At 37.7% G+C, this 72,089-nt stretch overlaps 1 protein-coding gene, 2 long non-coding RNA genes and 1 other non-coding gene across 5 annotated transcripts in view; 3 read left to right on the top strand and 1 right to left on the bottom strand.

The window, feature by feature from the left end:
- LOC133834009 (uncharacterized) overlaps window positions 1–639 on the top strand; it is a 1,760-nt gene extending 1,121 nt beyond the window's left edge. Inside the window, exon 3 of the long non-coding RNA XR_009893269.1 lies at window positions 197–639. This is a non-coding gene — a long non-coding RNA (uncharacterized LOC133834009). The remainder of the gene's footprint in view (window positions 1–196) is intronic.
- Window positions 640–7,209: 6,570 nt separating this feature from the next.
- On the top strand, window positions 7,210–9,950 carry LOC133834008 (uncharacterized). 2 transcript variants are annotated; one of them, XR_009893268.1, is made up of 5 exons: window positions 7,210–7,252; window positions 7,355–7,549; window positions 8,038–8,209; window positions 8,457–8,713; window positions 9,105–9,950. It is a non-coding gene; the product is annotated as an uncharacterized LOC133834008 (long non-coding RNA). The 2 variants fall into 2 exon arrangements; XR_009893267.1 differs by lacking the exon at window positions 7,210–7,252 and having other exon boundaries at window positions 7,294–7,549; window positions 9,122–9,950.
- A 49,392-nt stretch (window positions 9,951–59,342) lies between these two features.
- On the bottom strand, window positions 59,343–59,449 carry LOC133781175 (small nucleolar RNA R71). Its single transcript, XR_009869968.1, has one exon. It is a non-coding gene; the product is annotated as a small nucleolar RNA R71 (small nucleolar RNA).
- A 4,362-nt stretch (window positions 59,450–63,811) lies between these two features.
- LOC133779995 (uncharacterized) lies at window positions 63,812–64,174 on the top strand. The gene has a single exon (XM_062219884.1). The coding sequence runs from the start codon at window positions 63,812–63,814 to the stop codon at window positions 64,172–64,174; it is 363 nt and encodes a 120-aa protein (XP_062075868.1).
- Window positions 64,175–72,089: the final 7,915 nt, after the last annotated feature.

Below are 72,089 nucleotides of genomic sequence, written 5' to 3'. Positions count from 1 at the left end.
ATAAGGAAGAAACTTATTGTATGTTGTTTGAATTGTTTGTTTTGCTATTCACATGTAGATGGTTAGGTCACTATTATAGGGGAAATGCTGCCCGATTTTATCTAGGATAATAAACAATTAATTTTATATAGGCATTCTATAAGGAAGAAACTTATTGTATGTTGTTTGAATTGTTTGTTTTGTTATTCACATGCAGATGGTTAGGTCACTATTATAGGGGAAATGCTGCCCGATATTATTTAGGATAATAAACGATTAGTTGAGAACGGGCATTACTTGATTGAACATGCAAGTCCCAGGCATTACTTGAGAACGGTATTATTAATTAAAATTTACAAATTATTTTTGAAACTATAAATGTAATCAAATAATTAATTAATATATTTTACTTTATATTTCTTGCAGCTAACAAGTACATCATATACAGAGGCACAAATTGATGAGTTGCGACAAGAATGGGCGACATATATGTTGCCGATAATCCAAAGTTACCGACCTCGTTGATAGGTTTTTTTTTAATTTTTTAACTCTTTCTTCATACACAATGCAATATTTGTTCATTTTGAATATTTCTAACAAATATTGTATTTCTTGTATATATCTAACAAATATATTTTTTTATTTCAATTTAAATTAATATTATTTCAATTTAATTAATTATTAAATTAATTTCAATTTAGATTAAAATAATTTCAATTTAAATTAAAATAATTTCAATTTAAATTAATATTATTTCAATTTAAATTAATATTATTTCAATTTAATTAATTATTAAATCAAAGTAAAATAATATTAATTATAAATTTATTTAATTTATTTTTTTTAAATGTGGGAGACTTTCAATGTCTCCCATTGGGAGAGGTGGGAGACTTCCTACGTCTCCCAATGGGAGAGGTGGAAAGTCAAATGTTGACTTTCCACCTCTCCCATTGGGAGACGTGGGAAATGACTCACCTCTCCCAATGGGAGACGTGGGATGTCTCCTAGGGACTTCCCACGTCTCCCATTGGGAGAGGTGAGTCACTTCCCACGTCTCCCAATGGGAGAGGTGGAAAGTCAACGTTTGACTTTCCACCTCTCCCAGTGGGAGACGTGGGAAGTGAGGCACGTCTCCCAATGGGAGACGTGGGATATATACCTACAATGACCCTAGCAACAACGTCTCACTAAGTGGGAGACATTGTAGACTTCCAATGTCTCCCAATTAAAGTCATAAAACCTCTATTTTGTTGTAGTGTAGAAATTGGTTACAACAAAAAAGACTTTTTATGACCCAAAATTTACAACATTTTATTTCTAATGTCATAAAATAATGTTTAAGATGACTTATTTTTTAAATGTTGAAAAAACTAAAATTCAATGACATTTGTTTAAATTTGTTGTTAAAAGACTTTTTAACAGCTTTAAATAAATATCATTAAATTTTTAAATGAAATTATTCTTTAAAAATGCCATAGTAGAAGAGATTACGTATTAAATTTTATTATTTTTTAAACAATATTATAAAAATATAATTTTATAATCAACATTTAAATTTATTTCATAAAATATAATTGTACTTTATATTAGGAAACATAATTAAAAATTGTAGTTTTTTTCTTTCAAAATCGTATATAAGAATTGCATATAATAATACTTAAAACATGTAATTTATTTGATACAAATAATTAAAATGAAAATTAATAATTAATCTGGTTATATAAATGTATTAGATATATGTTTTTATAAAATTTAATTTTTAAACGAACAGAACATGCTCCTAAAAATGTTGTCTTTTATAACTTAATCTTTAATAAATAATTTAAACATATCATTAATATAAATATATAATATTATAATAAAAATTTCACCTATATCTCTCTTTTCCCTTAATTCCCTCCCCACCATGATCTATCTCACCACTACTCACTTCTTATATAACTTCCCTCAAAATTTTCAAGAAATAAAAATTAAAACCTTTCCCTCCACTTTTTTTTTCCCCATAAGAGTTGTAATATTTAACAATCTCAATGCTTTTAAATTTTTATTGTCTCATTCTTGAAAGGTGTGGTTATCAATAAGTCTTCTCCTCTTCTTTATGAAATTCACGAATAAGGTAAGTTATAATACTTTCTTTCTTTCTATTTAATTGTTCAAACAAACTATATAGTTAAGTAATACTATTTTCTCTCTTTCTATTTAATTGTTTACCCAAACTATCTTTCTTTATGTTATATTATATATGATTCATTCCATTTTTGCAGGTTGTATATAATGTGTATAAGAAAACATGGTATGTCGTTTCTCTTTCAAGTTTCATCCTTTTTTTTACTAACTCATATTATGTTTTTTTTTACAGAGACATGAATAAGAAGAATTGATGACTATGAAATTGTGCAAATTAATAAAGAACCAAGAAGAGTAAATAATTCTGATGACAAATTTATATGATTGATAATCATTCATTCAAACGAAAAGAAAAGGTTTAATAAATTATTAAGAACTTAATCAACAAAAATCATTACAAATAATTATTATTGGATTATTATTTATGAATAACTTTATTTAATTATTTAATAATTTTTTTAATGAAAAAATATTAAATGACATTTTTTTACGTCATGATAAAAGAATCTACAACAACAACAATGACATAAGAAAAATATTATAGTAAGTATTAGACTTTTAATGGCACCCCCATTTAACAACATTTCAAAAAATGTTGTTGAAAATGTTTTATGATACAATTTAGATACAATTTAAATGTCATCAAAACTGTATTTTGTTGTAGTAGTTAATCAGGTCTTGTTGATCAGTATTTTGGTCAATGACACAGAATTAAATTAAACGACAATCAAGAATAAAAGAGAGCTAAAATCAAATAAACGACACAAAAGAATTTATAGTGGTTCGGCCCCAAGAGTCAGTAATGACCTATGACCACTTACACTTTTATTAAACAAGAAGATCTCAGACTCAAGATCAAAAGAAAAAGATTCAACTGAGTTTCTTAAGCCTGAGAGAGAATACAACTCGACAGAGATTTGGTATATAAAGTGTGCATGAAAAATAATGACTATGATAGATCTCTACTTATAGAGTCCCTTAATGGGACATGAGCCTTACAAACATGGAATTGGCCCCACACGCCTTATATGGGTTTGTTACAACTGAGTATATAATAAAAGAGTATAAAAAATACACATTCAAATAACAATTACATAAATATCCCATAAGATTAAGTCATTTTAGTTGAACAAGTTGTCCCTCAACCAGGTCTCACTACACCAAATACCTCTTTCCATAACACAAGAAGATAAGACTATTTAAAAAGTATTATAGTAAGGATGGTTAAAAAGCGGTAAAGTCCAAAACCAAATAAAAAAAAAGGCGGCACCTTTAGGAACTCCCGCTAAATTGAAATAGCAAGCATTTTGGTATGACTATAATATAGTCTCTCTCTACTTTTTTCACATGTAAAATAAAATAAAATAAAGAAGAAAGAAACCCTTTCTCCCACCCGATCCTTATACTTTCCTTTCTCCCTCTCTCTATCGCATTTTTTCTGCTAGGCCCAAACAACGACGGCAGGGGCTCGGGGAATGGTGGTCAATGGCAGCAAGGGGGTTGGGGTCGAGCTGTTCGGCGGCAGGGGGCTCGGGGCTGGGCTCGACAACAACGACTGGTGGCTCAGGGCTGGGCTCGACAGCAACGACTGGTGGCTCGAGGGCTAGGCTCGACGGTGGGTGGGGGGGTCTCGGGTCTGGGCTCGATGACGCAGGGGCTGGGCAGGACATGGAGGCTTGGGGGCTCATTGGGGCTGGACAGCGCGGAGGCTTGGTGGCTCGTTGGGGCTGGACGACTCAGAGGCTCGATAGGTATGCGTGCTACTTTTTCTCTAATCAAAGAAACTAAAAAGTTTGGATGGTATTGGTCTGTAGTGTTGTTCGTATAGACACATGAACAAAGTGTTTATTCTACACTCTTTCTCACACTTGTGTGTATATTTATACATATAAAGAAAAAACTGAGATTGACTGCCATATGTTTGATAAAAGTCTTCAATGAGACAAAGGAGTTTGGCTTAAGCTACCAGTTGAACTATCTGAGTTTGTTCCAATTGCTGTGAAGGTGAGTTATTTTGGCTTAATGTTGGCATTTGAGTCATTTGACCTTAGTCATTTAGGTTGTCTTTGCAATTAACCTTGGTGTTCTATTTTTCCATACTAAAGTCATCCATGTTAAAGCCCTCACTCTCTATTTTCTAATTTGTATTTATATATGGCCTCACTCTCTTTTTGCAATTAACACAAGATGCTTCCCGAAAAAGATGTAGCAGCACTCATGAATGTGAAGACTAGAAGGCTTGCTCGCAGTAGTCGAAATGTGAATGGGGTAAGACTGCTAAACAACTCACATATGTATCTTTTCAGTCATCCCTATCCATACTTTTTTCTACTATGCATTTGTTATTATTTTTAGGATCTCTAAAGCTCTGTTTGATAATTGGATTCTATTGAGAGAGTAGGCAAATCCTTTTTTGTTAAATCTTAAACTTTGTGGTAGGAAAATGTAATGTATATTGATAGTATTTAGAATGATTATATTGACTATGAAAGATACAAATTTCAAAATAAAGTTTTATATGGTTAGCTTTCTCTTTCTTTAACTTTTCATTTGTCTTTGATATTTTTATCTTCAAAATCTAAGTATCAAGTGGAGCCTAGTTTTTTTTAAGTTAAGCTATTTTCTTATTTTGATTTTTCTTGTATGCATACCGACATTTCATTTATTTCACACTTCCTGCCTCATACATTGGGCTCTTCTATGTGAACTTGAAATGCTCACAAATCAGCCAGATAATGTAAAAGTTAAACGAAGATCTCGAAGAAAAACTGCAGCCAAGAACAATGAAATGCAAAACGATAATGATATGAAAGCTCTAAGGCCCCAAATAAATTATGTATTCTATCCGGAGTGCCAGGGGACTGGAGCAATTGTTGACAGGCATGATGAGAAACCAACGGTTCCTCTTTCAAAGGTTTGTACACCTTCCATCTTCCTTATGCTTACATCTTTTCTCAAATACAACATGCTGCTTTGATGATAGAAGGACTAAAATCTGCTTAACTCGATAATAATAATCAAAAACCAAAAATCTAGGTGGGAAAGAACTTTTTCTATTTGACTCAGAGGATGATCTCTACTTTCAGAAGATAAAAGTGAGTGATGCACGCAGAGCATGGATGAAGAGTCCTGAAGTATTGGAAAATTTCTCAATAGGGTTTCATTTCACATCCCAACCTGAAGAAAAGCGTCAGGTCTTTCTCAAAATTCTGGTCAATATTTGCTTTTAAATGAAAGGCAGTACTAGTAGTCATGTTATTTATTCTTCTTTTTCTTCTCTTTATTATAGGAAAAGGTGAAACAACTAAAGTTGTTGCGTTTCTATGGAGCTCATTACTAGAATTAGAACGTTGAACATCGGCCTGCGAAGGTGGGTAATGAAGGAGCAACTGTAAGCTATTGTGGATAAGTACAATGAGATAGTATGTATACCTGTTGACTGTTGTGGTGATCTAGTCTAACACAGGTCTACATACTGACATCATCTGCATTGTAAATTAAATCTTACTATTCTCCAATGCATATATGTATTTTATAATTGTGCAGTCTCTCTATTTTACTATTCATTTTGTTCTTTGTTATGTGTATTGTGCTCAGCAAGTAGTTTGGTAGATAAATAACATAGATACAGACCTGGTGTACATGTATCTATCAAGAATTGTGCTTATTATTTGGGGGAACAGATTATGAAAGGGTAGCATTATTATTTGCTGCTAACTTTTCCTTCTTTTGCAGCCCTAGATTTTCGAGTTGATGACATAAAATAAATGAAAATTTATGTTTTTGTTCTGTAAATTTGTGAATGTGTTCTTTCATCTCGTTTTCATTCATAGCATCAGTAAATTTGTGTTTATGCCTATATAAAGAACTAGTAATATATTTTGTTAGGGAAAGTGCAAATACAACACTTGTAATTTTAGGTGACACATAGTTGGGTTTTTGGTTAACTTGCTTGATTTGAAAAGATAAGTTGATAGAAATTTAGTGTAGCTGTGCACGACTGTTGTTCTCAAGTGAATTTGAGATTGGAGTGTTCACATGAACTAAAAAATCAAAGCTGAAAAGGGAACCAATGTCTATTGTTTAGGAGGACTACTGCAATTTCTGCCTCTTTTCCAAAAGTTATGGACTGTAATAAATAACTCCATTTATTCCAGATAAAATCATAGACAATAAAGTTGATGAGGATGATGTTTTGGAATTAATCTTGACTATAATTGAACATAATTACAGGTTATGAACTAGTCGAAATAGAACCTTATTTTATTGGAATGAGAGTGGTACTGATCATATAGTTGTTTTTAGGAGTCCACTTAGCAATTGGCTGGGTTTTGATGGTGAACTTCAGCGAATTACTTTTGGATTTGTTTTGCGGGTGTGAGAGAAGATTCTCTGTTTCTATCATATTCATATGTTAAAGATTCTCTGTTTTCTATTTCTGGTTTGTTAGTTTTGTTAGCTTCAGTTGTATTCAATTATACTGTTACAACTTCCATCTATTTTGAGTTTTTTAGTTTTTTCAACTTTTTTTTTAATCGAAAAAAGGAGTATATTAAAAACACAGAAAGAAATTACAACTGCCAGACCAAAAATTTTATAACATGCATTTCTGTTGCACCAGATGCCATAAACCGCAGCGGCCAATTTTTGGGCTTCCCTTCTAACCACAGCTTCCCTTTAAAGCTTCTTCTTTTGTAGTTACTTTATTTTTGTAGGCTAAAGAGTTCATTGGATTGGATTTATTTATGTGTATTCTGTGTGCAAACTGCTGATATATGTTATGGGGATCAATTTTGTGTTGTGTACTATTTTGAGAGTTAGTTATATTTATTGGATTGAATCTATTGTTGTGTGTTGTTAGCATATGGGATATAGGATAGTAGTGGCTGTGGAATTATTTTGTAACTTTGAGAGTTCTTTAGAATTCACTGGGAGGCTTAAGGGATCCTTGAAAAGTTAATCTTTGCTCAGTTTGATGTGAAACTTTTAGATAATCTAATAAATCTTTTGTTAGAGCTTTTCAGTTTGTAGTATGGTAGCACCTGTAGTAATTTGAGATTCTTTTACATCTCTAAAGATGGTTTTTCTTCTTCTTTTCTTTTCATTTAAAGCTTCAGCTCAAGTGCACATTTTTCTTCTATATGAGGTATTATAATATGAACTCAGTCCAATTTTTTGCATATTATTTTCAATATATATAGTTTGTTATGGTTGATATTCTTATTCATTGCTCACTTTGTTTTGACAGGATTTATGTACACTGAAAATCTGAGACTGGAATTGTTTAGAATTCTATATTTATGAAAGAAGCTCTTGATTCCCAATTATGATTTTAGATGATGATGTGCCACAGCTGCAAAGAAAGCCTCTGTTTTGGAAGACTGACTGGAGTTTCATTAAATGCCCAGTTTCTACAAGTTTTATGCTCTACTAAATTCTTCAGGTGTGTTTAATTACTATTTACAGTTTGGGTTCACACTGGTAAATCACTTCTTATGTGTTTTTCTATATGTATTTTTCTCTCTAATGATCAGGAAACTATAAATTATCTAATATGAGGGTCTTGTAACATTTTCTTGGAATACTTTATAAGATATCCAAATTATGCAAGATCCGTTAATTGTTGTGGATTATAAAATGTGTTATATGTGCATATATAACCTATACTTTATAGCTTTTATGGCTTTCATCATTACACAGAAAAAAAAAGCATATAATATAATACATATCATTGTACTGTCTTCTTTTGGAGAAATACAATACATTTTTTCACTGTATTATGATTTTGAAAGTTTGAATTCCATGTCCACATGTTGCATTATGATTTTTATCTTCACTGTCTTTCTTATTTTGTTACCAATTTCCTTTTCTTCTGTGTATGTTTTTTTGCTTCAAAAATAATAAAAAAAATTGTTCACTTTGTTTTGACAGGCCTTTTGTGTACTGAGAATCTAAGAGTGGAGTCATATGTGCATAGATTGTTCCAAAGAAATTATTCAGCAAATGGTGTGGTGTGCATAAGATACTTGAATCAGTTTTTATCATACACTGATTTATACCATCAACGATCGCGAATCTGACTTCCCTATTAGAGTAATGGCAGGTAATGTTTTTAAAGTTCAATTATTTTTCTATATTTATTTTGTGCATCTTCAGGAAATAGTTAAAATGGCTCATGCTCATGATGCTCTTGTCTTGGTGGATAACAGTATAATGTCTCCTGTAGTGTCACAACCTCTGGAACTAGGAGTTGGTAGCAATATGAAACATGAACTTTACATTCTACAGATTACTCTTTTTTATTTCCTCTATAAAACTGTTGGATTTTGATTCATTCATCTTTCATTCAGACATTGTTATGCACTCAGCTACCAAGTTCATTGCTCGGCACAGTAATGTGATGGTAGGTGTACTGGCTGTAAGAGGGGAAAGGTTATGCATGGACTTTCTTTACTGTGAACTGTAATGTTATAATTTATAACTTCAGGCACTTATTATAATTTTTTTTTCAGATTAGCAAAAGAGTTGTACTTTCTACAAAATGCAGAAGGGTCTGGGTTGGCTCCATTTGATTGTTGGCTCTGCTTTACGAATTGAGAAGCAGCAGGTGAAACTTCATGCTTTTATCACTTTATAATTTTCTTATAATCCTTTTTTACAACTGTAAAGCTCTGACTTGTTAAGGTCATAATTATTTAATATTTATTTCTTGTAGTTATGAATTATAGCCTGGTCATTTATCATATACATTGTCTTGACTTCACATAACTAATTCAAAACAATATTGTAACTCTGTTATATGTACTTGAACTTATGCTGTGCATCTTGGGTAAGTTTGAATTATGTTAGTAATTAATGCTTTACCTTCTCACTTAATATTTCAAGGCCGAACTTTTAAGTTTGCAAAATCACTTGAGATGAATAAAGTTTTGGCTTTGAGTTTGACATATATGCTAATTGCTTCAAAATTTTGCTCACCTTCAGCACTTACAATGCAGTTTTCATCTGTTAACAGGGAGTGTGAAGTCTCTCATAAGCCTACCCTGCTTCATGTCTCATGCTAGCATACCAACTGAAAAAGGTTGAATAAAACAGAAAAACATTTATACTCTACTGTCACAAAAATGTACAAGACTATTTCTGGATGAGTTCTTTTTTCTAACTTTATTTTTAGTTTTATTGCAGAAATTGGGCTAAACCTTATATTAAAGATGCTAAAGAAGTTTCCAGGTGCATTTTTATTTTATTGTTTTTCTTTATGATTTTGTTGTATAAGAAGTCAAAGTGTGATTCTGTTTTTATTCTTTAATTTTTTTGGGGATATATTGACAGAATTTAGAGTTCTGAAATCAATTCTTCCTCACATACTTTTTGATCATTGAGAATGATATATTTGTTATCTTGATAAATTTCACAAGCCTTGTTTTAAGTTGCATGTTTTGTTGCTTCAGTCGTTGTTTTGCATGGTAGTACATCGTGCTATACCCTGCTATTTCGTCAAGTTTTGGAGTTATTACAAATTTAATTTAAACTTTATATGCTTACAGGTGGAAACTAGCTTAAGTCTTATGTTCTTAATAATAAAAGGACTTTTTTTTTTTTACAATGTGCAAGTATATTGATATGATTTCTGTGGAGCAATTCTTGACAACATTTGTAGTTGAGGCCTTTAGAATGAAAGAATGTATTTCACTAATTTTTGTATACATTTCTTGTTTTGTATTTAGTGATAAAGGAATCTGATTTGGGCATAAATTATGTTGTAATATGATTTCTTAAGCCTAGACTAGTAGACTAAATATTGTAATTACATTTGAGTAATTAATAAAAATCTATTTATGTTACCTTATTTGGCTTCAACTTTCATATTTGTTTTCCTAGTTTTGTGTATGTAAAAAAAGATTATGTTTCTCTAAGCTAATATAACACATGTGTTATACTAAAGTGTAGTATAACACAAATAATGTGTTATACTAAAGTGTAGTATAACACAAAAAATGTGTTATACTAAAGTGTAGTATAACACAAATTTATAAGTATTGAAATGTGTTATATAATCGACTATAAATAACATAATTAATCACTTATCTATTTATAAAAATAACACAGAAATTGTGTTATCGTTGACAGTATAATAACACATCTGTATAACAATGATAAAGTGTTATGTAAAGTACCCTGACCTACGATAACATCGTCGGTCTTAACACATCAAAGAGTGTTATGGTATGTTTTGATAACACATTTTCGGTGTTATTAAAAGCATTTTTTCTTGTAGTGTCTTCCTTCGAGCAGCCTATATGATCAGAATGCCATCGACCAGGTTCTTGTTGTCAACCAGGTCCTTTTGAGCAATGATCTTCGAACATTTGTCTTTAATCTCCTTTTTTGATAAGGGTAGCTTATTCTCCTATGGTCAAGTACAATCGACTAACTCAAACAAATCGACCAACATATAAATTTAATACCTATTGCTACCACGTGTCATTTTAATATTCCACATTATCATGTCCAACTTTGGGTTAAACAAGTCTGACAGACGAAAAAAAAAATCTGAAAAAAAAAAATCAATCATGATGATAACTAGTTACTTAATTAAGTCTGAAAAAAAAATCCTTAACTGATTGTGATCATAACTGGTTACTTCGCCAAGTCTAGGAAAAGAAAAACAGATCTAATAAAAAAAATCAATCGTGTTGAGAAATGGTTACTAAGCTAGGTTTGAAAAAAAAATCAGATTTGTACGAAAAAAAATTAGATTTCAACAAAAAAAAATCTAAACCGATCGTGATGGTAACTAGTTACAGCCAGGTTTGGAAAAAAAAATCATATCTAAAATGCAAAATCAGAAGTGAGAAGAAGAAGAAGAACACGAAGAAGAACAAAACCAAATTTGAAGAATAATAATAAGATGAAAAATAATAACTAGAGATGTCGTTGGCCGTCGTGGGAAGGGGGAGGCGAGGTGGCATCGCCGTCGGGGGGCTGAGAAGAGGGAACAATATGGGGGAGGAGAAAAGGAGAAAGAGAGAAAGGATTGTGTGAGATTATAAGGATATTAGCGGTAAAACCCTCCAATTTTTACAAAAGTTACAACAAACCCCCCAATAAAATATTTTGACAGCAAAACCCAATTTCGTCAATGATTTGCTGCAAGTAACCTCATTTAGTAGTTAAATGTCATGTAAGTACGTTAAGTGTCAACTAAAATACATGTGGCAACACTTCATAAGGCCACATGTAAAAAATTAATAATTAATTATTTAATAAAATTAAAATAAATTTAATTAACATAAAAATAAAAATATATATTTTTTCAATCTTAAGTTTTGTTTATTTTAATTAAGTATTATTATTTTAATATTTTAATTATTTTTTCTATTACTTTAATATTTTTAAAATGGGAAATTAGCGACAAAAGTACCCAATGTTTAACTAAATTTGGGATTTAGTACCCAAGGTCAAGTTTTGTTTGTTCCTGTCAGAACTCGCTCTAACAGAACTGAATGGGTGTACATGTGGCGAAATGTGATTGATCTACATCATCATTTTTATAAAAAAATTATTTAAATTGATTTTAAAATTAAAAAAATTAATTAAAATAAACTTTAATTAAAAATATAAATTAATATAAAATTTAGTCTAAAAAAACCAAAATTATTTTTATTTTATTTTTAAAATCCTAAAAACTAATCTTCTTAAACCTGTATCTCCCCTTCTAATAAATTTTTTGTTCATGTTCTTTGCTATCCATACTATTTCTTAATCTTCTAAAGCAAAATCAGTTCTTCTTCCATTTTTCTCTCATTAAGATCTAAGAAAATCAATTTATTCTACCATTCTTTGCCCATTCAAGTGCATCTAAGAGTTCTTCGGAAGGGACGTGTGCGAGAAAGACGTGGACCTAGGTTGTTGAGAGTATGCCGAAAGGAGGCGGGTGAATGAGGTCTTGGGTTTTGCCTATAGGTGCCTGACGAAGATCGAGATTGATGTTGGGGTCGGAGATCTGGCTGTAGTTTTGCTCGCCTTCACTATAGGTAGTTGTCAGACTAGATGTTGTCGTTGTGGTTTCAGATTTGGTGGTGGTTTGGCAAGGCTGAAGGGAATTGACGAAGGGTTGATGTCTAAGTGTGAAGGGTCTTTAAGGGTAGGGTTTGTTTGACATAGGAGAAGATGGTCTTCGATGGTGGGGTTGTTTGTCGGAGGAGAAGAGCTTCAACAATGGGGTGGTTTATTCATAGATGTTTTGGGTTACGACAATATGGTGGTTTGACGAGAAATATATGGCGTTGGAGAAAATGTCAAAAAATTTATTAAAAGAAGATGAATATATTTTGGTTGAATACTAAATATGTAGAAATGTTATGGGTTGCCATATATAGAGAGATGTTCAAATTGATATTGCGTATGAGAATAAAATTGTGATCTAAAAGTTGTCTAAGTTTAAATCACTAAATTTATGAAACATGATAAATCTAGGCATAACACTATTGATGTTCTTGAAAATCTGGGCATTTATTTAGTTTTTAGATTTTTAAAAATAAAATAAAACTAATTTCAATTTTTTGAAAACTAATGTTTATATTAAGTAATTTAAAAAAAAATGACGGGTGGACCAATCACATTACACCACGTGTACACCCATTCAGCTCTGTTAGAGTGGGTATCGACGGAAACAACCGGAATATAACATTGGGTACTGTTCCTGCGAAAAAAAAAGGTTGGGGTACTAAATTACAAGTTTTGTTAAACATTGGGTAGTTTTGGAGCTAATTCCCCTTTTAAAATAATAATACATAATTAAAATTTAAAAAAAACTTAAGAATGAAAAAAGTTTTTAATTTAAAAAAAAAAATTGTTTAAATAATTAATTATTTTTTACATGTGGCCCTATAAAATGTTATCACATGTATTTTTGTTGGCATTTAGTGTGCTTATGTGACATTTAACAACTAAAGGGGTTACTTGCAACAAACCATTGACGAAATGGGGTTTTGTCGTCAAAATCTTTTATTGGGCGGTTTGTCGTAACTTTTGTAAAAGAATTGGGAGTTTTTCCGCCAATATCTCTTTATTATATTTTATGGAATTACCATATTTTAAACTATTTTCCCTCCAAAACTTATAATATTTTATAGCATTTCTTTTCAGTGCATAAATATAGAAACTAACTTAATTTTTACCTTATTTATGTAAACCACTAATTTTTCATTGCAACATGAGAATGTCTCATCTAGTGGCTAACGAGTGAGATTTCTTTTAAAGGAAATAACCATAAAATATAAGATTTTTACAAAACTGTGGGAGCATAATATTTTCCAAAATATATAGCTTTGTTTGACATAGAAGTTGATGTTTATAGGATTTTTTTTCTTATAAATTTGTAAAATGACTCTAATTGTGTCATATTTATCATGTTAGTGATGTTTTTTTATTTTTTTATTTTGAGTGTAATTTTGTAACTTTAATAATTATTATATTTAAGCATAAATATATATTTTTGCATATGATTTATTATTTCATAATTATTTTATTATTTAGTATCATTTATTGTTTTTTTTACTATATGTTAAAAACAAAAGATCAAATCTATTTTTTTTCTTAGGCTTTTGTTTTTGTAAGATCATGGTTTGTTTTTCAATATGGCTAAGCAGTGGCAGATCCAGAAATTTTGTTCACTAGGGGGACAGTTAAATAAATTAGAAGGGGCATAAATATTAAAATATACATAAAAAATAAATTATTGCATAATTTAGAAGGGTATAAATGTCAAAAAATATATAAAAAGGATTAAATTGAAAATTTTGAAGGATATAAAATGTCAAAATATATATAAAAAGAGTTAAATTGCAAATAATATATTAAAAAAAATTCAAAACAAAAAAAATCAAGGTGGGCGATTGCCCACCACTAGGGATAACGTGGGTCCGCCCTATTTGTCTAATTTAAGTGATTGGTTAACTTTAGGTTTTGTATCTAAGCTTTTTTAAAATCTAGATATTCCCATCAAATAACCCTTAACATCTTAGGAGTAATCGGTTACTTATATTATGGGTAATCAGATGCCATGAGGATAATTTGTTATCCACAGTATAATTGGTTATCTATATTATGCGAAACTGGTTATAATCTTATTTGTTCTTCACCAAATAAGAGAATTCACAAGCATTGTATCTCTACCACAATAATAAATTTTACAAACATTAATTAGTATCTAAATGAAGAGCAGAGACAAGTTTCCATATGTTAAACCCGAAATTTCGAGATATAAAAAGCAGCCTCAAAATGTAGGCTCGCAAGTGTGGAGATAAAATATGCAAAGGGTATTATGCATGATTACTTACACAAATAGTTAGTCACTTTAAGATGCCATGTGACTAGCCCTTGAGAATGCAGTGTGAGCTCGAAGGCAAAGGTTCCCTCCGAAGGATAGTCTCGAAAGACTGATGAGGATAAGGCGATGTTAATGTTATGATGAGCTTGAAAGTGCGTTGGAGCAGCAGCGTGTGTGCAGTTATAAATCCCTACAATTATGAGCTTAGTTGAAACCATGTGTAAACAATCCTATTTTTAAGGGATATTTATTTATTTAATTGCATTTTAATATATTCTTTTGTATTTCAAATTCAAATGAGATATCTTGTAACTTGTCTAAAATTAAGGGAATCATATTCTGTAAACTGGGTCTATAAATAGCTTGGATTTAGTCATTTATGTCCTACACAAAAATTTGTACTCAAAGCTCTCTGACATTGCTTTCAAAGCTTTAATGCAGATTGCATAATAAAAGTGACTTGTGGACATAGGTATATTTAACTACTGAATCACGTAAAAAATCATTGTTCTTTATTTTCTTCCTTTATTGTCTATAAGTGATTAATCGCTCTAATTAAATTTTAGTTGACGAAAAATATCGTTAACAATTTGGTGCTTTCATTGAGAGCATTAAGCATTCTTTCAAATGTCCCATTTTATAAAAATGGTTGCAGTAAAAATCCCTAGATCTTGAAGTGGACGACCACTCCCAAGAATTCTGAGGAAAACACTCCTCGCACTGAAGAGCTTCCTCGAAGGCCTGGCAAGTAGCCGGTCAATGATAAAACTCCCGATGAAGGGAGTGCTTCATCAACACCAGGAGAACGTAATCAACTACGGGACCCTAGTCAAAGTTCCAGACCACCAAATCGAATTGCTATAATCCTGATAGATACATACCGATGGTGGAATTGGAGCATCAGAGCTTCTTGAAATGTTAGTCAAGGCTACTCAGTTAAATGAAGAGATGGAGAGACTTGTGGTTGAAGCCCAAGCACCCCCACGAAAGACTAGGGGCAACCTTGGGGGGGGGGGGGGGGGGGGGGGGGTACGGCGGCTAGGATAGGATGGTCAAGGAGAGAGCCAAATAAAATCAGGCTGTGAGATCTAGGGCAAGTGCTAGAATTAACCAAACTAGGGTTTCATCTCGAAACCCGACATGTACCAATCAAACTAAAGAATTTTCCTCAGACACTAGGAATAACCGAGCTCCCCCACAGGCAGCTCAGAGTAATAACCTAGAACCTACATGGCCACAGGTAGCTCGAAGTGCTAATCCGGAGCCAGCGAGGCCAATCACAAAAAACGAAAGGCCACTACCATCTCCAATAAGGAATCTTACCTCTCCAATAAGGTATCCTTCACCAATTCGAGATGTACCACAGGCTCCAAGTGGACCCCGAGCTGGAGAAGGGGCACCTCAGAGACCTACCCGAGACAGGAATCGTAACGTCCTAATCTCTCTAATAAGGTTAGTGCCTTGATTAGGGGGCTAGAAGGGCAATAATTGAATATTATTTGCATGTTTGTGATTATACTATAATATGACTATATTTTTCATGTTTAGGTGTATTAAACATGCATGTGGGCCTATTTCTTATTAGAAGGGCATTTTCGTCATTTTGGCCCATTTAAGGCATATGTGAATATATATATATATATGTGTGTGTGTGTTTTATGATTGAGACCACATTATTATGTTCGTATAATTGGGTTATTCGGAACGAGGCGATCTTAGGGAGCAAGTTAGCGATTTAGTCAAAACGGGGTCAAATACCCAGCTTGGGGTGAGCCTAGGGGTATTTTAGAAATTTAGTACTTTACTGGGATTTATTGGGTAATAGGAAAGTATTTGGTGATTATTTGAGGATGTTGGAAGTTACATGAATTATGAGGAGTTAATTGAAATTAGCGGGAAATATAGCAAATGACGACATTGCCCTTGAGGCATTAGAGAGCAAGCTAATGGGAAAGGGGCATTTTAGTCATTTACTTGCTTAAAAGAATGATATACTCAGCCAACTCAGAACCTAGTAGAACCAAAGTGGAACAAAACCCTCAAATCTCTCTTGGCTCTCTTTCATGTTTCCTTCTTCCTCCCTTGATGTGCCTTCGAGATCTTTGGAAATTTTGAAGTTAAAGCTTGAATTTGGTGAGTTTGGAAGGGATCTAGAGTTGGGGATTGAACTATGGTGCAGCTAGGAGGTGGAATTCCAGCTGAGGTAACGATTTGGTCCTGTGATCTTTTAATTCCATTTTTCATTTTTGGTGTTTTTGAGCTTTGAGGCTCAAAGTGATGATTATGAGTTTCAGTGGTGATTTGGCTGGGTTTTTGTGGTGTATTAGTTGTTTATAATGTATAGAAATGTTTGTGGGGGTATAGTTTTGGTTTTGGTTTGGAGTTTTGTTGAATTTACAGGGTTTTGGCTCATAGGTAACTTTTGGAAAAGCTTAGTTCGCAGGGTCGCGTGGTGGCCCTCATGAACCCAGAGGCTAGGGTGGTTCCATGAATCGCCATCGCACCATGCTGCTTGCTGAGCTGTGTCGCAGCCCGTGTACAGAAAAATTCAGGGCTGGGTTCTCTAACTTGAGGAGAGTCACGGCGCTTGAGAGGGGCGTCACGGCTCAAATTAGGTTCTTTGGCTATATTAGGTTTCGGGTGGCGGGAACTCGAACTTAAGGGCTCAGGAAGGATTCTTGTAACGTCACCCTAATCAAGGACCGTTACATTGTGTATTTTAAATGGTGCATGACATGACTCGCTAAATGAGGCATTTGGCCAAAACCGTATAACTAAACATGATTAATAGTTTAGGGTTATAATTTTTGGTCAAAAGGTATAACCGTTTCACTAAAATGTTTATTTCCATACATAGGATCCCAAACTAGCATTTAAAAGGTTAATAACAATTGAAAAGTTACAACTAGCCGACCTACATAGAAAAATAGGGTTTAACCCTAGTTCCTCTGAGAAACCTCGTCCGTGGTGGTCGGGAAGCTGCAAATGTACACACCGTCATCGAAGCTCTCCAACTCATGGATGGTCTAGCTTCCTTTTCCCCTTACCTGCACCATTAAGCACTCGTGAGCCAAGGCCCAACAAGAAAACTTAAATGTGCTCATAAGCAGTTAATAACATGTCACCAAAACATAATAAGCACGCCTAGCAGTAATAACCCTACTCATGGGGCCAGCTGTCCTAATTAAATTATTAATGAAACATATCAAGGCCAGTTGCCTAATATACATTGTTAATGAATCATATTGGGGCTTAGCACCCTAGGATATGAGTCTAATGAGTCACCCCAGGGCCATTTTCCCTATCCTCTATATAACAAGCCTTGGATCTAGCCCAACATACTTGATGCTATAATTTTTCACGACCAATAGGTCAGAAAAGCGTATGATGCACTCCTGATTAGGCGTAACCATATTGACCAGTGCTCAGCGTGCTATTGCCGCCCTTGACTTATAAGTCAATGCTTTTGACCAGCGCTCAGTGTAATGCCATAGATAACCAAGACCATTACACTGTGTATTTGAAATAGTGCAAGACTTGCTAATTAAGTCATTTGAACAAAAATTTGATCCTAAGGTCAACCATCAGGTTAGGGTTACAAGATTTGATCATAAACGGTTAATTTTCATTGAAACAGATGTTTGATACATGGGATCCCAAAAACAGAGTATGAGTGGTAATTTACAATACCCAAAAGTTAATGCAACAAAAGCCTGACTAAAGGAAAAATACAAGTTTTAGAGCTCTGTCCCTGTAACTATTCCTCAGCCGTGGCGGTCGAGCAGCTGGCTATGTACACTTCGCCCCCAGTGCTCTCCAACTCATGGTTGATCAAGCTTTTCTTTGCCTTTACCTACACCACGTAGCACCCGTGAGCAAAGGCCCAACAAGAAAACCATAAATAGCAAGCACATATAGCAACAATGGTATTCGATCAATCTTAACTCATTCAGTTCAGTTATATAACAGAGTACGAACATTAAACTAATCAATGGTGCACATATATTCTCAAGTTCATATCTTAACAAGTTTCACAAATATTCATAATCGGGACACTGAGGGCCGAGCTCCCTATTGATCTAGCTGACCCCGGCTCGCTTAGGTCGAGCTGCATTCAGAACGCCTATCATCAGCCCCAGCTCTCTTGGACCGATCATTCTCATATACGTAACAATCGTACAAACACACAGTTCACATACTCAAATACTGGGAACCACAGCCCCGTTCACAACCACAAATGAGTGCAGTTTTCTTACCTCGAATCCTGAGCGGAGAATAAATAGCGGTCTCGAGCACGATCCTCAGTCCTGAGCCTTGACTATAACCCTAGTCACAACAACAATGAAGAACAAGGTCGCGATCCGAGCCCCTAAACCTAGTAAAACCAACTTCTCTCAGTGTTTCTCAAAGAGTCTAACCTTAAATTTCCATCTCAAACTAGCATCCAAACTCAAATTCAAGCCCAGAATTCCTATCCTTATACCCCAACAATCAAAACTAACCTATAATCATTTTCTTGCACCATCAAACACTCAAATCCAGCTAAAAAACTAAAACTCATGCAAACTCCAAGTTTAATATAATCTCCAACAGATTTTAGCAATTGAATTGAAATTTATCTTAGTTTATGGCTTGAATTTCTCCAGCTATCCTCTGCCCACTTCCAGCCTTAATTATTCAGTTTAACCCAACCCAAACTCAGCTCCAATCCAGCTTAAACCAAGTCTCTTCCTTTAGCAAACTCAAAGTTTCAACACAAGAGGGAGAGAGAGAACGTGAGCGAGAGTGTGCTGATAGATTCCACTACAATCTGCTTGTCCCTTCGACACTTAAAGAGTGTATAGGTTAATTAGAAAAGACAAAATTGCCCCTTATCACTAACCCAACCCTTCAATTACCCCTAAGGGTAGACTGGTCATTTTCTCCCAGTTCCCGCTAATTCCTCAAGTGTTCCTACTATTAACCAATTGACCTCGTCACGTCTAATTAATTACCAAATACTTATTCATTACTCAATAAATCCCAAAATATTCTCTAAATTCTCAAAATTACCCCTAGGCTCCCCCGGGCTGGGTATATAAACCCCGTTGTGACTATTTCGCTAATCCGCTCACTAGGACCGCCTCGAGCCATGAACTGCAAATATATCCACAGAATAATGTTGTCTCAACCATTTATCACATATAATCACATTTATGCCCTTAACAGACCAAAATTATGAATATGACCTAATGAACACTAAAGGACCCACATGCATTTTTAATACTCATAAACATACATATTTGTAACGCCATAAACTCCAGGGATCGTTACGGTGTGCATTTTGAACAGTGCTAAACTCGCTAACCGAGTCATTTGGCCATAATCGTGTGACTAAGTATGTTAGCAGTTTAGGATTAAAAACTTTGGTTAAGATATAATGTTTAACTAAAACATCTGCTGTATACATTGGGATCCCAAAAATATAATTTAAAGGTTAATTACAAGAAAATATTTACAATCAGCCGATTTAAGCGGGAAAATAGGGTTAGTTCCTCTTTCAATCCTCGACTGTGGCGGTCGAGCAGTCGCATATGTACACATCTTCACCTAAGCTCTCCAACTCAAGGATGGTCCAGCTTTCTTTTGCCTTTACCTGCACCACATCACACTCGTGGGCCGAAGCCCAGCAAGAAAACTCAATATGCTCATGAACAGTCATATCATGTCATCACATCATTTCAGGCATGCCTAGCAATTATAGCTCTATTCAAGCATGCAAATAAGCTTAGAGAATGATGGGGTATCTAGGATAAGGAATCCTGCCCTCCTGAATGGATGACTATCATGTCAATCCTAATCAGATGAGTGATTTAACACTGGTGGTTCTATTAACCATAATGAGTGATTGACAAGCAAAGTCACCACGGGCTTAGCACCCACAGACATGCAAATGATGATCATTCTAATCATACAAAGCTTATAGCCTGGAACAGATGAGTGAATATCACTTTGAGGTTCTGTTAAAACATAATGAATGACTGACGAGAAAGTCACTATGGGGCTCAGTACCCATAGCCATGTGACGAAGAAGTCACCTGGGCTTTCTACCAATGGCTCTAATCAGATGAGTGACTGACGAAAAAGTCACTACGGGCCTCGACACCCACAGTCATGTGGCGAAACAATCACCTGAGCTCAGCACCCATAGTCATGTGACTAAACAGTCACTTGGACCTTCTGGCCCTAGCTCCAATCAAATGAGTGACTACTGGATAAGTCACTCTGGCTCAACACCCATAGCCATGTGACTAAACGGTCATGTTATACCCAGATTTCGAGCCATAGCAAATATGACCTCAAAAGCTGAGTTCGCATTAAATGGTCTCGTGAGGGTTAGGGTATGCTCCACGATTGTAAATCGGAGCCTGCAAAGTATGGTACAGACCTCGAATATGGTGACCTCAAAATGATCTCGATCTCGAAGGATAGCTCTGTGAGCCCCTCATCTTCAGGAACAACTTCGGAGCAGGGATCTCGAGCTCGATATGCCATCTCGAAAGAAATGTCAGCTCGGGAAGTGTCAGTGGCTCGCACAATGACGTGAAACCTTAGATGCTGAAGCCTTGGAGATACGCAATGATTACCTTGAATATCTACAAGTGTTGTAGATATGGGATATGATCCTCATTTATTGATGTAAATCCCCAAAAATCGTGGGATATTATTTAGTCAGTTATGCGTTTCCTGATCTTTGGGGAACGTTTCCTTTTATATCTGATTATTGGCATTTAAGGCCATTTATTTTTATTCACAAAAGAGTAACTACCCAAAATATGTGGGAGAGTATTCTGCATCCTTCTCTATAAATAGAGAAGTGATGCACCATTGTAAAGGACCGAATTTCTGATTCTTGAGAGAAAACTCTGGAGAATTCATGCTAAAGAATTGTTCAGAGATAATCTTGAGATTAATAACAGAGACTCGTGGACTAGGCAGATTTAACTGCTGAACCACGTAAAAACCGTGTGTCTGATTCATTTGTTTGTTTTAACCATTGTCTTTAATTGTTTGCGTGCTCTCTTCTTTTATCTGTTGACGAAAAATGGCGTCAACAGTTTGGTGCTTTCATTGAGAGCCTCAAGCATCCATCCCAGAAAGATTCATGGCTACAAACAATCAGAACACTACTGAAGAAAATTACCCAAGGTGTCCTGGAAAACAACTGATGGAGAACCCGGACGCTGAAGAAAGGAGTGGATCCTCCGATTCCCGGGGACCACCTCCACAACCAAGGGATGAGGACATGTATTATAACCCTGAGCGTTATGTCCCTATTGTAGAATTGGAGAATCGGCAGCTGAAACAACTGCTGGCAGATGCCAACAAACGTAACGAGGAGTTGACTAGGATAGCCGCGGAGGCGCAGGTGGCTCAGCCCCCACCTCTGCGCGAAGACCAAGTCCCTCCTCCAAGGGACGTGCACGTTCCTCCCCGGAGGCCCCGTGGGCGTCCACGAAAAAATGCTAACACAAGGAGGCCAGCGCAACCTCCAGCACCAACAGAGCCATCTGCTCCTTCTAGGTCTCAGAGGAGTACCCGAGCTCGGGTCCCGCCTAATCCACCTGTGGAAGTGCCTGCAGGAACTGAGAACAACCGAGCTCCTGTCGAGGCTCGGACTCAGGTTCCTGGTAACGCACCAAACGCAACTGGCCCATCTCGGGCAAATTCTGGACCTTCCAGGCCGAGGCAAGGACGGCAACCACTGTCACCTATACGGTTTCCTCCGTCTCCCATAAGATATCCTTCACCTCCCCGCAGGAACGCTCAACCTGGTCGAGATCAGGATCAAGGGCGTACAGGGGAGAGACAAGGAGACAGGGAGACGTTCCAGGGGCGAAAAGGCGCGCCATCCGAGAGAAGTCAGACGTCCCGATCTCGCACTACAGTGACAAGGCGACGTAGAAAGGATCCACCACGAAATGATCGATCGATGAGTTTCACTAGTGATGAGTCTGGAGAAACTAGGTCTGTCAGTAAACACGACCGGGGTCGTAAAAATACTGGGAATCACAAGAGCCATCCCGACCTGCGCAATCACCTGAATCAGAGCAGGGGAAAGGGAGATCAGACAAACCCGGATCTTAGGAACCATCTGAATGGGCGTAGAGACCCCTCACGGAGACGCGAGCCTGGGATCGCGATTAATGACTATCAATTCCAAACACCGCCTAAGGACCCAGTACAAGAAAGGATCGATCAGCTCGAAAAAGCCTTTAGGCTTTTGAAGAATGAACGAGGGAACGGTCGATATGAGGACTCGGATGAGGAGCTCGAGCCATTTGCTCCCAATATTTCTAACACTCAGTTCCCCCAAGGGTTCCGGATTCCTCACGTCCCAGCGTTTGAAGGAAAAACAAACCCATGCAGCCATCTGAGTACATTCAACACTATCATGAGAGCTAGTAACGTGGGTTACGAGCTCAGATGTATGTTGTTTCCGACATCATTGGCCGGGCCTGCCAAGAGTTGGTTCGAGAAGTACAAGAGACATTCTATAACTTCGTGGGATCAATTGTCTAGAGACTTCAAGAAGCAGTTCCGGGCTATGGTGGGAGTCAGACCCGAAGCATCCACTTTAACTAACGTCCGACAACAACCGGGCGAAACACTAAAGAGCTACCTGACAAGATTTAATCTAGAGGTTGCCCGAGCTCGAGACGTGGATGACAGTGGGCATTTGATGGCCATTCGAGCTGGTGTTTTGCCCGGGAGTGCCCTTTGGGATGACATGCAAGGGAAACCGGTGAGGTCGATAACCGAGTTTAACAGACGGGCGCAGAGATTTGTCAATGTAGAGGAGGCGAGGTCAACACTCAAGGCGACCTCGCAGACCGAAACTACAACGATAAACATTAACTCCGCCTCAACCTCGGTTGACCCAGCAGCTACACAGCCTACCTCGGAGAATCCCTCCAAGAGGAAAAAGAGCGAGGGAAATAATCCCGAGGTTGATGGAGGAAAGAAGAAAAAAGGAGAAAGGTATTTCTCCGTATATAAAGTGCACACCGAGCTCAACGAGTCTCGGGAAAACATATACCTGGCTAACGAAAACCAGGTCCCCTTCAGGCGTCCGGACCCTATGAGGAATCAAAAATCTAAGAGGGATTTCAGCAAATACTGTCGATTTCATAGGGACACCGGCCATACAACTGATGAGTGCCGACAGCTGAAGGACGAGATCGAAGGATTGATCTCGAGAGGTTATTTCCGGCAGTATGTCAAAAACCAGAATACTGGACAGGCTACTGCCAGCTAGAGAGTAGCCGCGCTTCCGGCAACACAGAATAATAACTCCCGATCTCGGGATGAGGATAGGCCTCCGCCGATAGATGGAGAGGACGTAATAACCATCTCGGGAGGTCCTCATCTCGCAGGAGGGGGCAGAAATGCTCAAAAACGATATGTGAATGAGCTGAAGACGGGGGACGGGTCTCCATATGAACCCGAACCAAGGGCACCAAAAAGCCAAAGGGTTGAGACTCAGCCTATAACCTTCACCGAGGAGGATGCCTCCCACGTCCAGTTCCCTCATCATGATCCACTCGTCATCACCCTACAGCTTGCCAACAAAAGAGTGCGCCGAGTTCTCATAGACAATGGGAGCTCAGTTAACATTCTTTATAAAGCAACCCTAGAAAAAATGGGACTCTCCCTTCGCGACCTGAAGGCTTGTGCAACCACTTTGTACGGCTTTTCTGGAGAAGGAACCGCCTGTATGGGGTCCATTGAACTCCCTATGACCTTGGGAGACTATCCAGTCTCGGTAACCAAGATGATGGAGTTCGTGGTGGTAGAGTTACCATCTGCCTACAATGTACTGCTCGGGAGACCCGCCCTGGTCGGGCTGGGGGCAGTTTCATCTGTAAGGCATCTAGCCCTTAAGTTCCCAACTCCAAGCGGGGTCGGAACATTGAAAGGAGATCAATTGGCAGGAAGGGAGTGCTACAGCATTTCCTTAAGGGGAAAGAAACAAACAAGCGCGCAAGCACTTGTTGTCATACAGTATAAAGATGGGATAGTTTTAGAAATTGATGAGGAGATCGATCCAAGGATTGAAGAGAAGATTGACCTCCAACCTTTGGATGAGCTCGAAGAGGTTCAGCTCGATGAATCTGATCCCTCGAAAAAGGTGAAGGTCGGGAAACACCTCCTAGACGAATCAAAATAGCAATTAATTTGCTTTCTGAAGAAAAACCAGGATGTCTTCGCGTGGTCCCACTCTGACATGGTGGGAATAAGCCCTAATGTAGCGAGCCACGCATTGAATATAGACAAAAGCTTTCCCCCGAAGCAGCAAAAGCGAAGGCAGCTGGATGAAGACAGAAAGAAAGCACTAAAGGAGGAGGTGGACAGGCTGAAAGCAAATAATTTTATAAGGGACGCTTTTTACCCTGATTGGGTGGCCAATCCGGTGTTGGTCCCGAAACCCAATGGGACATGGAGGACGTGCATTGACTACTCGGACCTCAACAAGGCCTGCCCGAAAGACTGTTTTCCCCTGCCGAGAATTGATCAGCTTGTGGATGCCACGGCGGGGCATGGTCTGATGTCGTTCATGGATGCCTATTCTGGATATAACCAGATTCCCATGCATGCCCCCGACCAAGAGCATACGAGCTTCATTACAGATAAAGGGCTCTACTGCTACAATGTTATGCCATTCGGACTCAAGAATGCCGAAGCCACGTACCAGCGGCTCGTAAACATGATGTTCTCAGAGCAAATAGGGAACAACATGGAAGTCTATGTTGACGACATGCTTGTAAAGTCTCAACTTAACAAGAACCATGTTGATGACCTCGAAGAGTGCTTTGGCGTGCTCAGAAAGTACAACATGAAGTTGAATCCTCAGAAGTGCACTTTTGGGGTGTCTTCAGGAAAATTTCTGGGTTTCATTGTCAATTCTCGTGGGATCGAGGCTAATCCCGATAAAATAAAGGCCCTGATCGATATGCCTTCACCTCGGAAGCATAAAGATGTTCAAAGCTTGACTGGCAGGATGGCAGCTCTGGGCAGGTTCATTTCAAAGTCGACGGACCGCGGTCTCCCATTCTTCAACTTATTGAAAGGAAGTAAAAAGTTCGAATGGACAGATGAATGCGAGCTAGCCTTTCAAGAGCTCAAAAGGCACTTAGCCGAACCACCTATCCTATCGAAGCCTGAGACGGGAGAAGTACTGTTTTTATACCTCTCAACAACCGAACACGCGATAAGCGCGGTGCTCGTCCGAGAGGAAGAGAGAATACAGAAACCCGTCTACTATATCAGTAAAAGATTACTGGGGGCAGAGTCAAGGTATCCACTGATGGAGAAGCTCGCCCTCAGTCTGATCCACTCATCTCGAAAGCTCCGCCCTTACTTTCAGGCGCATCCTATCCATGTACTGACAGATCAACCATTAAGGCAAGTCTTGTCCAAACCAGAGGCATCTGGTCGACTCCTTAAGTGGGTTGTTGAGCTCGGACAATTCGAGATCACCTACCATCCGAGAACAACCATTAAGGCACAAGCGTTGGCAGATTTTATAGTGGAGTGCACCGGTACAGCCGACGACGAGGTAACAACCACGGCCCACGAGCTGTGGAAACTTTACGTCGACGGGTCGTCAAATGAAAATGGAGCGGGGGCAGGAGTTATTCTGATCACTCCTGCAGGGAGCAAATTTCACTCTGCATTAAGGTTCGGCTTTAAAGCATCTAATAATGAAGCTGAGTACGAGGCTTTACTGGCGGGACTACGAATAGCAAAGGAACTCAAGGCCAGAGCTATACATTGCTACAGCGACTCTCAGCTCGTAGTTAATCAAATCTTGGGAGAGTATCAGGCTCGTGGCACAAAAATGGCAGCTTATCTGGAGAAGGCAAAGTACGCATTGGAGTTTTTTGAGTTTTATGCAATCGAACAGGTTCCCCAAGAACAAAACTCAAATGCAGATGCCTTAGCTCGGCTCGCCACTTCCACTGAAAATGAGGAGCTGAATGTTGTACCCATAGAACATTTGTCAGCACCCAGCATTACTGAGTCAGACAAGGAAGATGTGTGCATGATCGAGACAGAACCGACCTGGATGAGCCCGATTGTTGAATACCTCGAAAATGGAATTCTTCCAAAAGATCGAAGTCAGGCTCGGAAACTAATGTATCAACTTCCTTGATACACCATCCTGGATGGAAGGCTATACAGAAGAGGGTATTCCATGCCATTGCTCAGATGCGTGACTCCCCCCGAGGCAAAGAAGATTATTAGAGAAGTTCATGAAGGGTTTTGCGGAGATCATACCGGGGGGCATAGCCTATCCAAGAAAATTATACGCCAAGGATATTTCTGGCCAACCATTAAAACGGATTCTTTCGAGTTCGTGAAAAAATGCGACAAGTGCCAGAGATTCGCCACGATACCCCGAGCTCCACCTTCCGAACTAACCATGTTGACGTCCCCATGGCCTTCTGCGGTATGGGGCATCGACCTCATAGGCTCACTCCCAACTGGCAAAGGAAGAGTAAAGTATGTCGTGGTCGCGGTTGATTACTTCACAAAATGGACAGAGGCTGAACAACTAGCGACCATAACTTCAAAGAAGATCCTAGATTTCGTGGTAAAGAACATCGTATGCCGATATGGAGTGCCAAGAAAGATTGTGTCTGACAACGGAACTCAGTTTGACTGCGACTTATTTACCAACTTTTGTAACAAGAACAGTATAATCAAGAGCTTTTCGTCAGTGGCTCACCCTCAGGCGAACAGACAGGTCGAAGCCGTTAATAAAACTCTCAAGAGTTCCTTGAAGAAAAAGTTGGAAGAAGCAAAGGGACGGTGGCCTAAGGAATTACCCCAAGTCCTTTGGGGATATAGAACTACAGCTCGGACATCAACTGGACATACCCCATTTTCTCTAGCATACGGCTGCGAGGCAATGTTGCCCATTGAGGTCGAGATTCCAACGATTCGAACTCAGATTTACGACCAAAGTACCAATCATACTCAGCTCGAAGAAACCTTAGACTTGATCGAAGAAAAAAGAGAAGAGGCTCAGCTGAAAAATGCTGCTTACCAGCAACGGACCACGAGATATTTCAATAAGAGGGTTCGAGACCGAAAGTTCGGAGTGGGAGACCTGATTTTGAGACGAGTATTCTTAGCAACCCGAGATCCAGCAGCAGGAGTACTCGGACCAAACTGGGAAGGACCATACCAGATAGAATCAGTCATCCGCCCTGGTGTATACAAACTTGCAAGATTAGATGGGAGCCTCATACCACGAGCATGGAATGGCGAACACCTTAGACCTTATTATCAATAGTATAGGAAAAGTGTTGCCTGTAACCATGATTTTCTATCCACGTTAGTTTGCTTTTGAATTTCATCAAATAAAATGTCTACTTTGTTTCGCATGTAGTTTATTTTTATTTTTGCAATCTCTCTTAATTTAATAACCTATGGTCACACTCATAGGATATTAAGGTGGCATCATTGGTATACATACCTCCAGCTTAAAAAATAAAAAAATTGGTATACATACCTCCAGCTTAAAAAATAAAAAAATATAAAAAGTATTTGGATATAACCAAATACGCGAGCTTAGATAGTTCGGACTTAACCGAGCGAGCTTAGATAGTTCGGACTTAACCGAGTTATCAAAAGCAAAAAAGTATTTGGATATAACCAAATACGCGAGCTTAGATAGTTCGGACTTAACCGAGCGAGCTTAGATAGTTCGGACTCAACCGAGTTATCAAAAAACATTAAGTATTTGGAAATAACCAAGTACGCGGGCTTAGATAGTTCGGACATTACCGAACTACCAAAAACGTTTGGAGTTAATCAAATCATTCATATTACATACCATATAAGTATTTTCGAGTTCATGATTAAAGTAATATCCGACCTTGATAAGTAACGAGGTCGGAAGCGGATAATTCGAATAAACTATGCATGAATGCATCGAATTTCGAGCCTAAATCCAAACTATGTTTGTATGCATAAATAAACATAACCGGTTCATCAATTATAAAAATGTGCAAAATATTTCGAGCCAAGAAATGTAAAGCATGTAAAAGAATAGTTAAAGAAATTGTATCAGCCCCATGGGCATAAATTACAATAATTACAGAAGGGGACGCAGCCCCGATAACTGATCTCCCCGAGGTCAGATTCAGTGAAGAGGAGTCTCCTTGGCCTTCTCAGCATCAGTGGCACCGGACCCCTCAGGACGAATAACATGACTATCCTCCTGAGCTTCCTCCGAAACGGTGCCCGGAGCAGCCTTTTCCTTCTCAAGCTGCTCAGCCTTCTCTTTCTCAAGCCGTTCAGCCTCTTCCTTCTCGAGCCGAGCATTCCATCGTTCAAGGAACGGCGCCTCATGGGGACCCAAAAAGCTGGTGTCCAGCTCTTCGTTGTAAGCCCACATCCGGTACATGGCTGAGTCGACCGCCGTTTCCTTCTTTTCTTTGAACTCGGCAATAAGGCGGGTTTCGATGTCCTCCATGAGGTCGAGGGTGACGGCCTTGTCTTCCTCGAGCTTCTTATTGGTCTCCCGAAGTTGGATGTTATCTCTCTTTTGCTCCTCGAGTTCATTTTTCAGCTTCCCAAGCTCCTTGGCCATTTCCTCACGCTCCTTAACCACTGCCTCGAGCTTAATGTTCGCCGCCTTCAGGTCATCATTCGCTCTAAGGTGGAGGTCCCTCTCCTCTTGAGCAAGGGTCCTGCTCGAATGGACCTCGTTATTCAGCTCGTAATTGAGCTGGGCAGTGAAAGCAAGAGCCTGAAAAAAGGAAGAAACCATCATTAGCCTCGAGACGGTATGAATGTAAGCAAAGGGAATATAGGATACTTACCGCGGCAGTGTGCTCGATACTCTTCTCGTACAGGACAGTGCGGTCCCGAGTGCCAGTTAGACACTGCCACTGAGGAGCCTCGAAATTGCCGTAGCTCTGGCCAATCCGGGACATTACATCCGAGATCAGCGTAGACCCGTGAGGACCGGCGGCATTATCCACCACATACGAATCCATATGGGTGGAAATGGTTAGCTTCTGACGAGCTGGGTAGAAGGCATTTGACCCGCCACAGGAGGTTGGGATTCGACCACGGCAGCGATACCAGTCGGCGAGGCCGGCGCCACCACAGAGACGACGGTCTGCGAGGGTGGTATCGTCGTGGGGACGTTGGTCTGGCCAGTCGACGCAGCAGCAGAGCTCGAAGCCGGCGGGGGAGGAGGAGGCGTCTTCCTAGATCTCTTGGAGCTTTTCCCAGGCTGACTGGTTGTCAGTCCCCTTGCCCTGGGGCGCTTGCTCCTCTTGGCACCCGCATTGTCGATGAGGGCGTCGAGGTCGGAGTCCATGTTGCCTGCACAAGTCATCACAGTGAGTCAGTAAAAGAAATACAAGTTACTCCAACACTATACAGAGTGGTGAAAGAAAAAACCTAACTGGAACTTTCCCCCGAGCTCGAGCTTGGGGACCATGAGATTCCCCCGTCTTCAGAAGAGGCGGGGGGAGGGCCTTCCCTATAAGTTGGTGATAACCTCGAAAGGTCCCTATAGTCATTGGTCCCATACTGCACAGCTATCCCATTCCACATCTCGTCCGTGGTATACATAGTGTCATATTTCCCGAGCCCACTATCAAACCTATGGACACAGTCATCTACCCAACTCCATATGTAGAAGTGGTATCTATCCTGTGGGCACGAGACTAGTCTATTGGGCCTGTGTTTTAATAAACTGGGGGACCACATTCGCGAAGTAGGAAGGGTTTTACCTCCATCGGAGTCCGAGCTCGAGGCTTCGTCATTGGCCTCATTTCCCGACTGCGGACTTCTCGAGCGAATTGGGAGAGATGCTTTCTTTTCCCTCCTCGGAGGAAGGATGCCTGTGGGCAGAGGCACTTCCTCCCAGCGTTCGTATTTTTTACTGGACCAGTCAGAGGTTGACTGGCCCTGTCCCAACAAGCCACAAGCTCGAAGCTTGTCCTCATGTAGCAGAAATGAGAGAGACCTCCTGCCATAAGGGAGTCGGAGCAGGCTCACTCTGTGCTCCTTCATTGTCTCGTCGGGGGTGGGACGCTGAAAGTTAGCTGAAAGGCGAGATACACTTCAACTAAACATGGATTCAAGGGCTAAAGATTCGAGCTCAAAAATAGAAAGTAACGAGAATACTTACGAATTCGCCTAAACGAACGATGTCGAGACGGGAACAGACCGTCTGTCCAGAAAAAAGCCCTCTTGAAGTCAGGGGGATGGTTCGGAAGGTCTTCAAAGATTTTCGTCTCTTTGGGATAGCTCGAAAGATAGTAGAAACCATCTCCTCCCCGAGCTCGGGAGGGATTACTCTTCAAGCAAAAGAGATATAAAATCTCTTGGGGTGAAGGTCCTGTCCACCCCTGCTCGTGAAACAAGGACCTCAGGGCAGACAGCACCCTGTATGAATTGGTGTTGAGTTGGAATGGAGCCAACCCAACGAAATTGATAAAGTCCCTGAAAAAGGACTTCAGGGGCAGCAAAGCTCCTGCCTTTAGGTGTTCCTGGCTCCAGGCCGCGTATTTCACACTGGAATCGCGGCCCCCAGGAGCGAAGCAGCTCCGTTCATGCCTTGTCGGAGCTCGACACTTCAGTGTGTCCAACGAGCTAAGGCCATGAATGGCCAGGATGTCAGTTATCTGGTCGGAGGTGATAACCGAGCTCTGGTAGAATTCGGCTTCAAACATCTCCCTCCTAGGCTACGAAGATGAAGGCTCCGCCATTAAGGAAAACTGAAGTTCCCCCGGAAGGTATGCTACCGTGACTTTTAACGCGGGGTCGAGGGGAACTGGCCTAGGTCCGGGGTTCGGCTCCGGATAGATGGCTTCTCGAAGAACCCTTCTCTTCTTTTCGATGACCTCGTCTATCTGGCGACGATAGTGGGCTCGAATGTCTTCTTGCTCCCGTGCGATCTCGTATTCTTTAATCCGACGCTGGTTCCAGGCAAAGATCGATTCCGGGCTCGGAGATTTGGGCTCGTAAGGAATTGCTTGTAGTGACCCCCACCGTCTTTCCGGATTCTGTGACATCTAACGAGAAAGAAAAAATGGTGAGGGCCATGCATGCAAGGATCACGAGCTCGACAGAATGAGCTCGGAGATTTAAGGGCAAGAAACTAAGAATTTAGACGCTCGCTAAGGGGTCAGAGCGCGTGTTCCACAGGGAAGAAAAAGAACGTGGATGATTTTTTTGAAAATCCCGAAGTTCAAGAGAAAGAAAGGTGGCGGTTAGCCAGGAAAGGGCTTTTTCGGGTTTCGTGTAATTGTCAAGAATAAGGGTTTTTACCCGAAAACTTGGTGTACAAGAAACATAGCCTAAAATTTTCAAAACCCAGAAAGTTGAAACCACATTCAAACGTTGAATCTGGATATAAACCAGAGACGAACTTCCAGAGTGAAAATCCAGAAAGCCTAAAAACCTATCGGTTCAAACCCTCCTATCGCATCATGCTAAGAACGTAAACTAACATACACAGCAAGCACAGTATAAAAGGAACAACAAAAATGGCGTACTTACACAGTAATGGGGAGTGCAGCGAAATCGTCGAGTGGAGAAGAGGTTGCAGGAAAGAACTCACTGACTCGTACAAACCAGGATTATTTTGTTTCTTCGGCCTGGAAAACATGCAATGAGCATAACTGTGGTAAGAGGTTTAGGGAGTGTTTCTTTTTTCTGGTCTGTGATGAGCAAATGTGAAGAAGACGAAGAGGGAGTCTTGTATAAATTGGTGGGAAAACTGAATTAATCAGGAGCGTTGATTGAAGTCCTCAACAGATCGAATGGAGGGGAGTCGATGATAAGATAGCGCCGAAAAGCTGTCAGACGAACGATCGTGGGCATGTTCCCAAGGTACTCAAGTACCTAAAGTGAGCAATACCCATCTGGCACGTGTCCGTTTTTAAGAGTGTGACGGTATGGTTCCCGAAAAGAGTAGTTCAAAAGTTTCCTTCTCTTAGGATTCGAACAAATACTTTTTAGGGGGCAAATTGTTATACCCAGATTTTGAGCCATAGCAAATATGACCTCGAAAGCTGAGTTCGCATTAAATGGTCTCGTGAGGGTTAGGGTATGCTCCACGATTGTAAATCGGAGCCTGCAAAGTATGGTACAGACCTCGAATATGGTGACCTCGAAATGATCTCGATCTCGAAGGATAGCTCTGTGAGCCCCTCATCTTCAGGAACAACTTCGGAGCAGGGATCTCGAGCTCGATATGCCATCTCGAAAGAAATGTCAGCTCGGGAAGTGTCAGTGGCTCGCACAATGACGTGAAACCTTAGATGCTGAAGCCTTGGAGATACGCAATGATTACCTTGAATATCTACAAGTGTTGTAGATATGGGATATGATCCTCATTTATTGATGTAAATCCCCAAAAATCGTGGGATATTATTTAGTCAGTTATGCGTTTCCTGATCTTTGGGGAACGTTTCCTTTTATATCTGATTATTGGCATTTAAGGCCATTTATTTTTATTCACAAAAGAGTAACTACCCAAAATATGTGGGAGAGTATTCTGCATCCTTCTCTATAAATAGAGAAGTGATGCACCATTGTAAAGGACCGAATTTCTGATTCTTGAGAGAAAACTCTGGAGAATTCATGCTAAAGAATTGTTCAGAGATAATCTTGAGATTAATAACAGAGACTCGTGGACTAGGCAGATTTAACTGCTGAACCACGTAAAAACCGTGTGTCTGATTCGTTTGTTTGTTTTAACCATTGTCTTTAATTGTTTGCGTGCTCTCTTCTTTTATCTGTTGACGAAAAACGGCGTCAACAGGTCACTAGGGCTCTTTGGCCCTGGCTCTAAGTGACTAGCCTTTGGCTAGACAAACGCTTATAATTTTCATCAAACTTAAGGTCGGTTCGGCATTAATTCTCATTTGATTCATTCAATGCAGATGTCAATTAGATCTAATCTTTATCGACTTGCGTTAAACACACTAAGGTCGTTCTTGACTTTTTAGTCAATACCATGTGACCAGTGCTCAGTATTACTGTTGAACTTGACAAGTAGGTCACAGCTTCACAGTTAATACTGACACCATTGCCAATTCTGAATAGTTTGTTAGTTCCACGCACAAGTAAGCAATGCTACCAGACATATATCATATGTCAAATATCCAAATGTAGGACATTCTACATGCTTACTTAACAATTGCTAGCATAATTAGGATCATGCACAAACACAGAGACTCAAGCTCTAATCAATCTCATATTCAACATTCATGGCATGCCCTAATCACATGTTCCTCGTGCATCACATGCATCACATACTGGGTGCAGTTTTCTTACCTCTAGTTCGAGCGAGAAATAATAAAAGAACGACCCTTGAGAACGATTGATCCTTTTGATTCTTTAGCGGTAACCTAGTCATAACCAGATATGGAATCCCATCAATAAAATAAATCATAAAAAGGTTTATAATCTAAAATCTCACTCCCAAAACCAAACTCGTGCTCTCGGGACTCCCAAACCACCCAAACGGGGTAGTGGAACCATCCCCAAGCCCCTAAAGTTATCCCAAACCCTAAAAATAGGTTTGCTGGAAAGTGAACTAGCCCTAGGGCACTGCTTGGTAGCACTGAGGCGCTGGCCAAGTCAGATAGAACCCCCAATTTTGCTCTGCCTAGCGTTGGGGAGCCAGAAGTGGCGCTAGGGCGCCACTGACAGACCAGAAAAACTCTAGTCTTCTTCCCTGCAATTTCCCCTGAAAACCAAGCTTCAAAACCAACCCAAAACATCATCCAAACCTATAATTTAACCCCAAAACTTTATCCATACCTCAACCTCATCAAACCCAAGCAAACTTTCTCAAAAACCTCCTTGAATCCCCAACTATCCACTTTAAAATTCTCAGTTGAAACTAATATAAAAACAGGGTATATACCAAAGATTTTCATGGCCGAATTTCTTACCTCAAGCTTGAATTAGATCCTCTTCAATGGTTGAACCAAGGTCCTAAGCCCTCAAGCCTTGTTCTCCTAGCTTGGATCCTCAAAGGGAGTTTAAAAATAAAACAAAGGAAGAAGAAGAAGGATGATGAATGCGAGAGAGATGTGAGGAACCTCTGCTTTGCTGCTGCCTTAGCCAAATTCCACAGCCTTCCTCACTTATACATATCCATTAGTCAAAATGACCAAAATGCCCCCAAGCCTATTTATTTCCTCTTTAAGCCACCAAGGGAAAAATTGTCCTTTCCCGACTATCTTGTTAATTATAATTAACACCCTCCAATTCACATTATTCTCAATACTCCCAAATGCTAATAAATCATATCCCATTACCCGTTAATTCCCAGTAATGATCTAATCCTCAAATCACACCAAGCCCCGAAAATAACCCCGTTATGACCAGACCGAAAACTTGCATTCCATGATCGTCTTATGTCGAATGACTCGAACAAATCCACATATAATGTGGTATTATTTATAATTCACCCACATGCATGAAAATACACAATTACGCCCTCAACGGGCCAAATTACCAAAATGCCCTTATAACAAAAATTGGACCCACATTCATGTATTTATCATCATATTATAATATAATTCACATAAACATACATATAATCATTTAATAACATAATAAATCAATTATGGCCCTCCCGGCCTCCTAATCAAGGTCCTAAACCTTATTAGGGATTTTGGGGCATTACAATATTACGTACTCACATAATCATATTAATCATGCATGCCACATAGTCACGCATTTAACCAATTAAGCATACATATATCCAATTGTTCCCTCTTGACATGCTAATCAAGGCACTAAGCCCTAATAGCAATTTTGAGTCGTTACACTTAGCGTGCTACAATCTTTCTTGACTTATAATTCAAGTCTGGGGCCCAGTCCTAGGATATGGGACTAATAAGTCACCCCAGGGTCCATTGCATTATCCTCTATATAACCATCCTTGGATATGGGCCAGCGTACCTGGAACTGAGTTTTCCACGACCATTGGGTCAGACAAGGATATGATGCGCTCCTACTTAGTCCTAACCATATCGAGCAGTGCTCAGCGCGCTATTGCCTCCATTGACTTATAAGTCAATGATTTTCGACCAGTGCTCAGCCCAATTGCCGTCCTTAACTGATAAGTCATTTCTTTTCAACAAGGGGTCAGATTTATTGCTGTCCTTGACTAATAAGTCAATGCTTTTTGACCAGCGCTCAACGCTATTGCCATCCTTGATTCATAAGTCGATGCTTTTCGGCCAGCTCTTAGCGCTATTTCTGTCTTTGACTCATAAGTCAATCCTTTCTTAATCAGATAATGCAGACAAGCATATATCATATACGAAATATCCAGATTCAGAGCATTCATCATGCTTAATAAGCAATCACAAGCATAATCATAGTGATGCACATTCTTAGAAGTCCAAGCTCTGATCAAATCTATATTCAACATTCAAGCCATGCCTTAATCACGTACATCACATATTGGGTGTAGTTTTCTCACCTCAACTCCTAGTGTAATGTAAAATAAGAACGACCCACGAGCATGATCATGATCCCCAGCCCTTAGAGAAAACCTAATCACAACCAAGTATAGAATCTCGCCAATAACAAGCAAATAAATGCTTCTAGACTGAAGCCTAGCCTTCGCGATGTCGAATTCTACTAAACTGGGTAGTAGAATCGTTCCCGGCCCCTTAGGTTTGAGTTCCCGCACTCAAAGCCCTCCTTGGCCAAAATCTTCTATTTGCTCCGCAACACCCCAAATTAGGGCTACAGTGACCCACAATTAGAGTTGTGATTCTCACAAACAGAGAACCCAGCCCCTAAATTCTCTGGACTCGGGTCGCGGTGTGACCCTGCTTTATGAAACCACCCAAACTCCTGAGTTCATAAAGGCTGTGGCGCCCAAGAATAGGCCATGGTGCGTCACTGCGAACCCAAATTTCACTAATCCAAATCCTCCTAAAACTCACCCCAAAACTGTACCAAACTCACCTTTCAATCTCACAACATCCCTAGGATGTTCCAAGCAACAAAACCCACCATTCAAATGGATAAAAAAACTTAAAGAACCATAAAATCCAAATCCAAATTTAAGAAGCGCAAGGAAACCAAAACTTAGAAATTCAAATATTAAATTATGTCTGATTAAGTTGTTTTCTAGTTAAATCCTTCAACTATCAAGCTTCTAATCTTCCCTAGAATCGTTATGACTCTAACCTTGCTCGAATTTGAGCCCAAAAACTTGAGTTTCCTTCGAAAATGCTAACGAGCGCCAAGTGAGAGAACGAGAGAGAGAACAAAAGTGTTGAACGTGTTTTCTGTTTATGACAGGTTACTTAGGGCTCTAGTAACCTTAAGCAAATCCCAAGGCTCGGGGTACACAAAAAATGTCCTCGAGTGCAAAATAGTCAAAATCCTCATAATTCCCTCATAATCTCACCAACTCAAAATATATCCTCAAATATTCATTCCCATAACCCAATATCCTGGTAATGTACTAAATACCCAAAATACCCCTTGACTCACCCCGAATCAAGTATTGGTCCCGTTGTGACTTTCTCGCTAACTTGCTCCCTAGGATTGCCTCTTACCGAGTAACCCAAATATGTCCACATAATGATGTCGTCTCACACATATATAACAAGCTAAATTACGAAATATTTCCCTTCTGATGAGAAATGGGCCCACATGCATATTTAATACACCTAAACATGCATATGAAGTCATATTATAATATAACTCACATAATCATATAATGATACACATATATATATATAACATAAACACTTAATTTCCATGATTTTCTATCCTGGCTCCCTAGTCAAGGCCCTAAGCCTTATTAGGTAATTTGGGACGTTATAGCTTTCCCCTCCTTACAGGAATTCCGTCCTCGAAATGTTACCTGAACCACTTAGGATACTGATCCCGCATATCTAGCTCTAATTCTTAGGTCGCTACCTCAACCTTTCTGTTTCTCTATAATACCTTAACTAAAGGTATGGTTTTATTCCTCAGGACCTTGTCCTTCCTGTCCAATATTTAGACTGGCTGTTGCTCATAGGATAACTCAGCCTCCAGTTCCAGATCCTCATAACATAACACATGAGTCTCATCTAATACATATTTCCTCAACATGGAAATATAAAATACATTGTGTATGCCCGACAGTGCCAGAGGTAAGGTCAATCTATAGGCCACTTGACCGATCCTCTCCACGACCTCAAACAGTCCTACAAATCTAGGGCTCAACTTGCCCTTTTTCCAAAATCTCTTCACCCCTTACCATGGTGAAACTCTAAGGAAGACATAGTCTCTCACTTGGAACTCCACATTCCTGCGTTTCAGATCGACAGAACTTTTCTGTCTACTCTGAGAAGCGAGCATCCAAGCTTTAATATTTTCAAAAGCCTCAGTGGTCCTCTGAACTACCATAGGACCCAAATATTTCATCTCACCCATCTCTTCCCAATGAATGGGAGATAGTATGACATTCATCCAGAATATCTCGTCTGATCCCAATGTCCATCGGAACACAAATCCAATCCTTATACCTCAATAAACCCATGCCTAACACTGTATACTCCTTAGCTATTTCATCTAGGACATCCCCTTTAATCTTTCCCAACTGTGGGTCACTCAACTGTTTTTCTTTGATCCTCTCTGAAAGAGTAGACTGAAATGTAATGTTTTCCAACTGGCCCACCAGTAACCTTATTCCACCTCTGGTCATGTCCTCCAACTGACATGATGCATAGGCAAATACCTTTCATGTTTGCATAAGGAGACAACCTAAACCCTGTCTCCAGGCATCATGAGAAACCATAAATGTGTTCTGATCTATAGGAAGACTTAGAACAGGACCTGTAATCAATCACCGGTTCAGTTCTTGGAAACTATTCTCACACTTATCTAACCATGTACACTTATGATTTTTGCGTGTCAGTTTTGTCAATGAGGTAGCAATCCTTGAGAAATCTTCCACAAAACGTCAATAATAACTTGCCAATCCAAGGAAACTCCTAATCTCTGAGGAGTTCCTTGGCCTTGGCCAATCTCTAACTGCCTCAATCTTAGCTGGGTCCACCTTGATCCCATCCCTACTGACAATGTGACCAGGGAAAGCCACCTGAACAGAACTCACATTTCTCGAACTTTGCAAGCAGTCTATGTTCCCTTAGCCTCTATAGAAAAAACCTGAGATGTTGCTCATGTTCTGACTTTAACTGAGAATAAACAAAAATATTGTTGATGAAGATGAACACAAACTATTATAGATAATATTTGAACACCCTGTTCATCAGATCCATAAAAGTTGTTGGGCATTAGTCAACCCAAAAGACATAATTAAGAACTCATAATACCTATATCTAGTACAAAAGAAGTCTTCGGTATATCTTCCTCTCTGATCCCTAGCTGGTGATAACAAGATTGAAGATCTATCTTGGAGAATACCGTCTTACCCTATAACTGGACCTTTAGTTCCTTCAGCTCTGCTGGAGCCGTTAATTACGGTGGCCTAGACACTGGTTCCATCCCTGGCACCAACTTAATCGAAACTTTGTCTCCCTGTGTAAAGGTAACCCTGGCAGATCCTCTATAAACACTTCCAAAAACTCACAGAATAATCTAGTTTTTCCTGGTCCCATTGGCACGACCTGAGTGGTATCCACCACACTAGCGAAGAATCCTATGCACCCCTTTGCAATAGGTCTATAGCTCTAAGTACAATAATCATAGGTATACGGGGTCCACGCACAATGCCAATAAATACAAAGGGTTTCTCACCCTCAGGCTCAGGGTTACCATTTTTTCGTGAAATCTATCGTTGCCCCATACTTGGCTAACCAATCCATATCCAAGATCATATCAAAGTCGGTCATAACCAACTCTATCAAGTCAACTGATGAATCTTTTCTCACAATAATCTAACCCATCTATTACAAGTTTCTATTAAGGTTCCAAATTCTCATCCCAACATAGCCACGTAATCCACATAATAATTCAGTTCTTCCACAAGATGTAACAAAACAAAGAAAACATAGCACCAGAACCAATCAGGATAATACAAGAATAAAAACTAGGAAGCTAACCTGTCACTACTGAGGGACAAGCCTTAGCCTCAGGCTCTAATTGCGTCAGAGCGAACACTCAAGCTGAAGTTAAGCTGTTTGCCCCCTTTGGTTCATCCTTCCTCAGCCCAGGGCAATTGTAGAGTCCAAGAACTTTACTTTGCTAAGTTAGATAATAGTATAATAGTAATAATAGTATTATCTTTATGACTGTGGATTTTTGGTTCAGACAGGGATTTATTTGGACACTCATAGTAACACTTGTAGATTTTCTAAGTTTAACCTATAGTTTAGGAATATTAATTTTAACCTAAGGTTTGATTAATATGACTGATATTGAGGGTAATATTTCTTATATTATAAGGTTTAGATAAGACCCAATAAGATAATAGCACATGTCATGTATAGGTTTAATAATGATTAAGTATTTTGAGGAATAAATTTATTAAGGTTAAAATTTGAATATCCTAAGGTCAGTCAGCAGCTTTGAAAACGTTAGAGGGCATAGTCAAGGTTGTTTACTCAATTCAAATTAAGCTAAAAATGTGTAATTTCATGTTTAAATATTCAGCGTATGCCGATATATCGTAGCTATAGGTGGCGATATATCGCAGCACGGGGATACGAAAAACATGAAACGTTGCACGATTGCCTCGGGCATACTGGCCCAAGCGATATATTGCCTACAGGGGGCGATATATCGCCTCCTTCAGTGAATTTTTGAAAGTTTTCAAAAACGTTCTCTGAAGGTGATATACTACCTAAGAATCTACAATCTTGACGAATTAAAAACAAGATTTAAAGAAATAACTAAGAACAAGTAAAAATTCACACCAAGAAATTTTTACAAGGTTCACCACTACACAAAGTAATGGCTAATCCTTGGGACCTAGTCCAGAAAGAAATCCACTAAGATATGAATTGCAAGTTTTACACAGTATCTCTCAATTTACAATCAAGACAGTAAATCATCTATACTTGTCTCTCTTGCAACAATCCTTAGCTTGAACTAGTTGAATCTTCACACTTGAACTCTTGCAGATCCAACTTTCTTCTAATACTCAGCTTGATGAACAATCACAGCTAGCCATGGATGAACAACCTCTCAAGATTCAGTTCTTCAACCTGTAAAAGAAAGATAACCAAAAAACAAACTATACGAAAAACATACACCACCTAATCCACAGCTGAGAAAAGCAATTAACCCATATATTTATAGAACTAAGATCTAACTAACTCAAAAACCTAGCCATGCTCAAAACAGAAAATCGTTAGAGAAACTAATTAACTCAGCTACCACTGATAAACTTGAAACCTAATAATACAGTCATAATAAAACAAAGCCACGTAAGCAAACAGTCAATTAAAACAATGTCCAACAGCTAGATGCAACTGGCAAAACAGAAGATGAACCAAAATAGTGTCAAGATACACAAAACAGATGGAACTGAGAAACTAACAGATGAGTCATGAAATTGCCAAAATACAGAATACACAAAGTAAGACACTTACAATCTCCCCCTTGGCAATTTTATGATCAGTGCAAAAAAAATAAGAACATAAAAAAAAACGAAACAACAAAACACTCAAAAATTACCAAAATCTCCCCCTCAATAATCATAAATGAGCCGACCGATGAAGTCTGCCATGCATAAGCTTTCGCGGAGGAGACGAGGATTGAGCAGGAACAGAGACAGAAGGACCAGCAGAAGCAGGAGCAAACTCCCCATGGACAGGACCCGGAGCCTTATCAGATGCAGTAGGAGATAACTCCCCCTGGGAATTAGCTGGAGAATGAGCAGACTGAGGCACTGAACCAGCCCCCTGAACAACAGAAGGAGAAAGAGTCTGAACAACCTGTCGAAGACCAGCCAATTGAGCCAAAACCCTTCGTTCAAATGCCTTGGAACGCTGTTGAGCTTGCAGCAAAGAACTCTGAAGACTGTCTAACTGTGATTGCTGAGAGTAAAGCATTTCAAACAACTTGTATTTCCAAGAGGCAGGAGGTAAATCCTTCAAAAGGGGATATTTCAGAGGCTGTGGAGGAGGAACATGCTTTGACGACAGAGGCTGAAACGACTTATCGAGAACCAGAAGAGGTAAGAAAACATCTTGTGAGGTAAACTTAGGATGAGCAACCAATGTAACCTTGTGAACCAAGCAGGGATAAGGAAGAAACAACCGACGACTCTTGGTCAGAAAAGCTTGATACACCCTGCAAAGATAAGCACAGACAAATCTATGGAAACACCAGTGCCCACAGCATAAAGAAAACGCCCAATATCAGCAGTGACTGTAGAAGTATGAGAATTCGGAATCCAATTTGTTAGAGCAACCTTATGCAAAACATGATAGAAGCTAGTTAAAGATGGAGTAGGAAAATCATTAGAAACCTCATTCCAGCAAAAATCTGATTGACCTGTCAACTCACGACCCACTAGGTTTAAATCAGGAGCATACTCAGCATTATAGATAGCATCAGTAACCAAAGGTATATTCAGTAAAGCCCTAATAGTGGATGGAGCAAAATAAATACGCTTACCCCTACAGGGGGCGATATATCGCCTCCTTCAGTGAATTTTTAAGAGTTTTCAAAAACGTTCTCCATTCAAACCTTCAACCTCTTGATAAGTCCAGCATCTTTCTGAACGAGTCTTCAGCCTCTGCTGAACGATAATTCAAATGATTTTCAGTTAAAATGCCATTATTTTTATTCAAGTTAAATGAAGATCTTTTCATTCCTAAACTCTATAAATAGGACCTAGTACCCAGCCATTTATTCATCTATTACTCTAAGTTCAGAGGCTGCAAGTTGCTAGGTTAGTGTGAGAGTGTAAACACTTGGGTTGGGAATTATAAGCTTGATCACTATAAGCTTACCAAACACTTGGGAAGTAAGGTTCTCTTCACATTTCGGTTCAAGGTTTAGATTGATCATAAAAGTACTCAAGGTATCCCAAACTCTAGTCCATTTCTGTATTATTTTCTTTAAAGTTCTTATAGTCTTCTACTAAGTATTCTAACCTTATTCTTATTCTTGGTTAGGAAGTCTATGTTCTTAAGCACAAGGTTTTTGGTAAGTATATTTTGATAGTATAGTTCCTTCATCACTTTCATCCCTTTTCTTCAATATTCTCACCCTATTATAAATGGTTTTTAGGAGTGTTCCAAAGTCCCCGAATCAGTTCTCATATCCCGGTTATTTGGTAAGGAAAATAGGATAGGATTTATGTGTTATATGATTTTATATGTTATCTTATGACTTTATGTTATGTAATATGATGTGTTAAGTATGTTTGTAGACTTGGGCATATGACCTATACAACTAACAAGCCCCAAATAGATTATGGGCATATGACTTGCTTAGCTAGCAAGACCCCACTAATCTAATGAGCATATGACTTGTTTAGTTATGGGACCCCAAGTAATAATGGCCATTATAGTATGTATGTGACATAAGTGTTATGATATGTTTTATGTTACTTTATGAATTTTATGTATATGCTTATATGTTAGATTTTCCATGCTGGGCATTAGGCTCACTCCTTTTTGTTTATATGTGCAGGAAAATAGCTTTAGTGGCGGGAAAGGTTCTTGGATGCTTGGGGAATGTGTATTGTGGTGGAATGGATTCAAGGAGTCGAGAGTTTCGATTTCGAGGATGAAGTCTTTATTTATGGTTTAAGTGTATTTTTCCACACCTATTTATGTAATCTATTTTTATTACAATTAAGTTATGTTTTTTTTTCTTTTTAAAACAATGGGATCCCATATCCTAACTTAAATTTTATGTAAGTTTAACCTTTATTTTTTTTACAAGTTTTAATAAAGTTATGATCTTTTCACTTGTAAGTTCTATTAAGGATTATGATCTATGTGTAGTTTTCATTAATGGTACAAAGTCTAGAGTAGTTGGGTCATTACAGTTGGTATCAGAGCCAGGTTCCTTCGCATGAAGTTCTCCTCGATACACACACTCAAAGCTCCGAATCTGACCGCCAAGTAAGTATTTAAGTTATAGTTATTTTGCTTATGTGTATAGCTCACGATTTTTAGCATGTATGTTTTCAGTTAAGTATAAACAGAGCTTTAACCTGTGAGGATATTAGAGCCATTAAGGCTTTAAAGAGAATAAGGGAACCAAGAAACACCATAGGAACACTAGAGAGAATCACCCGAAGACTACTCTTGTTCCACAAAGAAATAGGTCATCTTCAAGAGTCTAAGCAAATAATGATGAGAGCAACAGAACAATATGTATTAGTAATTAGACTGTTTAAAGATTTTCATCCTGTAATAGCAGCCTTAGAAGAAATATGGGAAACAATGGATGATGAGGATGAACTGTCAACAGCAATGAGATATTACTTTCTTCTAATTAGGTTCACTTCAAAATTAGAATTTCAGTTTACTTATGAGCAAAAACATAGGATTTTCACAAACCTTCCTAGAAGACATTTTGATGCACGTGACAATGAGGATTATGAAGAATTGGATGATGATATGTTAGATGAAGGGTCAGATGTAGAAGATCCTGATTTTTAGAATAGTTAGTTTTTCATTGTTTGTTTTATTTATTCCTTTGTTTATGGTTGTAATAAGTGAAAAAACTTTTTTTCCAAATGAATATCATGTTATTTCATTATCATGTATGAGTTTGATTTTTTTTTTTTTTTTTGCAATCATAATAAATAATAAGTAAAATAAATAATGACTAAGTTCGGTGAGGGTGGATAAAAATCAATGAACCAAGTTTCTATATTTAGAGTTAGGGGGCCATAGTAGTGGGAACGATTTTACTGATCCCAGCCCTCCCTCAATATGGTTAACTTTGGAACAAAGATGAGTTTCGAGCCTGAGAATTAAGTCATATAGGATAATTAGAAACAAACTTAGAAAATAAAGATGGCTTGTTAGAAACCCACTCTAAATAATAAATAAAAACTTGTATAATTTTTTTCATAAAAAGTCATAATAAATAGGTCCGAGATATGTTTGTTTTAGAATAAATTTTTGCCTTAGAGCCTATTAGGTAAAGTTCTAACATGTTTCTTTCAACTGTTAGAAATCTGCTACGATGTCGCTCTGAAGATCTGCACGCACCAACGGAAACGCCTCCAACGCTGTTCCAGCGACCAATGAAGCCCCTCTAGTTCGCAGAAGGGGAGTGCGTGCTACTGCCAGCCGCAAGGCATCGGTACCGCCAGCTGACAACACTGCGGAGATCGGCAGACTGCGACAACAAGTCGAGGAACTTCTGCAGCAACAACACCAACAGGCTCAGCCTCAGCAGCAGCCGCAGCCGCAGCACCCCAACAAGTTGGTCCATATGGGGGATGGCCAGTGGCGAACTATGTGCCATATCCAGTACCGAACATGAAGCCAGTGTATGAGAGGTTCCGGAAACAGCACGCTCCAAACTTCGAAGGGACTACAGACCCCTTTGAGGCAGAAGAGTGGCTAAGGAACGTGGAGTCGATTCTGACGCACATGAATCTCAGTAATGCTGACCGCATATCCTGTGTCTCATCATTGCTCAAGAAGGATGCCAGGATATGGTGGGACTTGGTCCAGCAATTGCACGATGTTGCCACCATGACATGGACTCGATTTGTGGAGTTGTTCCACAAGAAGTACTACAATTCGGCTGTACTCGCTACGAGAGTTGAGGAGTTCGCCAACTTGAAGCAGGGTACTTTATCAGTGGCAGAGTATGCTCGTCAGTTCGACCGCTTAGCTAAGTTCGCATCTGAGATGGTTCCAACTGATTTTCTGAGGGTAAACAAATTTGTTAGAGGACTTCGACCGAAGATCAAGAATGGGGTTAAATTAGCAAACCCGGGGAATACTACATATGCCGACGTTCTCGAGACGGCAATAGAAGTAGAGAGGTTGCAGGCTAATGTAAGTAAAGAGGAAGCTAGTAAGCCTAAACCTAAACAGCAGAGTCAACCTCAGACCAGTCGGAACAGCAACCATAATGGCAACAATCAGTCAGGTAACAATGGTAACAGCCAGAAAAGACGGCATCCGGATAACAACCAATTCGACAGTGATAAGAGGGCACAAACGAATAATGGGGCAAATAGGCCGGGCTACGTGGAATACCCGCCATGTGCTAAGTGTCAGAAGAAGCATCCTGGAGAATGTCGCGCAAACACCAAGGAATGTTTTAACTGTGGTCAGGAAGAGTATCGTAAAAGAGATTGTCCTCAGCGAAAGCCAGAAGGGAAGAAGGACGACAAGATGGTTCCTGCTAGGGTTTTTGCTTTAACCCAAGGAGAGGCTGATGCTAGCAATAAGGTGGTCACAGGTCAGGTTTCTATCCTCAATAACTTATGCTATGTATTATTTGATTTGGGAGCCACTCATTCGTATATCTCGTTAGGAATGATAGAAAAACTAGACAAACCTTGTGAAAGATTTAGAACTAGGTTTGTAACCGAGTTTCCTTCGGGCAAAGTAGTTCTATCATCACGGATAGTACGAGGCGTACCGATCAAGATTGAGGACATAGAACTAGAAGGAGACCTGATAGAACTGGTGATAAAGGACTTCAACATAATACTAGGCATGGATTGGCTAGCATGGCATGGCGCAACCATCGACTGTAAATGCAAGAAGGTGATGTTCAAGACTCCTGATGGCCAAAGACTATGCTTCATGGGACAAGCTTCAGGATTACGCACCCCATTAGTATCATCTCTCAAAGCTTAGAGAATGATGGAAAAAGGATGTCAAGCGTTCTTAGTCAGCATCACAAATGTGGAAAGGGAGACACCACTTAAGGTTGGAGAAGTCCGTGTTATACAAGAATTTCTAAAGGTATTTCCCGATGACTTGCCTGGATTGCCGCCAACTCGGGAAATAGACTTCATGATAGAATTAGTACCAGGCACCGAGCCTATCTCTAAGATGTGGTCTCACACATATATAAAAAATATGCGCATCTACTCCAAATATACCCGTAATGGTCTAAACTACAAAATATTGCCCTTCTGATTAGAAATGGGCCCACATGCATATTTAATACACATAAACATGCATATCAAGTCATATTATAATATATCTCACATAATCATATAATGATACACATATATATAACATAAACAAATAATTTCAATAATTTTCCATCCTAGCCCCCTAATCAAGGCCCTAAGCCTTGTTAGGTAATTTGGGACGTTACAATTCTACTACCCGATTTAGTAGAATTTGAGGTCCCGTAGACTAGTACTCAGTCCGAAAGTCTTTATTTACTCAATATTGATACATATCGTTTATTATGGTTGTGACTAGGATACCGCTAAGGCTGGAGATAGGATCGTGCTCGGGGTTGTTGATAACTAACTTATTCTTTGACTAAAGGTAAGAAAATTGCACCTAATACGTGATTAATATGATTAGGGCTTGGCCCGGTTGTTAAATATAGATATGATTAAAGTTCGGGCCTGGTAAATAAGCATGATTATGATTATACATGTAATTGCTTTATTAAGCATGCTTGAATACTATGTATATGGATAATTGTTAAATGATGTATGCTTGTTTACATTATCTGATTGAAAACCATTGACTTATAATACAAGGGCGGCAATAGCGCACTGAGCGTTGGTAGATATGGTTAGTCCTAATGAGGAGCGTGATATACGCTTGATCGACTCTATGGTTGTTGGAAAATTAAAACGCTTGGTAAGCTAGGCTAGTTCTAAGGCTCGTTATATAAAGGATAGGGCAATGGGCCCTAGGGTGACTCTATAGTCCCATATCCTAGGGCAACGGGCCCCGACAAGACTTATTAGTCATTTATTTAGGGTAGCAGCCGTGGGGTGACTCTATGGTCATGTATTTAGGGCAACAGGCCCCAGCGTGATACTGTAGTCACTTATCTGTATAGAATGCATGCATGAGTAGGGTTATTACTGTAATATCCAATATTTTCATAATACATTTTTATTATAAATCAGAGTTTCAATACATAAAATGTACAAATTTGCAAATTTAAGGAATAGTAATGGAAAAATAGTATTTAAAACATGATTTTATATTGTTAATGAGATTAAAGAGATAGAGAAACCTAAGTAGTCAAGTATTGGACCCAAATTTCATATAATTTTAATTGGGGATTCTTATAAAATTAAGAAAGTTTTGCTAAAGGGCTTATTTGAAAAGAATTTTAATATTTCAGGTCCAAGTGTAATTTCAAAAAAAAATAATAAATAAAAATTAAAAAAAAAAGGCTTCAGCCGTTTTTTTACCCGAGCCCCTCTCTCTCTCTCCTCAGAAAAATTTTCTTCTCTGTCTCTCTCCTTCTCTTCCTCTTTCTTTCTCTCTCTTTCTCCTCTTTGCGTGCTACTGTTGCTGACGACGCAGGACTTCTTTCCGGCCACCACATATAGCCACGCGCTCGACCATTGGATTCAGAGGCCTCCGAACTATCGACCGCGCGAAAATATAGAGCTCACTTGCCGATTAAACACCTCAACCGGTCGATTTAAGTTCGGCCACCCCGCGACTTCAAAGTTGCGATTCGGCCACCTCAGGCATCCGTTTGCTGATCTGTCACCACCATCGTGTTCCTCATGTTGTGGGCTTCAAAACCCAATAAATTGTTCCTACATCTACCATAGTTGGGTGGTGGGCCCACCGCGATCCACCGTAGACCGACGGTCGAAACTTAGTGTTCGAGGTTCTGAAGTACGTTTTGAGTTTCAGAAAATCATCGTTTGAGTTGTTGTGGAACCCGATCATTGTGGTATAAATTCTTTGACCTATATTGTTATTGATTAGAGTAATTTTTATTATGTATATTTATAGTATATAATTATATATTCTTGATATATTGAATATTTTTCTGTAATTATACTGGCTGTCTGAGATTATATGTATTTGTGATAGAGGTTTTGATTTTGGGATTGTCCATTTTATAGCCATTGTGCTGTCCAATGTTCTAGAAAATATTAGGTATTAAATAAATTATAAAAATACATATATAATTGATTTTCTATTAATATGAAAATTATTATGATTAATTAATTTTAATTATTATTGTTATTATTTTGTGAAGTAAATCAAGAATATAGTTTCATATATATATATATGAAAAGTGTGATTTATAGTAAATATATTATTTAATAATTATTATTATATATTAATATTTTTGTTAATATTTTAATATTAAAATAATATCAAATATTAGTTTCTTACAATTATTGATATTTGTAAGACCAATGAATTTTGGAGAAAGTATATTTATTATATCACTGGAATTAATATTATGACTAATTAATAATAATATAAATATTTATATTTATATTATTATCATTATATCGATTATTACAATTTTATGTTAAAAATATGATTTCTTTTATAAAATGACTATTTGAATATATACATTCTTATATGTATTGTTATTGAAGTATTTTGTTATTAATATTCAAATAAGTTTATTTATAGACGATAATTATTATTGTTGTTGTTCTTATTATTATTATTATTATTATTATAAGAGTACATTATTTTATGAGCAAGGTTTAAAGCATGGTTTTATATGAAGAGTTATTTGCATTACGTTAATAATTATTATTATCATTTATATAATTTCTCTTATTGTTAATATACACTATCAATAGTGTATATTTACGCTTTCGATAGAATTTAATAAATGATGTGCCTTGAATAGGATTTGTATGGATTTGATTGATTGACTCTTGGTGAGCAGTTTTAAAATAAGCTAAGGACCTAAGGTAAGTAAACCTCACCTTTTGTGCTTAAGTGTAAATGCATGACTACATTGATTGTGTATATCTGATGAGTTAAGTATGGGATGCTGATGCATATGATAAGTATTTGAAGAATGGTTATATGAATATCATAATGGTGTTGTATGATATGTAATTGATGAATTTCGTGATATGTGAAAGTTGTCTTAATTGGTTAAGTTTGATCTGAGTTATGTGCAAGTATGTGTTCTCATGTTGATGAATATGTAGATTACCTTCTATGTTCATGATTTTGTTACATGTTATGATATATGAAGCCTTTAAGTTTTTAGGCTGGAAACCTTAGACCTGAGCCATAGCTCTACGTTAAGGTATAACAACGCTACCAACCCAAAGCTTCATGTATTATGACTAAAGATGTTTTGAGTTATATGAGATGTGATACAATTCCTTGATTGAATACCATCAAACATGAACATTGAAATTTCAGCATCAGCATGTATGCATGGCATGTATAGTTATGTGATACATTATTATGTGATATAAGACAATACATATGAATATAAGGAAAGTAATGAAGTGCCTTGAAAAGTCTTATGTAAAGTTAAACATTTTAATGACACAAGGCTTAAGCAAAGTGATAATAAGATGTTTAAAAAGGGTGTCACTATTTCGATGAAGCAATTAAGTAAGTGTAATGAAGAAGAGGGAGGTCTATAAGACTCATAGTGGCTGCCCACTAGTGTGGGCTAGGTCAGAGTTGACTATTCAGATATGTTTGCCATGTTCCCGTCTTTCTCCTCCATATGTGTAATAAGTATGGCAGCTATGGCAACGATGAAATGAGTGTTATGATGAGCCTAGCTATAATGATGGCTAGCCGGAGGAGAACCCATGGGATTCTATATGATATGTGTAACAAACTCTGGAGGCATTGGCTGAATCAAACAGTGTGCACAAGTGAAATCTGGCCCATAAAAATGTGAAAGTAAAAGAAAGAGCATAAAAGTAAAGCTTGAAAGTGTATGAGCAATAAATGAAATGCATAAGTCTATAAATCAGCATATTAGTATATGTGCACTTCAAACTCACGACATTCATGTGTATGTGTATGCATGAGATTTACTTACTGAGCGTTAGCTCATTATGTTATTTTCCAACATTTTTCCAGGTGTGGCTTTAGATGTTGAGAAACTTGTGGAGCACCGAATCAGTAGCAATGCAATAGTGGTTTAGGGTTTTTCATATTGTTACATTAAGTTTAAAGTATCCATACGTGTAATAATTTCTATTAATAAGTTTATATAAAAGTTTTAAATTTTTCTGTATTTCTTTGTATCATTTTATTTAATTTATTTGGTCAAGTGCCTAACATACTCATAAACCCTAGAATTACGAGTATGTGGCAGACATACCCTACCTTAGGGTCGTCAAAATTACTGCTAGGCATGCTTATTACTGGTAGAGCCTTGGATCAAATCTGTTATGTGGTGCAGCTAAGGGAAAAGGGAAGTTGGACCAACCATGAGTTGGAGAGCTTCGGTGGCGACGTGTACCTATACAGCGGCTCGACCACCACGGTCGGGGTTTCTAAAAGGAACTTGGGTTAAACCCTATTTTTCCACTTAGGTAGGCTGGTTTTAACTTTTGAATTGTAATTAGCCTTGTTAATGTTATTTTGGGATCCCATGTATGAACGTAAACATTTTAATAAAATGGTCATTCCCTTTTGACCAAAAATTTTAACCCTAAACCATTAATTACGTTTAGTTGCACGTCTATGGGCAAATGTCTCATTTATAGAGTCTAACACTATTTAAAACACACAGTGTAACAGTCTTGGCTATCCAGGGTGTTACAAGTTGGTATGAGAGCGTGCCAAGGTTAAGCGTTCTTGAAGACAGACTTGGCATGTACATTTTCCACTAAAGACAAGCTTGACTCAGGCTTTGGTAACTATTTATGTGGTTTTATGTTTAACTACTTAAATAGGATATAAATGGCTTATCTATCTGCCGTATTAGGGAGCATGAGATATTCTGGTGGGGCCTGACCCTTGACTATTGAATGATTGATAAATACATGCTTAGTGGCATTGATATTGCTTGTGAACGTTAAAGACACGCTTATTAGCGTTGTTATATGTATATGTAGGCCAGGGCATGCTTATTTGCAATTTTAATACTGGTAAACGTTAAAGAAATGCTTATTAGCATCGATATTTGTTTATAAATGCCAAAAAATGCTTATTAGCATCATTATTTGCATATGAATGTCAGGAAGTGCTTATTAGCACCATGTTTGGGTATGAATATGAATCGACATGCTTATAAGCATGATTATTGAATGTGAATGCTTGTTTGTTCGGTCTTGTACCGTAGGGCAGAAATATGTATTAATATTACTACCTAAATGGGTGAATTGACTATTGCATCAAGGTATAAGCTTGGAAGTATACTTCCAGGGCAGTCATATCTGCATGTTGGCTAAGGAATACAAGCCGAGAATGATAATCAGGGTCAAATGCTTCCACCACCTCCTGAGAACTACCAACAAGTGCTTCCTGATATGCAAGCCAGATTATAGAGGCAGAAGAGATCCATCTTCTGAGATAACAACAAGTTCCTATAGACAACGTTTAGTCAGTTGTACCACCTGGGTTGGTGCCAGCAGTAGCACAACCGATAGAGGCTGGGAAAAAATGGGAACCTCTCTATGAAAGGTTCAGAAAGCAGCACCTTCAACTTTTTGAGGGCAGTGCAGATCTGACTAAGGCCGAATAATGGATGCATATGGTTACCACTGTCCTGAATTTCATTAAGGTAGTTGTTAGTGAGAGGGTGGCCTATGACACATACATGTTTCAAGAGGATGCCTGAATTTGGTGGGAAGTGATATCCCAGATCAAGATTGTGAATAACATGGATTGGGAGGAGTTCCAAATGGTATTCAATGAAAAGTGCTATAATGATGCAGTTAGGGCTGCAAAGGCAGGTGAATTTAGGAAGATGCTACAGGGAAACATGTCAGTGATAGAGTTGTTGGGAATTGTGCCCTGAAAGCATACGTAGTAGACATTGTTTTATGAAATAAATAAATAAATTGAATTCGTTATGCATATATTTTATGGAGTATATTATTCTGTGATAATATTATGTAAATATCATAAAAATTCATAAGTTCATATATGTGATCTCAACACGTATTGGTACGGGAGCATTGTGTTTGAGATAAATGAACTTGAATAGTTCGCAGTAAAATAAAGTTATGGAATTTTTAGATTAATTACTGCAAGTACGGTCCACTAGTATTATGAATACATGTGATCTAGATCCGGATCACTAGTGTGGTAGGACACTTTAGTGGATGTGCTTTATATATTAGAGAATATATAGACCTGGACCAGATATGTTTATTAATACTTAGTTAAATACCATTTCGAAATATTAATTAAATATATCAACTGATGATCATATACAAATAGATCTTAATCCTGAAGTTACTATGAACTCCTGTTTATGTTATATGAGTTCTTTGATTCACTCGTTAGAGTCTGTCAGAATGATCAGGCTAGAAACTTTTGTTTTAGGAACTCATTAATGTAGATGGTCAGGGACATAGTATACAGATATGGAATCTATGCCTTCTCGTAAGAGATTGAATAATAGTTCTCTTAAGGGTTGATTTTTGGGACTGAAAGGTTATTGAACTCAAATTCATAATTTAGTTATGAATTAACCTTCACTAGTAAAGCTAATGGTACTTAAGGAAAAAAGAGATAATTAAAAGGGTAAAATGGTAATTTTATCCCGATTAATTATGAACCATTATTAGAGGGTCAATTTGTATGCAATGATTATATCAATGGACGCTTTATAATCATAAAGTACTCAGTAAATGAAATGTCTATATTTACAACAGTGCAGTCTCATATTTATAGTGGAATAATCATGAGATTAATAAATTAAGATTATTTAATTGAAGAGTTTAATTAGTAATCTCAAATTTATTGGAGCTTGGAATTATAGGTCCATAGGTCCTCATAGTGGCTCTGTCAACACTATTCAAGGTAAGAGTTGATATGAAGGGAAAAATAGTTTAAAGACATATTTAAGAAGAAAATTGTTCTTCGGGCCAAATATAAAATTATATGATAATAGTGATTAATTAATTAATTACAAATTAGTTGTAGTTAACAAAATAAATTAATATTTAATTATTGTATAATTTTCAAAATTATACTAAATAATTAAATTAATTTCAAAATTTAATTAATTAATTATAATTTTTGAAATTATAGTAAATTAAATATTTATTTTAAAAAATAATGGATTTAATTAATTAGTATAATTAATTAAATTTCTTTATTTGAGTGGGAGATAATAATCTGATAAGTTCAAATTATATTTGAATTTAAAATATTAATATTTATTCAAATAATTAATTATATTTGATAGTTAGTTAAAAAGATATTTAATTTAAATTTGAATTTGTTATCAGGTTGTTAGATCCTATCTGACAAAATAATTTGAATAAATAATTAAATAAAATAAGAAAAATCAAATATCCCTAAAAATAAGGGCGGTACACGTGCACACACAGTGACTATGTGTGGCGTGTATTACTATTTTTTAGGGATATGATTTTTATTTTTATTTAATTAATTAATGGATAATTCAAAAAAAATAGTTTTTGGATATTTTCATTAATAAAATATATAAATTAATTTAAAAGTAAATTGTAAGTTGGTTACAGATTTATTTTTTAAATTTGAATATTTTCTTTTAAGTATGACTAATCAGAAAATATACAGATAACTAAGAGAACAAAGACAACGCAGTCTATTCGCTCTATGAAAAATAGAACGATAGTTTTCTTTCCCTGAAAAATAAAGAACCAATTCTCAGGCCTATTCTCTTGATCTAATGTGTTGAGTACATCAATTAGAATCACAAATAAACTATCCTTCATTCTCTAAGTGCCCACACACTTCTTGAGGTGTAGAGAACGCTTTGGAAGATCTTGGTGTGAGTACCTAGGAGCAACTTGGATAGGAAGATCATTCTAACTACGAAAAGATAGCAAGGACACTTGATAGACTTCAAGAGGTATGAATTCTATTCTTAACTTGCTTATGATTAATGTATGTATATTAATGGATCCACATATTGAAAGGTAGTTTAAATATGTTACAAAAATTGGTGTTGTACACTGGGCCAACCCCACCACCATTCCATTGCGTATTAGGAAACTCGTTCCTAACAAGAGTATGCACTGAGATTTGACAGATTAGCCAAGTTTGTTGCAGACTTGGTATCCATTGATGGGACAGAAAAGAAAGGTTTCTTCAGGGGCTACAACTTATGCTACCTCGGGATGTTCGCATTACCATCGTGCCTGGAGTGACAACATATGCTCAAGACGTAGAGAATAAAATCTGGTGTGAGAACGCAGCCAGGTGTAATGATCCACTAATCTAGACTATTTGGACCATTAACGAACTATACATAAAACTTACATTTTTACGAAAATACCATAATTTATTGAGTAACTTGCAAAATAAGAGTTATTTACAAAGTAAATACCAAAACGGATATGGGATCCCATTGTCTTTAAAACAAAAACATAATTTAAAATAATAAGACATTACATAATTAGTGCGGAAAATACATGTAAAAAGACATAAAACCGAAACTACATCCTCGAATCGAATAACGCTCGGCCCCTTGACTCCATTCACCATCGATACACATCCTCCAAGCGTCACGAATCTTACCGCCTCTAAGCTTATTTTCCTGCACATAAACAGAAAGGAGTGAGCCTAATGCCCAGCAAGGAAAATCTAACACAAAGTCATATACATAATTTCATAAGAAAACATAAAGACTTAACATAATACATATAACATACACTTATTATAATGGCCATTATTCTTGGGGTCCCATAGACTAAACAAGCATATGCCCATGGAGTTAGTGGGGTCCTACTAGCTAAGTAGGTCATATGCCCATAACCCATTTGGGGTCTTGTTAGCCATATGGGTCATATGCCCAAGCCTACAAACATACATACATATCATAACACATTTAATAACATAAAACATATAGATAACATAAGCACATAACATATTGATTCTAGCCTATTTTCCTTACCAAAGTTACCGGGATATAATGGACTGAGTTGGGACTTTTGGAAAACTCCTAAAACCATAAGAAAGAGTGAGTCTAAAGAAAGGAGATGAAATGAAAGAGATGGAAAGACTAAACCATAAAAACATACTTACCAACTTATATGCTTAAGAACTTGGATTCCCTAACCAAAATAAGAATGAGGTTAGGGGACTGAGTAGAAGGTTTTGAGAAAGGAAATAACATGAAATAAATGAAACAAAGTTTCGGGTTTACCTCAAAGATTTGCAAGATCAATCTAACCTCCACCGAAATACTATAGAACTCACTTCCCAAAGTGTTTGATAAGCTTATGATGTTTAAGCTTATAGTTTTTCCCAAACCAAGTGTTTACACTCTCACACTCACTTAACACTAGCAGCTTCTGAACTTAGAGCAAATGGTGAATAATGGCTGGGTACTAGGTCCTATTTATAGAGTTTGGGAATGAAAATATCTTGATTTTACTTGAATAAAAATAATGGCTTTTTAGGTGAAAATCATTTGAATAATCGTTCAGCAGAGGCTGAAGACTTATTCAAAAGATGCTGGACTGTTGAAGGAGTTTGAATGGCTGAAAGGAAATGAATTCAAAAGTATTTGAATTTAGGCTGGGGGAGGCGATATATCGCCCCCTATAGGCGATATATCGCCTGGACCATTGTTCCCGAGGCGACCGTGCATCGATTCGTGTTTTCCGTATCTACGTGCTGCGATATATCGCCCCCTATAGCTGCGATATATCGGCACACGCTGAATATTTAAACACGAAATTACACATTTTTAGCTAAGTTTGAATGGAGTAAACAGCCTTGACTAAGCCCTCAACGTACTCAAAGCTGCTGACTGACCCTATAACATTCAAACTTTACTCTTTATTAAATTAAATCCTCAAAAATACTTAATCCTTAATCACCATTCATAACATGTGCTTAAAATCCTATTGGTTGATGTCTAAACCTTATAGTATAATAAATATAATCCTTAATATCAGTCATATTAATCAAACCTTAGGTTATACTTAATATTCTTAAACTATAGATTAAACTTAGAAAATCTATAAGTACTACTATGAGTGTCCAAATAATTCCCGGTCTGAACCAAAAATCCATAGTAACAAAGATAACACTAAACATACTATAACACTACTAAACAATTAGTTAAGTAAAGTTCTTGGACTCTACACCAGGAGAGACACAAGGAGGATGTGACCATTTCTGGGTTCAGGTAGGGGGAGGCACTAGTGACCATAAAAGGAAGGCTCTGGATGCCTTTTCAGCAAGCATTTGCCTGACACTCTCCCGACATGAGGCCACGTGGTATACAGATAGGCCTTTAGGGCAGAAATGAAGGATGGAGGACATACCCAGAGTGCGCCAGGTGTAGGAGGTGCCATGTGGGAGAGTGTCAGGCAAATGCCTACTTTCTGTGTGCAATAGTGGGACACTTAAAAGAATGATTTACTGAGAGTAAGAAAGGAAAAACCAAGGAAGGTTAGAAACTCGACTCCAGCTTAAGTGTTCGCATGAACGCAGGCAGAGGTTGAGGCTAGTTCCTCAATAGTGACAGATCAACTTTCTAGTGTTGGAACCTCTTATACTATTTTAATTGATTCTAGTGCTACACACTCTTTTGTTTCTGTTAGGACTGGTGGCTGCCTCATGACTCAGAAATTGGTATTGGCGAATGAAGGATAAAAGGCTATGCATCAAGAGAAAAATTTAATGCAAGGAAAGATGAATAAAAATGACTTTGAACTTGACAGACAATAATATTTACTGAGGTGAGCAGCTCTCCAGCCTTTTAAAAAAATAGTGGTGGTGTTGTCACAACCCCTCAAGAACTCCTAGTGGGGACCTTTGAGGTTGTTGCAAGCGTGTGCTAGACGAGTAAGGGCCTCCAAACAAAGTGATAAGGTCATTTTTGTATTAATATTTTTTAAGTTTTTCTTTGCTTGGATTATGTTATGATAGAATTTTTAGTAGTTTTAACTTAATTTCATGTCTCTACAACATATTTTCTACATTGCATTTTATGATGATAAATCTGACATTTTGATGGCAAGTGTAGTTTATGAATCATAGGATGAAAAAGACTCGCTGAGACAAGATAAAAATGAAGTTTTTGAAGCATTCTAGGCTTTCGGGATTGAAATATTGAAATGGCGGTAGCGTACAAGCTTTCTAAGGTTGAGAAATGAATAAATTGAAGATAGGCCGTGGCCTATAAAATTCAGGCTGCGGCACTTTAAATGGAATTGACGTTTCAAATTTTTTTTGTTCCGGACAGGCCGCTGCCTGGGTGACCAATTTCTGCACAGATATTGTTCTAGGCCTCGGCCTGCGACGTCGTTTTCCAATTTTTAATTACTTTTTAATTAGAATTTAATTGAGACTATAAAAGATTATTAGGGTTAATTTTAGATTAGGTTTTTTATTACGGTTTAGGAGAGAAAAAGACTCAGAAAGGGCTAGAGAGAAGACTACATTACTTTTGTTCATCAATCTAGTTTCTTTTCTTCCCTTAATATCCTTAATCTTAATTATAATTATGTTTGTGATTATGATTACTATTATGGAGTAGGTTCTTTTTAGGTTAAGGGTTAATTCAAAACCCAAGACATGAATTCTTAATTGTTGATAATGACTATTATTCTTTAATTTCTCTCAATATTAAATTGTTTCTATTTTTCCAATTGAATGTTATGGATTTTGTGATTTCTTGTTAGGTGGACAACTAATTAAGGTTTTACATTGTTCAATTGTCTTCTTAGAATTACTACTCACCTAATAGTTTAGGATTCTAAGTGTATGTGATAAATTGCAATTGATAGTGATGTCAAAAGAATTATTGATTGTGATGAAAGATAGAACCTAGGTTAAATTAATTATACACTTCATTAATTTATTACCTAGATTAACTTGTCTCCATAGGACTTAATGTTTTATCTAAGTTAAATAGATCGTATGCTTCATACATTTATTGCTTAGCTAAAAGAGTTAATTATTGAGCGCTTCGCCTTGATTACTTATAATAAGGAAACTGGGATAATTCCTTGATTCAGCGTTATCTGTGGGGTTAATAGTTTAATTGAGAAATTGGAATGATATTTATTATTAGTGATTGGGAATGATTGTTGACAGTGGAGATTAGCCTTTAACTATTTCTTAATATCATAATATCAATCTTTAATTGCTTTCTAGTTTATGTTATTTAATTTTGAGTTTGAAATCTAAATCCCCCTTTTAAGTTTTAGTGTTAATTATTAAATAATAAAGTGAACGATAGTCCTCGTGGGTTCGATCTATGCTTGCTATTATACTAAAATAATTGGAAGTATTGAAAGAAAAATCATTGTTAAATTTGTTGTGGTATACGACAGCCATCAAATTTTTGGTGACGTTGCCGGGGACTATTGTTATTCTCTTTATTATTCAAATGTATTTATTTGTGACTAATTAGTTTTACTGTGGAATTGTCAGGTGTATATGTCTAGTGAAGATGATACCCAAGAAAGGTTATTTAGGCTTAAACAATATCTTGAGTTATCTTCAGCTTCTCGTTCTTCAAGGACTATCACTGATAATCCACTCTTTCAACGTCTTGCTCCACAAGTCAATCCTATTAAAGTGCCATTATCGTCTAACAACGAATCTAATTCTAACGATCCAGTTCGATCCTATAGAACAATGGCCCAGCAAAGGACATTGAAAGAGTTGGCAACGCCATATCTTGACCAACAACCACTTTGCATCCAGTATCCACCTTTGGATGTTAACTTTGAGTTGAAGTCAGGCCTCATCCACTTATTGCCTTCTTTCCATGGGCTGCCTAGTGAGGACCCAAATAAACATTTGAAGGAGTTTCATTTTGTTTGTTCTAGTATGGAACCTGCTGATATTTTCCAGCATCTAAAGTTGGAAGCATCAGGAAAGAGATCTGTGGTATGAGGCAATATACAGGAGAGTCTTTGTATGAATATTGGGAGAGATTTAAGCGGTTGTGTGCTAGTTGCCCTCATCATCAGATAAGTGAAAAACTCCTTATTCAGTACTTTTATGAAGGATTACAATCACTAGATATGAGTATGATTGATGTTGCTAGTGGGGGTGCACGAGTTGATAAGACTCCTGCTGCAGCCAGGAGCTTGATTTCTAATATGGCTGTTAATTCACAACAGTTTGGCATTCGCCAAGACCCTATTCCACCACCCAAATCAGCTAATGAAGTGAGCACCTCTAATGCTAATCAGCTGGGTCTCTAATTGGCTCAATTAACGGCAGTGGTACAATAACTAGCTTTAGGCCAACAGGTGAGGCCATGTGGAATCTGTCAGGTTGTGGGGCATGCTACTAATACTTGCCCTACTCTATTTGAGGGAGAGACTGAGGGTGTTAATGCTGTAGGAAATTTCCTTGGTCAATTACGTCAGATGTACTATGAACCCTTTTCACAAACTTATAATCTTGGCTGACGTGATCATCCAAATCTTCATTATGGGAATCAACAACAAGTTGCTCCACAATCTACACCTGCGAGACCACCTGCTTTCACTTTGCACTAGCAGTCTCAACATAATTTTGTACCTAGACCATCACAAACACCGCAAGCTACTGCACTACCAAGTGCCAAACCCTCTACTGAGGATTTAATCAATGCAATTGCTACAAATACTCTTCAGTTTCAACAAACCACCCAAGCTTCCATCAAAAGTTTGGAGAATCAGGTGGGACAATTGGCAGCATCATATAACAGGTTGGAAGCTCATCTGTCTAATAAATTACCTTCACAACCTGAGATGAATCCCAAGGAGAATGTTAGTGCAGTAACTTTGTGAAGCGGGAAGCAATATGATCCACCTAGTCCTTGAATGCCCAGTAATTTGTCATCCAAGCCACAAGTTGATAGCTCAGTAAATGAAGATGTTCCTCCAAATCCAACCAACCATACACAACTAAACCCTAAGCCTACTTTTGTCACCCCACCTCCATTCCCAAGCAGACTAAAGAAGACTAAAAAGGAAGAGGTTGACAAGGAAATTCTTGATACATTATGAAAGGTAGAAGTGAATATTCCTCTTCTTGACGCTATTAAACAAGTGTCGCACTATGCCAAGTTTTTGAAAGAGTTGTGCACTAATAAGCTTAAGTTAAGGGTAATGAAAAAGTTAGTGTGCGGGAGAATGTTTCTGCAGTTCTTCAAAAGAAGCTTCCACCAAAGTGTAAGGATCCTGGTACTTTTACTATCCCTTGCACTATTGGTAATAAAAGAATTGAGCGTTGTATGTTGGTTTTGGGAGCCTCTATAAATGTCATGCCATTCTCCATTTATGCTTCACTGAATCTCAGTCCACTCGAAGAAACAGGGGTGATTATTCAACTTGCTGATAGGTCGAATGCTTATCCCAAGGGTGTAATAGAAGATGTTTTAGTTCAAGTGAATGAATTGGTGTTTCCAGCTGATTTTTTTGTTCTTGATATGGAAGATGAATCTATTCCATGATCCACTCCAATTTTGTTGGGGAGACCAGTCATGAAAACTGTAAGAACTAAGATTGATGTGCATGACGGTACGTTGACCATGGAATTTGATGGGGAGACAATTCGATTTAATATTTTTGAGGCTATGAGGTATCCAAGTGATGTACATGCTTTTTACTCTCTTGATGTGTTAGATATCCTTTCTCAATGAGTTTTAGATTTGCATAATGAAGATTGTTTGGAGGTTGCGCTGAAAGAGCATCTTGTGTTGACTGATGATGACTTTTCTCATGAGATCATGGATGTCATAACCACACTCAATAGTGGTTTTGACAAGACTTTTAAGAAGGTTGCATTTCTGGATTTACCGATTTCTAATGAGAAATTGCAGCCATTAATTGTTCAAGCTCCTACACTTGAATTGAAGCTACTACTGGAGCATCTCAGATATGTTTACGTGGGGAAGAACGAGACACTTCCAGTTATAATTGCAAGAGATCTTAACCAAGTTCAAGAAGAAAAATTAATATGAGTACTCCAAGAATATAAAACAGCCATTGCTTGGTCTATTGCTGATATTAAGGGGATTAGCCCTTATATGTGCATGCACCAAATTTTACTTGAAGAAGGGTCTAAACCAACATTTGAGGCACAATGGAGATTAAATCCACCTATGATGGAGGTTGTAAAAAAGGAGATACTGAAGCTCCTTAGTGTGGGTATACCCAATTTCAGACAGTCGATGGGTGAGTCCAGTTCAGGTAGTGCCAAAAAAGTTTGGAATCACAATGGAAAAGAATGACGAAAACGAGCTGGTGCCAAAAAGAATGCAAACCGGGTGGCGAGTTTGTATAGAATACCGAAAGTTGAATGTGGCAACTTGTAAAGATCACTTTCCATTACCTTTTATTGATCAGATGCTTCAGAGGTTAGCAGGTCTTCCTTATTATTGTTTTCTTGACGGTTATTCAGGATATAATCAGATTGTTATTGCTCCTGAAGATCAAGAGAAGACCACCTTCACATGCCCTTTTGGTACATTCGCTTTCAGACGTATGTTGTTTGGGTTATGTAATGCTCCTGCCACTTTCAGCGATGTATGATGAGCATTTTTTCATAATATATTGAAAACATCATTAAGGTTTTTATGGATGATTTTAGTGTTTATGGTGACTCATTTGGTTGCTGCCTTTATAATCTCACTTTGGTACTCCAGCAGTGTATTGAAACTAACCTTGTGCTTAATTGGGAAAAATGTCATTTTATGGTAAACCAAGGTATAGTTTTGGGTCATGTGATTTTAGTCAAGGGAATAGCGGTTGATAAGGCAATGATTGATTTAGTTCGTTCTCTACCATCTCTGACTAGTGTGAAAGAAGTGAGATCATTCCTTGGGCATGCAGAGATTTATCAAGGATTTCTCTAAAATTTCCACTTTACTATGCAACCTTCTTCAAAAAGATGTAAAGTTCGAGTTTAATGAAAAGTTTTTAGTGGCTTTCAATTTATTAAAAGAGTCTTTGACTACAGCTCCTATAATTCAGCCACCCAATTGGGAGCTACCTTTTGAACTCATGTGTGATGCAAGTGACTATGCCGTGGGTGTTGTTCTTAAGCAGTGAGTTGACAAACTTCCTCATGTTATATACTATGCTTCTTGCACTCTTAATGATGCTCAACTTAATTATTCCACCACTGAAAAAGAGCTCTTGGTGGTCATTTTTGCCTTGGAAAGTTTCGGTCATACTTGATTCGAACTAAAGTGATTGTTTATACTGATCATGTTGCTCTTCGCTATCTATTGGCAAAGAAAGAAGCCAAGCCTTAGCTGATTTGGTGGATTCTACTTCTTCAAGAGTTTTATTTGGAGATAAAAGATAAAACAGGTTCTGAGAATTTGGTGGCGGACCACTTGAGCCGTCTTATTCGGGATGAAGATAATTGGCCCATAGAAGAAAATTTTCCGGATGAGCAACTCCTCGTCGTGCAAGAAGTTATTCCTTGGTATGCCGACATTGTAAACTTCCTTGCTTCAAAGGAGTTACCAAGTGATCTCACACAAGCACAACGGAATAAGATCATGCATGATGCTCGCCACTACATATGGGATGAACCTTATCTTTGGAAGCATTGTACAAATCAAATCATTCGAAGGTGTGTACTTGAATCTGAATTCCGTTCCATCCTTGCTTTTTGTCATGCTTATGCTTATGGTGGACACTTTTGACCTAAGAGGACAACTCGTAAGATATTTGACAGCGGTTCTTATTTGCCCACAATTTTCAAAGATTCTTATGCTTATTGTAAGGCATGTGATCGTTGTCAATGAGTTGGTAACATAACGACCAAGAATCAAATGCCTAAAACTCCTATTTTAATTCTTGAGATTTTTTATGTTTGGGGTATGGATTTCATGGGACCGTTCCCATCCTCTTTCAGCTATGAATATATTCTTTTGGCAGTGGACTACGTGTCTAAATGGGTGGAAGCAATTGCTACTAGAACGGATAATTCTAAAACAGTGGTGGATTTCATTCGCTCCAACATTTTTGTGCGCTTCGGTACACCCAAGGCCATACTTAGTGACCGCAGCACTCATTTTTGTAACAAGAGTATAGAAGCATTGTTTCGACGCTATAGTGTAACTCACAAGGTGACAGTTTCTTATCATCCATAAGCCAACGGGCAAGCGGAGGTGTCTACGTGAAATCAAATTGATTCTTGAGAAGACCGTAATAAGGCTTGATGATTACTTGTGGGCTTATTGTACGCATATAAAACACCTCTCAGCATGTCACCGTATCAATTGGTGTATGGGAAGCCTTGCCATCTACTGCTAGAGCTAAAGCATAAGGCTTGGTGGGCTATAAAGAAGTGTAACATGGACATGGTTGCTGTAGGATAACAACGAATGCTTCAATTGCATGAGTTAGAAGAAATACATAATGAAGCATATGAGAGCTCGAGAATCTACAAGGAGAAACCCAAAGCTTTTCATGATAAACATATTCTTCAAAAGAGTTTTGTGGAAGGTCAGAAAGTTCTCATGTATCACTCTCACCTTAAACTTTTTCCTGGGAAGTTGAAATCTCTCTGGTTAGGTCCGTTCACTGTCACCAAGGATTTTCCTAATGGAGCGGTTAAAGTTGTAAGTCCAAGTATCAGAAAGTCATTCAAGGTGAATGGTCAGAGATTAAAGTCATATTACGAATCAATGGAGAAAGAACAAGCTATTGTGATTCACCTCATTGACCCGGTATATGTTGATGAATGAAGCATTAAGTCGAGCTAGTGACGATAAACTTAGCTACTTTGTAAATTAGTTTATTTTCATTATTATTTATTTTATTTTATTTATTTAAATTGAACATTATGTTTTTTTTTTTTTGAGGTAATTTTAGTTTAATTTTTGTAATTAGAAACGTTAAAATCGTGAAAAAAATGGAAAAAAATGAAAAAGTATGAAGAAAAAAAAGGGACTCAGACCGCGACACACTTTTCCTAGGTTGCGGCCCTTTTACGAAAAAAAGAGGAAAAAAGCTTCAGGAGAGTTCGCAAGCCGCGACACACATTTTACAAGCCGCGGCCTGCGAACAGTATTTCTAACAAAAAAGACTTTGCAGGTCGCGACACGTCTTTCCTAGGTCGCGGCCCTTTTCCAGAATAAAGCTTCAGCTGCAATGCAGGCCACGACACACATTTCCTAGGCTGCGACACATGAAAGCTTTTTTAGAAAAAAAAGGGGCAAAGCTTCGGGCATGTTCGCGGGCCGTGACCCGAATTTTGCAGGCCATGGCCCATGAACGGTTTATTTTAGAAAATTTTGAAAACACATTAAATTTCATTCTTCATTTTTCTTTAACAAAAAACTATTATTCCCTTTTCTTTTCTTCCACATTGTTCTCATCACCGAATCCGTACACCAATTTCTCCATTTTCCCTTGTTTTCTTCATTCTTTTTCCATCAGCATCATTCTAATTCCTTCTAATCCGAAAATCACCCCACATCTCCACCCCTATTCCCTATTCCCCCATACTTATCCGAAAATTCCTACATCCCATTTTATTTTCTGCATTTCTTATACATTTCACACATACATTTAAATGAGGTTTACATTCACATTCAATACTCTCATCAAGTAGGTTTTTCTTTGATCAATTTTTCAATTGTGAAGAGTATTTGTTTTGTCAATTTAACAATTGAAATGTGGTGGATTTTGGAAGCATTTGTGTGGTTATTTATGTTGGTAAACAATGTCTCTTGCATTAATTTGTTTATTAATTCATGCACATTATGATTTTTTTTGGGAAGTTTTACTTTATGGTGTATAAGTTGTTGGAGTTGGTATTTTTCTGTACTCTATGTGTTTGATAAAAAGTTTGAGGGGAATGAATTAAAGGGCTGGTGTCTGAGTGTTCTTGGTGTATGTTGGAAGTGGTTGTGTATGATTAGTATGGATGCATTGTGTCATTTTGACACTGGACTTGTGACATTTAAACTTTCTTTTTGGCATGGTTCTAGGTTTGTCATTAAGGTGATTTTCTCTTAATCTTTTGGTGACTAACAATGGTGTTTTTGGGTTATTGTTCTTCATTTTTCTAATTTTTGGACAGCCATGGATCCAAAGACAAATAGAAATCAAGCTTCCTCATCGACGCCAATTCCCTATGATCCCCAAAGGTTTGTGTCCACCGAAGCCTATGAGAGTTACATGAATGCCATTGCTCATGACAAGGTGTGGGTCCCTGAACGAGGATTTGATCTCCACATACATCATGATCAACCGTTCCTAATGCATCAAATTGACTCTCAGGGTTGGGAAAAATTGTGCGCACATCCCGAACCTGGCATTGGTCCTATTATTCGTGAATTTTATGCCAATTCGGTGGCTCATGAGAACTACAAAGTTAAGGTGAGAGGTGTGAAAGTGTCATTCAAAGTGTCTGATATTAATAGCTACTACGAGCTACCCCACTTTCAACGTGATGAATATGGTTCTGTTAAAGATAATTTTAATCATCGGGTTATCATTGATGAGATTACAATGTCGGGTGTTGTATGGACCTTATATAGTAATGGGGCTCCTTGCTACATCAAAGCCACTTATCTGGATAGCAATACAAAAGCTTGGCAACGGTTCATGGGGGAAAAATTAATGTCGATAGCCCAACTTGGTCACGTTGATATTCACGAGGCAAGTCTCCTTTATGCTATTCTCACTGACAAAATAATTAATGTGGGGAAAATTATTCATGGGTCCATCATCCGAAGTATGAGCCAAGTAACGACTGGATTTTATGTTCGTTCATTGATCATTGCGTTATGCAAGAAGGCGGGTGTTCCTTGGGATGAATCTGAAGACAATGTGCATCCATTGCGCATTATTGATCACAATACCCTTGATCGATTGAAGAGAAAAACTGTTGCTCAAGCTAATGATCAAGCCCAATCTTCTATTCCGACACTTGTTGCTCCTCTAAATGATAGTAGAAGAACCACTCAACAACGTTTGTAAGCTTTGGAGTGAGAGGTTTATCATGGACGACTTGATATTCGGGCCAATACTCAACATATCTTAGCTCACAACCAGAGGATTGTGGAATATGCGAGCTATCAAGATATCTATTATAGGATGGATCAGGCTCACTTGAATGTGGATATGTCTGGATATCCACCTGCTCCTACTTGGTTGCAGGCATACCCACCACCGATTAACATGCCCATTGTGCCATATCAAACCCATGCTGATGAAGATGCTGCTGGCGCTACATATATGGATATTCCTGTGGAGTAACTTGTTTTCAGGGAGCTTTCCTTTTCTTATCTTTTCACTTTATTTTCTATTTTCCTAAGTCCATTAAGGACAATGTACTGTTTAAGTGTGGTGGAAGGAAGGAAAAAAAAACTGTTTTACATTGGTTATTTTCTGTTTTGTTATGTCTTTGTTAAGTTTCTATTATTTTTGTTTTATTTAGTGTCTGTTAGTGTCGGTCTTTAATTTTAGTTCAGTTGTGTCGGTCTTGTTGAAAACATTGGTCGATGATGAAACTATGAATTTTTCTTAAAGTGGTGTTAAACAATGAGGAATTTTGTATGATTTGTGTGCTTGATTCCTATGTGAATTGCTATTTTGATTTATGTTGTTTTTCACTCTATGCATAATTGAATTCACCACTTAAATGTATTGGAAAAGATTTATGCTTATTGAAAAAAAAATATATATTTGAAGTTCAAACCACTCTAGTAATCATTGATCAATTGTTTGAGGCAAAATCATAAGTACACATGATTACGAAGATGATTAAGGTAGTTCTTTGGATCGTTTGAGCCGCTCAAGCCAACCTATTATATGATAATCCCTAGTTTCCCATGTTTGAGCCATGGCAACTGTTTCTTTTCTTCTATGAACTGAAATTTTTGACCCTATACCTCCTTGAAAATATTTCTTTTTGTAACCCATTGCACCATGGTTATATATATATGATTTTTGATCTTGTGGGATGGTTTGTTAAAAAAAAAGGGGAAATACTTATGGGTTATTTGTTTGGTTGTAATTTGTGTATGATCTCTATTTCTCTCCTTGGAATATTATGAAAAAACAAACAAAAAACAAAAGAAAAAAATGATTTCCAATGACAAAAAAATTCTTATATGCAAATTTTGCAAAAGTATAAGTGTGGGGGAAATAGTGAGATCATTATGGAAAGAAGAGGAAGAAAAAAATAGGTATTTCTTGAATTGTATGGGAAAATTTGGGGCAAGTTCAAAGAATGAAATTGATGTATGCTATGGTGTGATTTGAGCTTCAATGTATCTTTCTCAACTACCCTTAACCTTAGCCTTACATTATAAGCCTATAAAGACCTTTTGATTTTTGATCATTGTGTGTTTATATTAGTGGAGAATGATTGGTTAATGTCTATGGAGTGGATGCTTTTTATTGAAAAACATTTTGGTATATAGGGACTGATTTAAAAGAAAATGATTTGGCAAGTAAGGATTAAATTTGATGCATTTGAGTTGGTGTTGTGATTAAGTGCTTAGTAAATTATTTTTGAAAATCAAATGGTGAATTACATATGGAGTTGAAATTCTAAAGAGTATGAAAATCTGATTTGTTTTGGCATTACTTATTTGTGTGATTCTCAAAGGCATTCAAGCTTTTGACAAGTCCTTTGTTTAGTGAGTCTAGATTAGTTTGTATTATTTTTATTTCTAGTATTGTTATTTTAGTGTTTTGCTAAGGGACTAGCAAAATTCAAGTGTGGGGGAATTTGATAAGGTCATTTTTGTATTAATATTTGTTAAGTTTTTCTATGCTTGGATTGTGTTATGATAGCATTTTTAGTAGTTTTAACTTAATTTCATGTCTCTACAACATATTTTCTACATTGCATTTTATGATGATAAATCTGACATTTTGATGGAAAGTGTAGTTTATGAATCATACATTGAAAAAGACTCGCTGAGATAAGGTAAAAATGAAAATTTTGAAGCATTCTAGGCTTTCTGGATTGAAATTTTGAAGTGGCGGCAGTGTACAAGCTTTTGAAGGTTGAGAAATGAATAAATTGAAGATAGGTTGCGGCATATAAAATCAGGGCGTGACACTTTAAATGGAATTGGTGTTTCAGATTTTTTTTGTTCCAGGCTGGCCGCTGCCCAGTCTTTCCAGGCTGCTGCCTACTATGAAGAAAAGTGAGTTGGGTCGCTACCCAGTTTTTTCAGGCCGCTGCCTGTGTGACCAATTTCTGCACAGATGTTGTTCTAGGTCGCGGCACGCATTTTCCAGGCCGTGGCCTGCGATGTTATTTTCTTATTTTTAATTAGAATTTTATTAAGACTATAGAAGATTATCAGGGTTAATTTTAGATTAGATTTTTTTATTACGGTTTAGGAGAGAAAAAGACTCAGAAGGGGCTGGAGAGAAGACTACAAGACTACATTACTTTTGTTCATCAATCTAGTTTCTTTTCTTTCCTTAATCTCTTTAATCTTAATTATAATTATGTTTGTGATTATGATTAATATTATGGAGTAGGTTCTTTTTAGGTTAAGGGTTAATTCAAAACCCAAGACATGAATTATCAATTGTTGATAATGACTATTATTCTTTAATTTCTCTCAATATTAAATTGTTTCTATTTTTCCAATTTAATGTTATGGATTTTGTGATTTCTTGTTAGGTGGCCAACTAATTAAGGTTTTACATTGTTCAATTGTCATCTTAGAATTACTACTCACCTAATAGTTTAGGATTCTAAGTGTATGTGATAAATTGTAATTGATAGTGATGTCAAAAGAATTATTGATTGTGATGAAAGATAGAACCTAGGTTAAATGAATTATATGCTTCATTAATTTATTGCCTAGATTAACTTGTCTTCATAGGAATTAATGCTTTATCTAAGTTAAATAGACTGTATGCTTCATAGATTTATTGCTTAGCTAGAAGAGTTAATTATTGAGCGCTTCGCCTTGATTACTTATAATAAGGAAACTGGGATAATTGCATGCTTCAGCGTTATCTGCTGGGTTAATAGTTTAATTGAGAAATTGGAATGATATTTATTATTAGTGATTGGGAATGATTGTTGACAGTGGAGATTAACCTTTAACTGTTTCTTAATATCGTAATATCAATCTTTAATTGCTTTCTAGTTTATGCTATTTAATTTTGAGTTTGAAATCTAAATCCCCCTTTTAAGTTTTAGTGTTAATTATTGAATAATAAAGTGAACGATAGTCCTCGTGGGTTCAATCTGTGCTTGCTATTATACTAAAATAATTGGAAGTATTGAAAGAAAAATCATTGTCAAATTTGTTGTGGTACACGACAGCGATCACAAAGGTTGACACCAGAGGCACCAGCCTCTTTGTCAACAACGAATTCACGTTTGTGGGGAGATATGGTAAATTTTTGGGAAAGTTTGGTGTGTGGGTTAGACCGAACTTCTTACTAGACTGGGAGCTTTCCCAGAAGTAGGAGGAAAAGGAGTGGTCAAGGTTGGGAGAGCTGGAGGTGCACCTAGCACCGGAAAGGCTGGCAAAGGGGCTTCCACCAAAGGCACAGTGGCAGAGCCTGAGGAGACAGCAGGTGGGCCTGAGACTGCAGGTGCAGTCTCATTCTTTTTGTCTATTTTCGAAGCCTGGATGGTATTCGAAGACACTCGACTTCATTTTGAGCCTTTCAAGGCAGGAGGTTGGCTAAGGGTGTTTTCGATATCAGAATCCATCTCATTGCAAAAGAGAAGGAAACACAAGTATTCAATCACATTTATTTGAAACATGAATGTAGCATTAGAAAAGAAACCTAATTTAAGGGTTCACCCTGATTTCAACTCGAAGTCCACGAAATCCCTATGTCCTCTCAAGATATCTCGATAATATTAGGACAAGACTTTTGACCTCAAAACATGGAAAGACAACTCAGATAGATCTTGCCACTCATTCGAGCAACACTATAGTCCTATGCCTTCCCATACTTCATTAATCTATACATAGTTTGGGTATCGGCAAGCCAACTATCATCCCTATGTACTTTAAAATATACCCCTGACTAGGTCATAAAGTTATTTGGGGGGTTCTTAAAGGAAACTAGTACATTGGGTTCTCGTTCAAGAAGAGTGGGAGACCAGTTAGACATATCAAGGACTACTTTACCTCCATAAGATAGGCCAAGAGAGGCCCCATCCTAAGCCTTGTTCCCCGTGCATGAGGGTTCATTAGGGGAAGGAATGGAAGCTCTTGAGCTCGAACCCACTTTCCTTTTCTTTGAAAGTTGTTTGGAAGTGGGAATTTGGACATCCTCCCATCTCACATATTTTTGAGTCCCATCATCATTTTTAGACTCACCCTCACTGAGAAGACCGCATAAGCAGCGCTTATCCTCGTGAAGGAGGTAGTTGAGAGGCCACTTTCTTTATGGAAGCTTCAGGATCGCTTCCCTATGATCCACCATATCATTAGTGGGCTTCGGGCAGTCAAAGTTTGCTGGACAAACAATTTGGATGAGCAATCTAGCTCAAAAAAAAAAATTGAAGCGTTGAAAGCACTAAGGATGAAAACTTACGAAGTCTCTAGAAGGAGTAGAACTTGGAAGGCTCAAGTCCATTTTTCAAGAAGAACTATGTCTAGTATGGTATATCCTTGAGCTGTCTTCTTTCTCAGGGGTAGCTCGACAAATAATAGAAGCCATCCCCACCTTGAGCTCGGGTAGGGTTGCTTTTCAGGAAAAAGAGATCTAAGATCTCATATGTCGATGGCCCCTCCCATGACATCTAGGACTTGGTATGAATTAGCTTGTAGTTGGAATGGGGACATACCGATCCAATAGGTAAACTGTCAGAAATAGTAATTCAAGGAAAAAAGTGCCATAGTTCACATATGGTCGTGACTCCAGGGTTAGAGTTTGTAATTCCTTTTCTAGTTATCCTCACCCGGAGCATAGCTACTCTTATCGAGAGGCCCGGGAGCTCGACAAACTAAGTCAGGTGACAATTTCAGGCCATGGCAATCCAGGAGGTCCGAAATTTGTCTTGTGGATTTAATAGAACTCTTGTAATGGTCATCCTCAAAAAATTCACTCTCTGAGGCAAGAATGGATGATATTTATGGGGTTGATGGTTTAAGGGGTTGGCTCGAAGAACTCTCCATGGTCTCGAAGGAGAGTTCATTTGGGTGGTAGGCAATGGTCACTATAAAGGTGGCATCCAAAGGAAATGGAAGAATCTCAAGGTTGTGGAACCATGATTTGATGTTTAAAGTGAGCACGTGTGTCTTCACGTTCGAGATACTCTTCGTTCTCTCGTATCAATCATTGGTTTTGAGTAAAATGAGATTCGACTCAAGGTGAAGGAGGATGATAAGGAATGGCAAGGTCAGCCCCCCACCGATTCTTCGAAGACTGCTTCATCTAACAAGAAAGGAAAAGGTGATGGCCCATTATTTAGAAAGATATGAAAAATGAAATATCTTGAAAATTCGAGGTTAGATAAGATCTAAATAACGGGATAGAATTTTCAAGTAATTCGGGCAGAATCTAGCTTGAAGTATCAAGATTGAACCCACCTAGAGTGGTTGATTAAACTTCCAATTTAGGCTATCCTGATTTTCTAGGAAGAAATTTGTAGTTACCCAAAATGGGGTTATATCAGTTTATGTGCATTAAAACCCTATTCTAAAACCC

Source organism: Humulus lupulus, chromosome 5 (genome assembly GCF_963169125.1).
Source record: "Humulus lupulus chromosome 5, drHumLupu1.1, whole genome shotgun sequence".
Lineage (NCBI taxonomy): Eukaryota > Viridiplantae > Streptophyta > Magnoliopsida > Rosales > Cannabaceae > Humulus > Humulus lupulus.
This window is presented reverse-complemented; position numbering and strand designations above follow the sequence as displayed.

Bases quoted from the DNA above. Each gene is read 5' to 3' on its own strand.
- LOC133779995 (XM_062219884.1), top strand. From the start codon at position 63,812: ATGCTTCAATTGCATGAGTTAGAAGAAATACATAATGAAGCATATGAG.